The following is a 72,089-nucleotide window of genomic DNA, read 5'->3' as shown; positions in this document are numbered from 1 at the left end:
TGTAGTCAGCAATTTTACTATAATTTTTAATTAATTATTAATTTAATTTTTCGATTACAGTAAAGTAACAGTGAAGGTCCCTACTTCGATCCTAGGCATCATCATTTTACTTTATAAATATTTTTTTAGTTAGTAAATTCTGACCCATATATTGTAAAATTGTTTTAAAAAGAGAAAATTGACTAGTGTTCCATTTTTTCACTAACATTAATTAAAAAAGAAAACATTAATTTAATAAGAGAAAATTACTCTAAAGGTAAAGTAATAGTATTCTGACCTATTTTTTCACTTACTAGCGTCTCTCTAAAATTACTCTGTAAACTCTCTCTCCAAGCGATTCTTTTCACTTCGGTTGAGAATAAATCGTTTCCAGAATCTAAAAGCAAATCGTTTCCAAAATCGTTTGAAAGAGGTAATGTAAACTCTTCTCCTTTTTTGGGTTTCAATTTGGTTGAGGTACTGTAAAGTTTCTTCTTCTTTAGGGTTTATATTTGGTTGAGGTATTGTAAAGTCTATTACTCTTTAGTATATGATTTTGCTCGAGGAACCTTCCAAGGGTTGTTTGAATTAGAAAATTGTTTCAAAAATAGATTTAGTAGTTGCAACATATGAATGTCTTCCTCAATTAGGCATTTTCTTGCGTTTGTTATGGTTTCTCTTTGTTGTTATTACTCTTTGCGTTAAAATATATCCTCGAGCTTAGATATATTTATTAGTTCCCTGAAGTTTCAGTTTGAGTTATATATTACATAGGTTGTAGATTCAACATACAAGAGCCAATATTTGAGAATTACTTTGGTTTAAGTTTCCGGGTTCAAAACATGTTTAATTTTCCTTTTTTCTCATCTTAGAGTAGAAAGCCCAGTTGCAAAAGGTTCATAATGTGACAGTCTACACTACAGATCAATTGTCTTTGGCCTCTCACAGCACTACAAAACAAACAGTAAAAGTTATCTAATAATAGTATTCCCTGTGTTAGTTAGAAAATGATGGTGTGGCCACTTCATTAAAGTAAAAGAAGATCCTAAAGGTTTACTTAACCAATAATTTTTTTGTGAAGCCTGTGATATCGTATTCGTTCTCTAGAGTAATCGAGGATATGCAAGGTGTGGTTGAACGTCTTGTCAAAAACTTGGTAAATGTTTTGCTTCGACCCATTCGAATAGTTTGCTTGAAGTGGTTGTAAAAGGAAAAAAATATGCTACAAATATGTCATAAGTTGTAGTTTTGTTATGATTTATTTTTTATTTTGTTCTTGAAAACAATATTTAGGATATCAAAAACAATGTTTATGGTAATGAAGGAAATTGTTAGAATGAGTACTTTTTTCAAATTTCAATGTCAGATGAACCATGCATTTTTAGGCGGGTGCTTTCTATTCTATTAATGTTGTGGGAATAAGATCTATGCAATTTGGTGCACCTCAAGGCAAGAGATGAATTGCTCGACAAATTCAAAGCTCGCTTACAAGCTGCATCTGATTGGTCAGCGATTGTACAATAATTAATTATAATCATATCAATTTTGTCGTGGAATTGAAAAAGAAATTAGATAAAACGGTGATTAGCATATAGAATTTATTTCATGTTCTCTATTTTCTTCTTGTTTTTTCTTATTTGAAATCAAAATATAATTGCAGACATTGGTTTATTACTTGTAACACATGAATACCAGAAAGTGTAAAAGAGCAATAGTTCTAGTGCAGTTGCTCACCATATATTCATGTTTTGATCATAGGAGTAAAACATTAGTATAGGCAGAGTAAATTAATATTCAATTTTTTTAAAAGGAAGAAGAATAGTAGTGAGAAAAAGGCACTTGAAGCAGAAGCATAAAAAGAAGACAGATAGAGGTGGCATATCTGTCTCCTAAGTCCTAACTTTGAGTATAAGTATTTTGTATATTACATGGGATAGGGGGGAAATGAGTTCTGTTTGTGGTTTTTAGTTTTAATGATTATTATATTTTGAGCATAGGAAACTGAGCAAGTTTCTCAGTGAGATTCAAGAAAAATTGGAGTTGTGGTGGGGAAGAAATGACTTTGAATAATCAAAGTGTACAGCTCATAGGATCATGAGGTTGAATATATTTATGAAAAGATACATCTATATGTGTGTGTGTGCAATAAATTCTTGTTATGTATGATCATGCTTGTTTATAATACATCTATGAAAGAAGTACATCTCTGTCATGTACTGCTGCTGGGTGGTGTCAATTTGGTTGCTTTTGTTTTGACATGAATGAAAGAAAGTACATCTTGTTTATGATGCATTATATTGAAAGAGTTTTAGTATTAAATTGGGAGAAAACAGATAGATGCTCTGTGATGGTCCTAATTTTTAGGCTTTTAATTTGGTTGAGGTACTGTAAAGTTTCTTCCTCTTTAGGGTTTCAATTTGATTGAAGTACTGTAACTCTCCTACTCTTTAGTATGTGATTTTTCTCGAGGAACAATCAACAAATTAGAGTTAATATATGCTTAATTTTCTCTACAAAACTGGATTGCTAGTTTATTTAGTTAAATTCTCAACTTTTTAAAATTTGTGTAGATGGAATTTGCACATCGTAAATGGATGTATGACAAAACTCATTCTAATCGTGCAGGATTGAGGGTGGAATTTATAAACGGGGTTAAAGAATTTATTGCAAAGGCGAAAACTAGAAATGATTTTCTTATAGAAGGCACAATTAGGTGTCCTTGTTGCCAAATGCAAGTGTATCAAGTTATTGAAACCAGACAAAGTTGAATTTCATATTTTGAAGAATGGATTTATGGATAATTATTATGTGTGGACTGTTCATGGAGAGAATGATGCCAATGTAGCTAGTGTTGATTTTCAAAATGCGTTTAATGGTATGGATAATCCTATAGAGAATAATAATGTTGAAAATTCTCGATTCAATGAAATGTTGAGGGATGCTTTTGGGATGTTCCCAGGGGTTCATTCATAACCAAATGATGAGGCTAAGCACTTCTATGGAGAGTTAACTGAAGCTAGTCGATCGTTATATGAAGGTTCAATGCATTCTAAGTTGTCTGTTGCTATTAGATTGTTAAGTATAAAGTCAGATTATTCAATTTCTCAAGCGGGAATTGATTCTATCATTAGTCTTATGAATGAGCTTAATCTGAGTAAAATTGACTTGCCTAAAGATTTCTACACGACAAAGAAGATGGGTTCTAAGTTAGGGATTTCATCAGAAAGAATTGACTGTTGTGAAAAAGGCTACATGTTATTTTATAAAGATGATGCAGCTTTAGAAAATTGTAAATTTTGTAATCAAGCTCGTTATAAGGAAGTCACAAATGTCAAAAGGAAGAAGGCTCCAGTGAAGTCAATGCATTACTTACCCCTTATACCTAGGTTAAAGAGGTTATACGCATCAATGAGCTCTGCTCCTCATATGAGATGGCATTACGAACATAAAAGGCCACCTGGTGTTCTATGTCATCCATCAGATGGAGAAGCATGGAAGAATTTTGATAGAGTGTTTCCTGACTTTGTTGGTGAACCTAGAAACATTAGGTTGGGATTATGTAGTGATGGATTCACTCCATTTGCGGTCTCTGCGGCACCATATTCATGTTGGCCAGTATTTGTTACGCCATATAATCTCCCCCCTTATGTATGACAAGTCCATATTTGTTCCTAACTTGCATTATTCCAGGTCCAAACAATCCAAAAAATTTGATTGACATATACATGCAGCCTTTGATCGATGAGTTAAAATTATTGTGGAAACATATGATGTATTCCATAAACAAAACTTCATAATGTGTGCTGCTCTGATGTGGACTATAAATGATTTTCCTGCTTATGGAATGTTGTCTGGGTGGTCAACTGCTGGTAAGTTAGCTTGCCCATGTTGTATGGAAGACACAAAAGCATTCAGATTAAAACATGGAGGTAAGAACTCATGGTTCGATTGTCACCGTCGATTCTTGCCAAATGATCATGAATTTAGGAGAAATACTAGTGCATTTATGAAGAACCAAACTGATTTTGAAGATCCACCGGCAACTTTATCGCCTGAGGAAATGTGGCATAGAGTTAGGGATTTACCTAAGGTAACAGACTCTCCATCATCTAAGATACCTGGTTATGGTGTTACACATAATTGGACAAAACAAAGCATATTTTGGGAGTTACCATATTGGAAGCATAACCTTCTTCGCCATAATTTAGATGTCATGCATATTGAAAAAAACTTTTTTGACAACATATTCAATACTATGATGGATATCAATAACAAGACAAAAGATAATTTGAAGGCTAGGATGGACTTAAAAGAATATTGCAGGCGAAGTGAGTTGTACTTGACATACCTTAACAATAAGATTCAGAAGCCCAAGGCAAGTTACACATTCACTATGGATGAGAAGAGAGAGATTTGTGATTGGGTCAAGAATTTGAAGATGCCTGATGGATATGCTTCAAACTTATCTAGATGTGTTGATATGAAAGAAGGAAAGTTGATGTCTATGAAAAGCCATGATTGTCACATTTTTATGGAATCTTTGATGCTTATAGCATTCAAGTCCTTGCATGATAGAATATGGAAACCCATCACAGAAATAAGCCTTTTTTCAAAGAGTTGTGTTCTAGCACATTGAGGGTGGAGAACCTAAATTACATGGAGAGTAACAATTGCCTAGCTTTAAACAAGTTGGCAAAAATATTTCCTCCTGGCTTTTTCAATGTAATGGAACATCTCCCTATTCATCTTGTGCATGAGGCACAACTTGGAGGTCCATTTCAAGGTAGATGGACGTATCCATTTGAGAGGTAAGAACTTTAAATTATTTTTCTTTTTGTTTGAATTTTATTAAAAAAAAACCGTCTAAAAGACACTTTACAGGATTATTGGCAAAAATAAAAGGACCATAAAAAATAGATGGAGAATAGAGGGAGCGATGCGTGAAGCATATCAGGCCAGAGAAATGTCTAATTTTGATTCATATTATTTTGAAAATGATGTGCCATATTTGAGAAATAGACCCAATCGACATGACGATGGAGAAATTATCGATCATTTGGCACCACCCTTTTCCATATTTAATTATCTAGGAAAAGGAGGTCCAAAATATACTCCAAAGCGAAAGTTAACTGAGATGGAGCTAAAGTCAGCTACAACACATGTATTATTGAATTGTCTCGAGTTCCAACCTTATCATAGGTACATATGTATATATTACCTACTTCTAAACAAAATCCATCATCCCTTTAACTAATTTAAGTTGTTATTTTGTCGAACAGTTATATTGTTGGTACATATGGGAATGATGTTGTTTATTCTAGGTTTTCAGACTGGTTCAAAGAACATGTAAGTGTTACCTAATACTAATAAGTATTTGCCCATCAATTATATGTATTTTTAGAATTCTAAATTTTCTTTAATTCAATATAGGTTCATAATCCAGTTAATGTCGTGAATGTCCAATTTTTACATGATATTTCTTGGGGACCTTATCATAGAGTTAGAATAATGTCTAAGTACTTCATCAATGGGTACAAATTCCATACAGAAGAATGGTCCAAAGGAAAGAAAACCAATAATAATGGGGTGTGGGTGAAAGGTGAGGGGGATATTGATTATTATGGTGTGCTTCAAGAGATTATAGAACTCGAGTATGTTGTTGGTTGGCCAAAGAAAAAGCTAGTGATCTTTCGATGCAAGTGGTATAATCCTGATTCTAGTGGTACAAAGGTGCATCCTCAATACAAAATAATTGAAATTAATCACACGAGGCAATATCGTTTCTATGATCCATTTATCATTGCACAAAATGTGAAACAAGTGTATTACGTTCCTTATCCTCTATGCAAGAATAAATCTTCGTGGCGTGTAGTTATAAAATCAAATCCCGTGGGGAGAGTGGAGGTTGAGGATGCATTGGATGTAGCGTATCAAAACGATATATCAAGTCTTGAAGCAATGGTGGATGACGAATTAGCATGTGAATTGCAGCATAGTGAAGGTATCTATGAAGAATTTGATGCTATCGTCCTTCAATCAGATCTGAATAATTATGGGGAAGGAACATCCAGAGCTAACGAGGAGGAATACCAAACTGATGAATATGAAACAAGTGATGAGGAATTACTTGAAGAAACTGAAATAAGTGATGAGGAAGAATTTGATAGTGATTATGAATCTAATGAAGAAGATTGACTTGTTTGATTTTTTTCTGATTGAGTATTCCTATATTGAAAGTGCTTCTGTTTTATCATGAATTTTTATAGGTAGTTTTATGTTGATTTTATTTGTTGTAAGCTCTAAATTTTTCTAGCATATGGTGATTTCAGAGCATATTATTTTTCAAGCATATGGTTGTGTAAGCTTTAGATTTTTTCTTCTTGTGGTTATAACACTATGTTCATTTAAGGTCATGATTGTCAGTTTCTTAGCTATTCTTGTTGGACTCATTATGCAGCCTTGTCTAGTTTATTGTGACAAAAAGAAATAGTTAAGTTTCTCTATTAGCTCTGATCTTGTGGAACTACAGACCAATTATCATCAGGTTGTTAAGGCTTAAAGTGATTAGACTCATTTTAGCATAAGAATAATTTGTGATAATCTCTATTGCATTAGACTCATTTAGCTTCCTTATAGTTGGGCATTAAAACTGAAAACTTTGATCCCTTCATTCTGCTTTAGTGAGAGAGTGTTGTGTTAAACAACAGGTCTGGCTCTGTCTATCAAACTAAATCAGTAGTATCTGTTTTCTTTGGGTGAGTAATAATTTATTTTGGAAAAACAAGTAGTTGTTAAGGCATAAGATTCACAGGTAAACTTTCTTTTGTTGTTAAAGCATAAGCTTATCCTGATTATTGTCTACATTTGACTTGCAAAATTTGTTCATTAGTTAGTGTTTAGACTTCACTTCCAAGTTGAAACATTGTGCATACTGAAGTTGTGTGATATGGTTGTTATAGTCATGGAATGCACACTTATAGCCTTTCTTTTGGTAAAAATACTTTGTTTACAGTCTGATAAAAGTTGTACTTTGTTAGCATTTAAGACTTAACAATGTTTAGCACCTCTCTATCTTATAACAACAACAACAACATACTCAGTGAAATCTCACAAGTTGTACTTTAAATATCACAGTTTTACTTTCACAATTAGTTATCAAAGCACTTTCATATTTTTCTTGCTTTATTCCAGTGTATCCTTGTGCATATTTTGAGTATCCTTTTAGGCAATAAAGAAAACATCTGGAAAGCGTTGAAAGCATACAAATAAGAGGAAACAACACGATTCTCAACCAGCTTCACTGCCACCTACAAGTCACTCCAGCCAGCCAGATGTAGGTCCTCTTAAGGCAAATTCATTGCCACCACCCCTTCCTCCTCAATCAACTTCACTACCATATGTCGCTCCTACTCAACAACATTCACGACCACCCGCTATTACTCCTATGTCGACATCATTACCCCCTAGACTTTCTCCCCTATCGACCTCATTACCATCCTCTTTTTTTAGTGTACCACCATGTGGGCCTATCCAAAAGAACTCCACAGCTTCTCATGGTAGGAGTACAAGTCTTCCTAATAATATTGTTCCAACACCTCATATAAATTCTTCTTCAAGCTGTCATATCACTCAAAAAGGCAGCTCCTCATCTTTGCTTCCATCATTGACTCAAGTTGTATCTTCAGCATCATCGACACCTAGTATATCTAGGTTAAATATTGGAGGCCTGTACCAACATCACCATCTGTGATCAGTAGTAGTACTACTACACCTGCTTGTGCAAAGACTCAATATGCTGGAGATATTAGAGAAAATGATGCTTTTCATAGGCTAATTATCACCCCCGATGAGGATAAGTAAGTTATCCTTATGTTATATTTATGTTATTTTTAAGTTGGTGAATGTACTTCTTACATGAATTAAGTTTAATGCAGGTTTGCGCCATCATATATTGGCTCGCGCACGGTTGCAGAATCAATTACACCATTCTTCGATGATGCTTGGGGTAGATGGAAAGAATTTCCCTACAATATCAAAGAACAAATTTGGAATCAATTTAAGGTAAAAATAAAACTTATTCTTATGTCAGTTATCAAATATTGAATTTTGAATGTAATGACATTTTTTTATGGTGCAGACGAAGTGTGTATGGCAGCCATGTTATGAGAATAAAATAAATTCCATTTTTGAGAAGAATGCTCGTATACGAGTTACTGAAATGTTGTTTGTAGCTCGAAAAAATAATGAGAAGCCCAGTTGGCTACGAGAAGACATATGAATTAATTTTTTGGAGAAATGGAACACTCCTGAATTTAAGGAGAAGTGTGAGCGAGCAAAGGCAACTCGGGCCTCCATAAAGGGTGGCTCTTTACACACCGGAGGTTCTATGAGTTTCGCAGCCCACAAACGAAAAATGATGATTTTTTAATTGAATCTCCTTACTTTTAACTAAATGTGATTGAACTTGATATAACTTTTATTGAAGACAAAGGTAAAAGGTGCAGAACTGTGTAATTTTGAGGTATTTGAGGAGACGCATAAGAAAAGAAATAAGGATGGTACAAGGAGAGAATGGATAGAGCCACGTGCAGAGGAGACATTTGTAAGTTATAACACTTCAATATTATTTCATTTAACATAATTTTAGAATCTTAGATCATCAGTGGCAATAAATCAGAAAAGAAAAGTTGTAATTCGCCTGCAATAATCTAATGTTGCTTATAATTCGATTATCGTAAAATTTTGTCGTAGTTACTGTTCAGTATGCTTTGGCATGACTTGTGTAGTATTTTTCCTTGTGTAGTTCTGACTACTCAATAAAATATGTAGCTCACATGTCATTCTAGTTACTGTCAGTATGTTTGTTAATTGCCACTCCAAATGAGCAATCTTTACTGCAATTTGGACTAGTATTTACTGTTCAGTATAGATGACTAATGTAGTAATTGACAAAATATATGAAGTAGCTACTCTCATAATCAGTTTAAGGGTATAGTTAAGAAGTGTTGACAAAGACAAGTTCCTTGGTGTCTGATGTATCAACTTATCCAGAAATTGAAGATATTGAAGCTTCAATTTCTTGAAACAAGAATTATGAGTCGATGGGGTTATTATATTACCAGGAAGGCAGTATACTCCTGTAGTAATTACTACTGAAATACACCATTGGTGCACTGTTGTCTATAAAATGTTGACTTTCTCAAAAAAAAAAAATTATCAAGAAGGCAGTTGTCTTGAAAGACCTTTTCTTGTTTATCGAAAATAGAGTACTCTGGCATGAAACAAGAATTGTTATTCATTTCAACGGGTAAAATAAACTCGTCTGCATCGAAAAATGGATCAAAAAAACAATCTTGATCTTGATTTTCATGAGAAAAGGTGTGTTCAACATCATAGTTGAAATCAAAAAGAAGTTGTTGCATAGTCATCATTTCTTTTGAGTTGAATTCTTCAACCTTTGGTTCCAATTTAGTAGCAGAAAAGTAGCTAACACTAGCCATTCTTGAATATCCAATAACACACCCTTTACAAGCAAAATACAAATTGAGCTTAAGTAACAAATAGCATAGTACTAGTAGCTTAAATTAGTATAAGAACATGAAGTGATTAATTTAAGAAAGATATAATTAGTTTAAGGATAAATACCTTAATTGAGATGACAAGTAGAGAGAGATGACAAGCTACGAAAGTTACATACTCAACATTTTGCAAGTTTGTTAGATAAGGTTTATAAGGTTAGAGGGAAGCTGTAGGTGGCACAATAAGCTAAAACAACATGAGGAATTAGAAATTGATAAGGAATTTAAAAGGGTTAGCTACTTGACAGAAGTGATGTTGATTCAAAGAAGAAAAACAATTTGGTTGAGACTAGGGAATGATAATAATCAATATTTTCATTCCGGTCTCAAATAGAAAAGGCTTCAAAAAGCAATTCTCAGTTTCAAGATGAGAACATCTAGATGCAGACTTAATCTGAACAGATCGCTACTATATTAGTAAGGCATTTTTCTTCACTATTAGGGGAAAGGGAAGTTGGACAAAAACAAAAGGCTGAAGAAGTGCTCTTAAAAAATGAAAATCGTAGAAATCAGTTATGTATATATCAATAGGTGCAACTACTTGAAACTTTTACTAGAAATGAGAAAATAAAAGGCTAACGAAGTGCAGGATCTGATGTTTATAATAGTGGTTTCTTTAGAGATGCTTGAGATGTAGTAAAGTATACACCATGAGCATTGAAAGTAGGTTTAGGCCTTTTATTAATTTCATACTACTACAAGGCACCTCTAACGTGGTTGAAAATTTCCAGCACGATTTTAGCCAGATGCTGAAATAATGTGTTCAGAGGCTGCAAGCTGTAACCAGAGAAATGCCTATGAAACTTTTGCTTCATTGAAGGGAAAGATGTTCAATTATTTTCCTCCTTTGTGATGGTCGTCTCTTTTTACTTAATTGTGTATTATGTCTGAAAGAAATAAGATTATTGATTTATATATACATTTATTTCAGGTTGAATTTCAGAAAGGCTTGGATGAATGGCATCAGGCACATCCTACTTCAGAGGTTGATTCCACATCATCTAGCGATATTACATCAATATGGACAAATGTGGCAGGAGGTGTGAAGACAGGTAGAGTTTACGATCTTGGAGCACAACCTTCCTCGTTTCATCCATCATCATTGTTGTCTGGTGCTTCTACTTCTCAATCTTCAGAATAAATGGAAGCAATGCGAAGACAAATTTCAGAGCTTACAGAACGACTTCAATCATCTGAAGCTAACTTTGCTGAAGTGCAGAAATTCATCGAGAAACATATGGTTGAATCTGATGAAAGTGAAGGGACCGACTCTGATGAAGAGTAGATTGTTTTATGGTTGTTTAGACATTTTCTATGAGATTTAGACGTGTTTTGAACTATTTACTTCCTTTTTGAATAACAACTTAATACTTATTAGATTTGATTTTGATGATGCTTGAGCTTTTAGACTCAATTGAATTGAATTGAATGCAATTTGAATGTTTAGGAATGTATTCGATGTTTGATTTTATTGTTGAGTTTTTGTGAATGAATGATAGTATTAATTTAGCAGGTGTTCTATCAAAGAAACAACATTTTTCAGTAGTAAAATGTAGTTTTTTCGACTACAATAGTATGCAATATCATATAAATTTTTTTAGAAAATTAAAATTGCCGACTACAGTAATCGGCAGATTACCTAAATAGTGAATAAATTAATTATGTATACTGATTGTAGTAGTCGGAAAAGTACTTAAATGATTAATAAATAAATTATATGCCAACCACAGTAGTCGGAATATATATTAATTAATTATTTAATTGTTCAACTATTACGATTACTGTAGTCGGCATTGTTTTAATTATTAAATTATTATTTTTATAGTTTCAGACTACAGTAGTCGGCCATTTAGGTACTTTATGGTCGGTTCTTGTTTTATAATTTACTACTACCGTAGTCGGAAAACGCCGACTACCATAGTCGGTAAAGAATTTCCGACCTTCAAGATAACGACTACTATAAAGTAGTCGGAAGGTCATCGGCAAACACCATTTTGCGACTACATTCCGACTAATTTTGTAATCGGCAAACAACGAATTTCTAGTAGTGTATGTTATGATATGTTAAGTGGCTTACATGGAGCCTTTTGGGGTTCTATGTGCCATGTAACATTTAGGGTGTACCCCTGGGTCGTGACATTTGTGATGTTTAGCCTGTGTGGAGGCCTCGTGTGATACCCTTAATTGTTGTTGTTGAAAATCTATAATATTTGAGAATTTTCCCGAGTGAGGATATGTGTGGACTATTTTAATATTTTACATTGAGATGCCTGAGTTAGGGGCTTGAATTGTTATTTTATCATCTTAAAGTGAAGAAAAAGCTTTCTAAGTAGTAAAGGTTGATTTCAAATGGATTCATCTGCTATTCCTATCATATGAGGGTGGGTTTCATGACTTATTGATGAGTTTGAGAACTCTATGCTATTCTAATCCTTGATTAATTGATTATGACTTTATGTTGTATGTGTTGTGATGCATTCATCTTCATTAAACATATAATTGTTCATGAAAATATGAGAAAATGAAAAACAAAAAAAAAATTGAGAAAGAAAATGAGACACCTTACATTTATCCTTGACCACCAGCTAGGTGGCAAGTTGATGAGATATTGAGATTTGATATGGAATGTGAGTCCCTCATGGTTCCTTGTATGGAAGCTAAAGCTCGGCAAGGTTAGGTTGTGCGACAGCCTTGATTTCACCACATCATTTCATCATCTCATTATATTGCATTGGTCAGCTTTGTTGTCTTGTGTAACTTGCTTGTCTGTCGATATAAGTATTATCTGTATCCTTATGTGTTTACCTTATTTGCGGTGTTACTATATAAATTGGTGGTACCAATGCCGGAATGGGACTTTTCTATATGCAGGTGGAAGTGTTTCATAGTTTATTTCTTAAGTCTGATTAGTTGCGTATATTCAATCGGTCTAGCCTATTGAGTACATATGGATTGTACTCACTCCTAATTCTGTTATCTTTCTTGATGCAGATCCTAGTTAGGGTGATCTTTGTAGTGGTTGATCAAATCTAGTTATTTCTTTTCATCCGGAGTTGTGGTGAGATGTTGCTTTCTGGATCGCCATTGATCTCCATCTATCATTTACAATCTTTAATTTCTTTTCGAAGACTTGAGATGGATTCCAAATTCTAGAAATATCTTAGATGCTCTTTATGCTTATGATACCAGATTTTGGAAACTTCTTTGTTATTTTTCATTTCTCTTCAGTTGTGGCCTGACTTCCCTTTGGAAGTCTCATATGTGTTATTTCATTCGACTTACATACCAAATTAATTTCTCGGGGTATGGACCATCATGACCTCAATTTTTGGATCGTGACATTTTTATTCATAATCTACTAACTAAAGCTTTGTATCAATAATCAAGTCAGACAAGCCCATGTAACATGATCTTGACACTAATTGAATAAAAGCTATCACAATTTATTACTAATCCACCTTTTTCTATCCCCTCATCAGTTACAACTCTACACATAGATTTGCATTGATAATAAAAATGTAGTTAGACCATCTTTGACGCACCTCTATTTTACTCTCCATCTCTATATTTGGAGAGCAAAATCGAGAATGGGCTCTCCAACCACACTTTAATTCACTCTCTCCAAATTTGGTTAATTCACTCTCTATTTTACTTTTTGATTATTTTATTATTATTTCTATTATTTTATAATTAACATATTATTTTTCATATAAGGTCATTAATTAAATCTTTAATATACGCAATTCTTTTTAAATGTAATATAACATTTTTTAAAATGTTACTTAATATATACTATTTTCATTTCGAATTAATAATATTCAACTTTTTTTAATTTTTGTCACTTTAATATAAATTGATATTATTATTAATTTTCACTATGAAGAATGCACAAAATTAAAATGATAAGATAGAAAATTTAATTTAAAAATACAATACATAACATAATAATTTAAATACAAGATAATAATATAATACATAACATAAAATTTTATCACAACAATTTTTCTTCCAATTTAAGTTCATTAATTTGTATATTATATAATATTTGCTTGCAATTTATGTTATTTAGAAATTTAGAATAAAATGTTATTTTTTACTAAAGAAAAAAATTTAAAAAAAAACAAATTTTTATATTACATGAAAATGATATAAAGTGGTTATTTGAAGAAAAAAAATTATATTATGAAATAAGAAAATAAGAATGAAATAGAAATAATAATATCATATTGAGGAGAGAGAAAATGATTCTTTTTTAGAGAGAAAAATAGAGAATTAGGTTGGAGTTGGTTGTTTGGAAAAATTGAAAACATTATATTTGGAGAGTAAAATAAGGGTAAGGTTAGAGATGCTCTTATAATGTCCGAAGAATGTGAGATCCCAAAAAATCTTACAAATTAACATTACATTTCATTTTGCTAATTGGTTGTTTTTTGGAAAAATCACGCCATATACACATTTAAGGAACAATATTACAAGTTTTAAACACATTCTTAAAAAACTCTTCCTTATAAGAGTTTATTTACGGCTTATAACATATTACTTAAATTTAACTTTATTTAAAAATTAATTGCAGGTTTATTTAAAAATGATTAATCTCTTTATATTTTTATATTATTAATTATTAATAGCTAGCTAATATAATTGCAGTTCCTTTTTTAAAATCGAAATTATCAGTTACACGAATTTAGGGATTTACATTGATTAGACTTCTTTTTTACCGTTACACTCCAAATACCTCATACACCAATCACAATTCCCGCCCACCCACGCCTATCATTTTCTACACGCCACCATCCCACTACCCCATATTCACAATTTTCACTCACATCTTCCTCACCACTCCACCATCACATTCACAACCGTCCATCCAATCTTTCTCACAACCACAATACCCTAACTTCACAATCGTCACTCTCGTTACGTTTCTCATCATCAACATGTCTAAGAAACACACTGAAACTCCTCGAAAGAGTGCCAGATCTGTTGAAGGAACTTATATTCATGAAGCTCATGCTCCAACTTTAAATATATTAACTCAAACCCCCCCCCCCTGCCTAAAAGGGCTGAAATTCCGGCGACGTGTGGTTCATCTCGGTTGAAAGATAAAAAAGAGAAAAAAAATGAAGCAAAGAAAAGGCCAATTTCGGCAAATCAAAAGGGGAAGAAGAGGAAGGGGAAAATTGGTGAAACCCCTTCTGAATATGATTCTGATTTTGTTAGTGAAACAAAAAAGAAAAAAAAGAAAAAAAACAACAAATGTAGAAGTTGCTCAATCTTCAAAACCATCAACAAGAAGTACAACAAAAAAGAAGGAATCAGAAATACCAACATCCAAAAAACACAAAAAATTTGTTAGGGTAAGTACTTTATTTAATTTATTTCCACATTAGCCAAAATAGTGATTTTTTATATCACATTATGCTTATTGTTTTTTTTGAAACATTTGTATGTGTGAAAATAGTTCGAAATATGAATAAAATGTGTATGGATATGAGGTTAATGTTTGATTGTTGGATTTTGTATGTTCTTTGATACAATATTGGTATGCGAATGGTATGAATTGTGTGTTAACATTGGTGGGATTGTCTATTAATTTTGTATATGGTATGAATTATTTAATTACTCTGTTTTGTATAAATTTAGAATAATATTAATATGAAATTGGGATTTTTCCTATTAAGAAGGTTTATTATTCAATTTATCCATTAATGTATTAAAATTGTTAAATTATTGTTAGCGTATTTCGATAAATTTATGAAAATAGTTTGATGAATGCAACAGTGCAAATGAAGCTGGTACGATGTTTGAATAAAATTGATGTGAATTTTTTTATAAATATTGCACAAGGCAGTACTAAAAATAAACTTTCATGAACAATGCACTAAACATGATGGTAGAATGAAATTTATATGCATTCTGTATATATTTGAAACATTTTTTAATGGATTTTTAAATGTTAACAGCATGTTAATACCATTATGTATTATCTGCGAAAGAAGGCAAAGTACTCTCCCATACCACTATCATACAGTACGGTTGACTGTTGGTTTATGACGTGGGTTGATAACATTGAGAAACAATGGAGAGAGTCAAATTGCGACATGAGATCCATTTCTCCCAACCGTGATGTTGGACAGTGCATTAGAGGCTTCAAACTGCTTGTCAACATTCCTTGGGACAGTGTTGACAATGTCATTATTCCTGTCAATATTAGTGAAAAAATTCATTGGTTTTTGGTTGTATTCAGAATCAAGCTTAGATGTCTACATGTATACGACTCGATGAAGGGAGGATTTGTTCACACCAAGAAAGTAAATGAAGCAGTTGGTAAACTTGCAACAATGATACCACTATTTTTGACGAGCACTGGATTTTATGGTAAAAGGCTTGATTTGTATGCAAATAAACTCCCTAAATATGTACACAAGTCTCAATCCGACCCACTTGATATCAAGCATATGATGCATGCTCCTCAACAAGAAGATATTTCAAAGTACGTATTTCTATACTTTACTGATTTCATTAGAAAAGTTAAATTAATTTATTTCTTAAAAAAAAAAGTTATTTCTTATTTGTTTTATTTTTTCAGTGATTGTGGTTTGTACACATGTCTATTTGTTGAATACATCAGTAATGATGTTTTTGATATGCGTTCTATTGATATCGATGCAAAGTACCACCGTCAAAGGTATGCCACAATCCTTTGGCATTATGGAAAAACAAAGAATGAGGATGGTGCGATCAGTGAGAGTGAAGTTATTGGTACGGTTGCTAGCAAATTTGGTGGACCTCGCATAGCAAAAGAACATGTTCCGGATACCACCAACTATCCTACACCAAGACAACGGACAAGAAATTAGATATAGTCTATTGCACCTTCTACTTTTTTAGAACAACATTTTATTTTTTAAAACTTTTGGACATTTTTTTGTGTTAAAGTATTTGATGATATATAATATCATATGTTTAATTCCAGTCAAATATCATCTACAAAAGAATTACCATTTATCGGGAAGTCAGTTATATACAGACTTCATACCAGTTGGATTCACTATTTGGGGTATATATTACACATTGAATATACCATTTTCCGGGATGCCAGTTTTATACAAATTGCAGACCAATTTGATTCAACATTTAGACTTAATGATATTAATGTGTATTACTAACTAGATTAAAAAATAATACCAATTTAGAGATCATGAACCAACTTTGTCTTATAATTAGTATCCAATTTTAATGTTTGAATGTTAGGTATTGTATTTATTGTGATATAATGGTATGAATTGTGTTTTAACATTGGTGTGACTGTCTATTAATTGTGTATATGATATGAATTATTAAATTTATATGAAAATAGCGATTTGTCTATTAATTGTCAAAAGTGTATGAAATTGGATTAATCGTCAAACTAGCAATTTTTTTCTAAAAATATCACATTATGCTTACTTTATATTCTAAACATATTTTTGGATGGAATGTGTATGAAATCTGATTAATACATGTATGCCTCTGACTTTAATGTTTTGATTGTTGGGTATTGTATGAATTGGTATAAAGATTTGATATAAACTGAAGTTAGTATTTGAATGACACCTGAATAAGATTGGTATAAAAATTGTTTTAATTTCATTTATAGTAGGACACAAGTTGGAAACCAAATTAATATTCATGATAAACTACATTAATTACTCAGGATACCAAATGCATTTCATAATTACCTTGTATAATTATCACTAATATTAACACTATCTTATATATTAAACTGAAATAAATTTTATTTTCAACAGTATGCAATTTGTATAATTAATGAATGCATCGCGTATAAAAGATGAACAGTATATTAAACACTTAGTTATAATGCATTTCACACCAATTATGTTTCATATCAAAACAAAACATGAGTCTAAAAGACAAAACAAAATTAAAATTTTATATAGTCTAACCAAATAAATAATCATTTTTTTTGCACAAATTTGAACATGTCGTCCTGTTGTGGCCAACTTGACGACATCTACTGCAAGTAACTTTAGACCTTTTGAATTTTACATCAGCAAACCCTTTCCAGCGTTCAAGTTGCGGTCTTTCTGCTGCTCTCTTTGGACCAAGCGGCATCAATTTAGGCTCTGAAACATAACTTGGTATACCCCATGTACTCTCGCATGGGAGAGGTTCAACAGGGATGGCATATGTATCTTGAAAATTCTTCAGGCTATAAAAAGGAGAGCAATAATATGTTTCATGCAGTCTTCTGTATCTAAGAACTGTTACTCCATGCCCGCACGGTATCTCATCATTTTGAAATCTTCCGCAACTACACATCTTAGTGTTTAAGTTTACTATGTACTGCTTTGGTCCATCAACAACAGCATGCATATCAACTGTTGATGGTATTACCTAACACACAAAAATATTGATCATTAAAATACTGTTACAAAAAAACAAGTCACAAAAAAAAGGTATTGTTTATTCTACTTGGCAATTTATACTAAATTAATTAAATAATCATACTAATTGAATACATGAATACATTTAAATAATAATGAATAAAGGGAAAATCATACCCTCATACTGCTAGACAAAGCAATACTTTTCTGGAGCATAAGATCATATTTTTTTGTAAGCTCTGATCTAGTTTTTGCAGCCTCCTCGTTGTGCTTATGAATCCATCTTTGAATTGTTACCCTCATAAATTCAAGAAGTGAAATCACTAGCAACCTCCTTGCTATCCTGTTAACATTATGCAAAGATTCGGCTATGTTTGAAGTCATGGTCCATGTTTGCTTACATTTTGAATACACCCTTGACCACTTGCTATACCCAATATCATATAAATAATCTCTTATTCTTGGATCTATCTGGTCTATTCTTTGCATAATCGCCTCAAATTGTTGTATTGTATAAGCCTTTGCCATTGTAAAAAATAGCTTCTTCAAATCTTCAGTATTCCTATGGAAGTTCTTCAAAACATTACAGCATAAGTGTCATATGCAAGCAAAATGTTCCAATCCAAGATATACTCTGGCAGTCCCTTTCCATATGCTCTCGTTTCTATCTGACATAAAACACATGTTTTCCCTTTCTCCATATGCTTCCCTAAATTGTTCAAAGAACCAAGTCCATGATGCATCATTCTTAGAATCCACTATGGCATAAGCAAGTGGAAGTATGTGATCTGATGCATTAATTAAAATAAAATATCATACAAATTTATTGTTGATTATAAATGTAAAAGATTAAAAAAATACCTCCTAGATCTATAGTGCTTGCAGACAACATTGTACCACCATATGAGCCTCTCAAAGCTGCCCCATCAACAACTACAATTGGCCTACAATACTCCCAACCTCTAATACATGCTTCTAATGCAACAAATGCATATAAGAATTTATCACATTCTGTCCTTTCTAATTTTAAAATCGAACCAAGATATGTCTGCTCCAATATGTATAGATAACCTGGAATTTTTACAATTTTTACAATTAATTTTATAATTAGATAGTTGAACATTACAACACAACAAATATACTAGCTGGATAAAACATGGACACCAATTATATTCAAATTATATACAGAATGGATATTAATTGGATACAGAAAGGAAGCCAAATGGATATTGGGAATTCAATATGTAAACAAACTGCATGCCAGATTGTTGCATTATTAAAATTCACACCAATTCAGTCAGTAATATAAAATACAAAATTTAGTTCTAAAAAAAACCTGGAAGTTTGGCATATGATTCGGCTGGATCTCCACGCACCAATTTTATCGCATTTTCTTTAGCTCTCCAGGCCTGCATGTATGTTAGCGCAACATCATGCACTTTCAAAACGTCTTCCGATATATCTTTTGGAGTGTATACAGTCGATGGATCAATAAATTTATCCATTATTAAAACAGCTACAACGTCAGTTATTCCCTGACGCCTTGCATACACTCTATCTCTAATGGAACAAGTGTGTTCCGCACAGTACTTTCTAATTTTAAATAGCTTTGATTGATTCAAACATGATGAGTTCATCATCCAGGAACAATTATCAGCAGGACACTTCAGGTAATAACTGTTTAAAAAACAAAAAAAATCCATCAAAAACTAATATACCAAATACACTACAAAATAAATACACATTCAAACAATAAATAAAATCCTTACCAAGATGAACTAGAACGAGTCACAAGAAATCTGAATTTTTCCACAACTCCATAATGTCGCATAACCTCCATAGATGTTTCTTTATCATTGTAAATCTGATTTTCAGCTATAAATAAATTAGAAAGGTCACTGATTACTCCATTTCCTTCATCAGTATTTTCATCGACAACTCCATCTAAATTCACTCCTATCAAGCGGATGGAGTTGCTGGAGTATAAATCAAAGTTAGTTAGTGTTCTACTAACATCAGAATGTCTCCTATCCACAATAACTACAGAATCCTGATTATCTATTGCTATATTCTTCAAAGTTATGCACAATGGATATTTCGTAAAGAAATCTACATTAGCTTTCTTTTGATCTAAAAAAACTTGCACACCTACATCATTGTGGATACTAACAGGGGGACATCTATCACTAACTATATATTTTATCTCTATATTGTGAATATTAGCATCTATCATTAGCTGCGATGTTATCGCACTTACTAGACCACTATAAAGACTAGAATACTCATATATAATCCCCTCCATCTGAAAATCAACATGTTTCCCTGTTTCATTAAAAAAAACTAACAATTAGTCTTACATAATACAAAAAAAATAAAATTATACACACTTGTCATTATTTTTTCATACAAGAATCATTCAGACAGTAAACTACAAACATATTTCATTTAAAAAAATAAAACAGATTTCATACCTACTTAATACAAAATTCATACATCCAATCATCATTTACACCAAATTTATACATTTCTCATAACAAATAGTTCATTCCTTTCGCACAAATTTATACATAATTGACAAAACTTATATAAATAATAACATTTCACATTTTTAATACACTTATTCAAACTTCAAAATAACTTTTTTTACTAACTATTTAACACACTTTCATATTAACTTAAAACAACTGTCATATAATTCTTCAAAATTCTAAATAACCTTTTTTTCACACTACTGAATACACTTTCGTACCAAATTAATTATAATTACAATAACAAATTCATTCAAAACTATACATTCTAATTTATTTTTTCCCGAAAAAATCCAGTAATCAATAATATTACAGAAACTTACCAAGAAAAAAACCATTTATCAATAATATGATGTCACTAAACCACTACCAAAAAACAGAAACTTACCAAGAAAATCACTAATATTACAATTTCACAACAACTAATAAGTATTATGAACAAATCGTATTGTTTATACAAAAAAAAATATCACATTCAATATAGTGGCGATTTACAGTTTCATTTTTTTTTCTATTTCATTGAAATCCAAATAAAAATAGTAAACAATTAAAAATATTCACCTGAAGCAATCCATCTTCCGCCATGTTTAATTAATATTGATACGTATTTGTCCATCACAAAAAAACACGTTTTTTCAACAAAAAAAAAAATCAATTTGTCGCCAGTGACAATTTCTGGAAGAAAAACGAAGAGAGAGAAACATAAAAGAAAAATGGATAAAATCTGATTTTTAAATTAATTTTAACAAATTGGAGTGAATTAAGGAAACTGAATATTCTTAATTAGTTTGAAATTCCTTAATTCATGCTAATTAATAATTATCTTAATTTAATTCAAATTTAAAAGTCATCCCTATTTCCGTTTTTTTCATTTTTTCCTTCAGAAACGTTTTATTTTAATTTCTTTTTATCTTTTTATTCTTTTCAAATCAAATGTTTTTAATTATTTAAAAATAAATTTTTTTTTAATAATATGTTACAACCTGAAATTTTTAATGTTAGAACTTAAAAGTCTAAATCTACTGCTATAACTCGAAAATATTAGTATAATATATGTCATATTAGAAATTTTCACTTGTTTTTTCCCTTCCTATATTTGGGTTCTTTTCCCTTATATATTCTTAATTTTTTATTATGACATTTTAAATTTCTTTGCAAAGTTATTCACAACTTCTTATATAGTTATATTCTTCCCCTACTTATAGTCTTTAGTTATGACATTATAAATTCTTTAATTATTTTTATCTTTCATCTTTTGTTCATTAACTTTTCGCCATTACTTTTTAACATTCTCTACCCTACTAGGTCTACAATTAGGTGTCTTTGTCCCATTATTCTTTGTTTTCTTAGTGCCTCAAATACATTTTCCACAAGTATGTATATTATTTGATATACTAAGTATATATTCTGTTTACAACAACTTTGACTTGAGTCTTTTTTATGTTATTAACTAGTATACGTGTTCGCGCATAGCGCGGTTAGTTAATAAATATAATCATAAATATTGATTTTTTGACAATTTCAAAATTAAATTTATCATTAAATAATATTATAAATTAAATAAATGATACACATTAAATATGTGTAGATAATAACTTTAACAATATATCAAAATAAAAAATAAACATAAAAATTCAAATTCAGCGAATTCACACACCAATCACCCTGCCAGAAAAAGAAACTTAAGTTCATTAAAAAATTTTTTTTTTTAAAAAGAAAGGAAAAAGAATCAACAAAAACTATATGTTTGCAATAATTACTTAAAAAAGTAACTATACCGCAAGACTTTTCCTTTTTTTCCTGGTATATATACCAACTACATGGATAAAAATAGTCAATAACACAAAATATACTTCATAAACTGGGTCTTTGAAATCATAAATTCATGTCAAATATTATCATATTTGAATGTTTGTGGAAAACCCATTTTTATAAAGGAGTTTCCGGATAAGAAAAACCATCTTTCAATAATTAATTGAAGAAATTTGTGTGTTATATGATGAGAAGAAGAGCGGTTTCCTTTAAAATGCACTAACATTTTTATGATGTAAATAAATGAGAGGAAGTTTTCAATTGACATTTTTTTTTTTTCAAATTGAAATTTATTCCTAAACTAACTATTCAGTAACTTTTAGTTTGAAATGTTATTCTAACATGTCAGGTGTCTCATTATAAACTACCACTTGACTTGACTGCTTTTTTAGAACATTTTTAGTGATGGCACATGTTTTTTGGATGGCAAAACACAAATACATAGTATTTAATGGTTTTAAAAAAAATTGAAAAAATATTATTTAAATTTAAATTGTAATAATCAATATGCATGGTTCACATAAGGCCTAAGTCATCTGCGGCCCCTTAAAATTGTTCGCATAATTCACCTAGACACATCAACTAGGAATTATACCTATTGAACACCTCTACCCTTTAATACATGTACCTATTTAATACTTTTGGATGACATGGCATTATAAGTGTAATACACATTTAAGTGGCGCGTGAAGCCAAAAAAAACTTTTTATGGACCAATAAAAAATAAACATGTCAACATAAGAAAAATCATAACATGAACATAATTTTTTTAAAGAAAAAATTGCTGGCAGTTCTTCCCAATTCATCTTTCCCAATGGGACTTCTCAATTCAATAGTATTAATAGGGGTGTTCGTGGTTTGGTTTGGATCGGTTATTGATTAAAATCAAAATCAAACCAATCTAGTCGGTTTTTTAAATTTCTAAAACCAAACCAAACCAAACGAAAAAAATAACTGTCGTTTTGGTTATTGCCGGTTTGGTTCAGTTTTCTGATTTATTCGGTTTGAAAGTAATAGTAATTTTTTTTGAGGACTTACGTCGATAGACACAACACCTAGCACATGAACAATCCACAAAAAAACTATTGTCGGTTCAATTGAGCAATACTAGAGTTATCATTACACGAACAAAGTGTTTCAATTAAGAGAAAATGTGACTATTTTATGTGAAGTAGGGTAGGTAAAGACTAAAATTGATTTTGATGGACTTGGACTTAGGATTATTATAGTTGGGCTAAAGTGTTTTATTAAGTTAAAGACTTAAGTTAATCGAAATTTAACAAAATATTTATATTTTAATTATTTCTGAATAATATATAAATAATTATAAAATTTATATATCTAATTTATCGGTTCAGTTTGGTTATTTTGCATTTTTTTTAGTAAAATCAAACCAAATAATATCGGTTTTCAAAATTTAAAACCAAATCCAACCAAATATTGGTTTTTATAATCGGTTTGGTTTGGATTACGGTTCGATTTGGTTTTTTAACCATAACCATGAACAACCCTAAGTATTACCTAGAACCCTCGTCCGCCATATGCATTCTTTTCCGACACACCCCTTTCTCAAATAATCCATCATTCTTTCTTTCAAGCACCATTCAGCCATCATCAATATCATCGTTGTTATCTTCATCGGAAAAGCATCAATTAAATAAATAATCAGTCAAACACAAAAAAATCAAAAGAATTTATTGATAAAGATTTTCATTTGAGTTGTGGAAGAGAATTTCATCAAAAATAAAAATCAAATTGAGTTAAAATAATTCCGGTGAAACTCCATTTTTCTCAACAAAACTAATACTATTTTGAAATTATTTTCTTTGAAATCGTTAAAGAATTCAAAAGGTGGGGCGAGGATTATTATCGGAGTGCACGTGATTTTAACCGACAATAATTGTGTCTGTTCTGGTAGAAAAAAAAGGGAAAGAATGGACGTCGAGGGTGGCCGGTGGGTGGGGTGTTCTGGGCCTCTGCAAAGAAGAGAAGCGGAAGAAAGGTTCTCTTTTTTTGCGGCTGAAAATATAGCTTTTAGAGTATTTCCTAATTTATTTTTACTAATAGTTACTATGCACCACCCCCCCCCCCCCGCCAATGCCACGTGTCATTTTTTCATTAGTTATTATGTCACGTCAGTGAGTGTATGACACACAATCTTTAATTTTTGTTTATTGTAAAAAAATATTTGATGGATATTTTTTTTTACTAATAAAGGTGTTCAATTGGAACAAACCTAAAATAAAGTGTTCAAGTAAAATATGCAGACAACTTTAAGAGGTTGCATTAACTTAAGTCGTTCACATAAATTTGACAGATATGTAACTGTTTTTTTTTCCACATTTGATTATAATTTGTTTAGGTTGTGTAGAATTGTGATTTTAGTTTTTTCTTTTTGATAAAATTCTTATTTAAGATTAAATTGTAATAATTGATATCCATGGTGATGACACAGATTAAATATATAAAAGTATTAAAATTTAAAACAAAATTTAATATAATTTAAAAATTAAAAATTAATTAATTGTTGACATGTGTCATTTTTAAATAAAATTTCATCCATTAAAAATATTTACTTAAGTTATTTTTTAAAATGATATTGTAAGAATAATTATGGCGCTAACACATATCATTTTCACTTCTCCTATTATATATAGATAGATTTGTCTATCATCGACAAATGCATGTGTTTTTTTTTTTTGCGCATTATTAATGTGGTTGTTTTAATGATCAGATTAGTGATGTTAAGAAGTTTCTCGTGAGGCTTATTTCATAGCTTCTGAGTGACCCTATCTTTAATCCATTTTTAATTTTTTTTGGCCAAATATGAAATAAGTTGTTAGAAATATTCAATCTTGATGAGCAGGAATATAAACTGCCTCCTGCAACTTAGAGTTGGTTTGAATTGACTTATTTTAAATATTTTAACTATTTTTAGTGTTTGGATAAAAAAATAATATTTATAAGCACTTAATTTTACAACAAAATGATAAAAATAAATCAAACGTCATAAGTTAAGATTTCTAACTCATAAAGTTATAAGTCAAAGATCAAAAGTCAAAAGTCAGTCCAATCAAACTCTTAGTTTCTATTAGTTGTTTCGCTAATGTGTGCTTAAACAATTTTGCAAAAATAAAAATAATTCCTTCTATTTTATCTTTCCTCTTAATTTAAGTCAAATACAAACCTTTTAAGCATATATACTTGAAACCGTAAAACTATGATGGTTGTCTTTGTTAAATTATAAATTTGGTAAACAAAGAAATATGTATCACAGCTCTACTTCAACAAGAGTTGAAAGGGAGTATTATGTTTTCTATTTGTGCAATAAATTTATAGTAATGACACATTTGATAAAATACTTTCAGATAAAAGACAATTATGTATAAGCAATGGTTTGCTTGGGTGCATGTCAAAATTAATTTTATTCAATTGAAAATTACATTTATCATCTACTAACAACAATATATCGTTCAATATTTTTTTTTTAAATTAATCTACAATATTTACATGGAACAGACGTGTAACACACGTATTCAGAACTAGTCACTATTATAAAGGTGCGCTATTTGGGCTATTTGGATTGCATATGAAAATTTCAGTTTGGATTTTTAATTTTCAAATTCAAGAAACTCAAGTCTATATCCAATTAAAAAATAAAATAAGTCAGGCTTTGGATTAATTTATTTGGTTTTTTTTTATTTTTTTTTATTTTGAGCTTATAAGTTGGATTTTTTCTTCTTATAAAGTTGAACATCCTGATAAAATATTCATGTCAATTTCCTTAATAAGTTTTCATTCCCATCGCAATTCATAGCTAATCTAACCAAGTAAAATCATGTATAAATAGATCATGCTACACTAATTCTTATTCAAGTCAACCACTACTTAGTCATTTGATTTTTTATGCAATTTAAACATCAATTCATTTGTTTCCTTAAAGATCTAGTGTCAAAGATCTTCAAACTGAAAATAAAAAATAATGTCAAATGCATCTCATATTTTATTATTCATAAGCCTAATAGGATATATTGGTATATGATCTTATCTCCAATCGTTAGGATAGATAAAAACTATTAAAAAAAAAAAAGAGAAGTTGTATTTTCTGAAAGTTCCAAATCGAAATTTCAAAATTTTAAAAAATTAAATCCATAATCCGAAAATCAAAACAAAAAATCTGAAAAATTCATTTTCAATTTCAATTTGAATTTCGAATTTACCTAAACTATGTCTAACCCTAACCACTAGTACAAGTGGCTCAAGAAACAATAATAGTTTCTACTATCAACTATGCTTACTCTTAGAAATGATTTGTAGTGGAACAAAGTAAAAACGAATAACTAAAAGTAAATTATTCTCCAGAGCCAATATAAGTTGGACAAACAATTTTATGTGACAATAACACAAAGATGTTCACTAACAAGGAAGCATATATTCTTTATATTAAACATTATTTGTTTAGAGAAGTATCAAATTTGAGCATATAAATGAGTATTAATTAGAATGATCTCACGTCTTTACAACATTCCCTGTTATAGCACTGTATTATACATTATATTATATTGTTAGATTTCATTCTTGGGAATGTAATGGAGCAAGAAATAAAGCATCTAAGCATGCAAGCATATACTATTATACTTTAATAATGATTCGTACCTTAATGCATACATAAATTGGTACCTCATTTCTCTCGAAGCACTTGTGATTGTTTTATAAATGTGGTCCACTTCATTTTCTCTAAACTTCTTACTTTTTTACTTCACTTTTGTTCTTTGGTTGTATGATGGGACAACTACCCTAGTTGCTACGTATTAGGGTGCAAGTCGAAGGTCATATAATTAGTTTGACTAGAAAAGAAGAGAAAACCAAATACTAAAGTATCTTGTGATATTGATTGAGGTGTGCAAAAGCTAATCTGAACACTATGATTATTAAAAAAAGAGATAAATCAAAAATTAAACTAGAAAGTTTATGAAAGTATCGACTAAGAGTGTGTCTAATATGGAGAAAATATTTTTTTTTATTTATAGATGGTAATGAGGAGGGTTGACGTTTATAAGTATATATAATGTGGTGCTTATATCTATTCACCCTAGTTGTTCATACGGCAAAGGGTCAAATATACCCATGTACTATAGGAAATAGTTTAAATATACCCCTTCTGTAATACTATTGGGCTAAATATACCCCTTTCGTTATACTTTCGAGCTAAATATACCCTTATGACTAAGAGAGGACACGTGTAAGGTTAAGATTAAAAGAACTATTCAATTTAAAATAAAACAAATTTGGATACAACCCGCCCCACCTGACCTAATCTATAACATTTGACTCACCCAATTTATCTTGGAAAACTAACGTCCATTGAGTTCTCTCCAGAAACTTCATCTCCATAACCAAATTGCTCTTCAATCTGTGCCAACAGCGTATACAGCCAACATGCACCAGATTTACCCCTAGAAAAGGTCATCGTCCACTTCCCTCCATTGGCACATACAGGATCCTCCCACTTTGGTTCGATTTTAATTTTAAAACAATGATAATCAAGCTCAACTCATGGTAAGTTTCCCATGTTATGTTGGATGTCCAAAAATAAATGAGACTTTCAGATCAAGCTCAAAGTCTAGGACTCTGAAATTCGCCCAGGAGATCAAGGATTCTACTTGCACTAACACATTATTCACAATGCCTTCTGGTCAAGCACGACTAGAAGGAAATCTTGTTGCTAGTAAAGTTTGAAACTAGCTGCTTCGTTATTCCACAAATTATCAGTTTTCCCCTATATATATATATATATATATATATATATATATATATATATATATATGTATTTCCTATCATTATCGTTCCAAAATAACATTATTATTTTTTCAAATCTTACAAGTTCTATTTTGAGTGTTGATATTGTTGGTTTCCTCACCTGTGGCTAATGTTTGAATTAGACAAGAAAAAATAGCTCTCAAGAGAACCCAATTGGACATTCGGATTCCTTCTTTGAAAGATAAATTGGGTGGCTCAATGTTATAGATTAGGCCACGTTATTGGGGCGGGGCGGGGTGGGGCGGAGCGGGGCGGGTTAGAATGTGATTTATTTTAAATTGAATAGTTTTTTTAATCTTAACCATTCATGTGTCCTCTGTTAGTCATAAGGGTATATTTATCCTGAAAGTATAACGGGAGGGGTATATTTAGCCCGAAGGTATAACGGGAGGGGTATATTTAAACTATTTCCTGTAGTACAAGGGTATATTTGACCCTTTGCCGTTTATTATATCATCCTACTCATTTCTCACCCTTCATATAATTTTTTTTATATTTTATTGGTTAAAATATTTTATTTAGAAAAATAAGTTTTTTTAAAATAAGAAAAAACATTCTCCTCGTTAAATATTGAAAATAAATTTCAAAAGTGTCATTTTAAACTCATTATCTATTTTCCACCCGAAGGGCGCCGCCAACACCTAACCATGCCACCCTTTGACCATCCAACCCCACCTCCATCCCCATCCACCCCACCACATTTACCCTTATTGTATTTTCTCAAACTATATACAAATACTTTTGAAATCATTTTTTTATTTATCAAATACAATAAATAAAGTAAGAAATAATGTATTTTCTCGAAGAATATTTTCCATCATACCAAACACACCATAAAAGAAGCAAATTTAGGTCTTATCCGGTAATTATAAACTTCTTAAAGCTAAATTTAATCATTTCTATTTGATATAAATCTTATATTTATCTTGAAAAATCTATTTAGTATGCATAAGATATTAATTTAAAATTCTATAACTTAAAAATGTTAAAATTTCAAATGCATAAACTTTAAATCTTAAATTATCAGTTTCTCTCTCAATGTTATCGGTTCAATCTAATCTTCTCCTGCAAGATGTTTCGGAGGCCCCTATTCGGGTATATGTGGTCCAACTTAGTGGCTGTTTGAATTGACTTATTTTTAGTGATTTTTCATGACTTTTAAAAAAAAAATAGTTTTGAAAGTGTTTGAATAACACAAAAAGTGATTAAAAGCACTTTCGAAAGCTAAAAAGTATTTTTAAAAGGCAAAATGGTCTGATAGGCCCTTATACTTGAGTCGGATTGTAAACTGGACTCTTCTACTTAAAACCTTGTCAACTGAACACTTAAACTCAATAAAACACAATATTTTAAACCCTTTTTTCACTTGATCAGGGTGCGTGTAAATACAACCAAATACACATGGAATCCACGTCATTTTTTAGCGACACGTCAGAAATTAAATATAAAAAAATAATAATAATATTTAAAAATGCTATGTTTTACTTTCTCTCTCGTTGTAACCCTTTCCCCATCCCTGCCCCTTTCTCATCTGATCTCACCTCCAACGCCTCCCCCAACCAAATCCAAACCCATATCCCATCCTTTAGCAATGGCGATGATATTTATCACGTTCATCTCCGGCGAAGAGTTGAAATCGAGTAAATGGATTAGTATCAGAACGATTTCTTGAGCTACTGCAATCAATACGTTCTTGTCAAGATAACAGCCCAAGATACGAGTCCAATATCCAGTTCTTCGACTCAATCGTTTCGTTCTGAAACTGAGATCAGGTTCCTCAATTCAGCCCGTATAGTCTTGTGATTCGAGTTTTCAATTTTAGAGAGAAGTTTCCAATTTTAAATTTTAAATTAAAAGCTCAAAATCATGTAACCTGTTCTCGATTCGAAGACAAATAAATCAGAAATGAATTTGAAGATTTATTTTTTTTTATTTCATATAAACATTTTTGTTCAACTTCAATTTCAATGAGTAATTAATACGATGAGAAATCTATCGGCGGCGGACCTAATTATCCTAATTATTTTTATTTACAAAAAATTAGAAGAGGAAAGGAGTATTTTGATTTTTCCTTTTTTAAAAGAAAATTTCTGATTATATGTGTATTTCTAGCCATTCACGCTCTTAATTCGCGTGTAAATCACGCACTTTTCCAACTCATCAATTTTATTGCCACATAAGTTTGGTCAATGGTCAGAAGGGTTTAAAATATTATGTTTTATTGGGTTTAAGTGTCTAGTTGACAAAGTTATAAGTAAAAGGGTCCAGTTTACAATCCGACCCAAGTATAAGGGCCTATCAGACCTTTTTGCCTTTAAAAAAATCAAAAAGTCAAAAATTGAGGATTCCTAACTTATGACTTTAACTTATAAGTTACTTAAAAAAACCAATCCAAACCGCCCCTTAGTCATTATATATAGGATAAAATGCAATGTAGCCCTTGAACTTTAGCCAAATAATTAAGCAATTTATCCCTATAACATTCCATGTTAATTCTAATGAGAAAGTGTCATTAATTAAAGTTGCAAATGTTAAAAGTAGAAACGTATTAAATATGGATTAGCATTCTTATTGAATTAAAATAAAAATTAAAGAAAAAGAAGACATAAATTGAAACAAAAAAAATATTGCACTTTATCCTATGACTAAAGGGAATTGTTGTCATTAATTAATTAGTCTTATAGTTTGTTTGACCAAACTTCAAAAATACAATTAGAGACATTTTTTAAAAGCTTAGCTAAGCACTAAATATTTCTCAAAAGTGTTTTCTTAATTGATTAGTCAAATACAAATCGTATCTCACCAAAAATATTTTTAAAAAATAATATTTTTTGAAATAACATAATTTTAGAAGTTAGGCCGAACATGATATAAGTAAGCGTTTGAACATGCGATTTCATCTCAGATTTCAAATCATGAGATGAGATCTCAATTTCTCCGAAAAGCTTGATTTAAAAATTTCATATCATGATTTCACATTTTTTTATGTACAAAACTTGACTCACATGTTTATAGTTTATATTTTAAAAAAATTCACTATTTTATATCTACATAATTTTTTACGAGAGTTATACCAAAGGAGTACTAATGAAATATTCACGAAATTAATATAACATGATGATATAGTTACAAATAATAGTGTTTAGCATGTTAAATGTTTATAAGCAAAAAATACAATTTAAAAATTCAAACTACATATTCAAACAAAACTTTAACTTTATATTGAACTCAAGAAACTTTGGAGAAAAACTACTTTATTTAGCTTCTGAAAATGTCTCTACTACTTCTTTCTTCTTCTTCTTTTTTTTTTGGGGGGGGGGTACCCGGGGGTAGGGATGTGTTATAATCTTGTAAGTTTATAGAGGGGAGCTTCACCTGACTTACGAATAGAGTTGTTGACTGGATAACCAATCCAACCAACAACAAAGGCAGAGTAGGATTAAATTAACACACCACACCAATCACCAACATAAATTATAAATCATCATATCACTATTGTCATTACTAATTACCATTGTTAACTACTATTGTACTAGCTAGCTACAAACCTACCGTACTACACACAACCACCATGCACCACTTGTCGCTAATATATCCAACAATCATCGTCAGTCAACACTCAAAATCATTACTGTTAGTTTGTTAGTCATCACTATTCCCGACCACCATAAATTCATTTTTATAATACCTTTTTTATATATTATTTTAATATTCATTTATTTTCAACAAAAAGAAATATTGATTTTCTTATCTTAATATTGAAATGGTACAATGTAGATTCCAAAATGTTAATATTAAAAAAAGAAGACCTAACTTCTTAAGTATGTTTTAAAGTTTGCTTTATTTTAATTTAAAAAAGAATTAGTTAAGGAACTAAAGTAGTTACATAACAGAAAAAATACTTTAGGACCATGCATCATATTTATATAATATAAAATAAATGCACTTTTAATTATTATGGTTATAATATTTCTTGGCATCTTAAAAAGTTGGGTATTTTCTCAAAGAAAGCGCTTATTCCTCTCCACAATTGCATTCCTATATATCTAGGGTTCTTGTGAATGTATTTGAAGCCTAAGACCAAGTGCATGTGTACTAGCCTTAATCTGATAAGTGGTCCTTGATAGAGACACAATAAATATAATTTGATCTTTTTTTTCCCTCTTTTTTCATTGTCTTTTGGTTTGGCAGTAATTAATTGGGCATGCTTTCTTTCACAAAATGTGGGCACAATGTTAATTAATATTAGGAAAAATTACATAAATACACGACTTAAAATATTACAAAAATTTCCTCTCAGATACATCCCTCCCATTATGAATCATGTTCATAGTTATATATCATACAACAGAGGAATGACGCAACAACATAATAGAGACCAATTAATGTATCTGACAACATAGGAATGTATCTGATGCAACAGAATCAGTAGAAACTAATGTATCTGACAACAAAAGAATCTATCTGATGCTTAAGTAATTATATATCATTTGCAATGTATCGGACAACTAAAAAATGTATCCGAGAGAAATAATAAATTTGAAATTTTTATAATTGGGAAAGCTTTCGGAATATGATATAATTAGCCCCAAATATATAAGATTTCTGTAAATTATACTTAATATCATGTAAGCTTCTGATTACTGATCACTAATATATCTACTATTGATATATGGATCCCCTTTAATTAGCCAGAAATGTTTTTTATAAAAAAAAAAATGAGATGGAGCAGCCTTTTATTTTCTTGCAAGAGAGGTGACTCTCCTAATAGATAAATCTTGATCATACAGACTCTTGGTTTACTTAACCTGTTATGTTCTTTACAATTGTAAATTTGTGGAAGAAACAATCACACTGTCTCTTCTATTTATATATATATATAGATGGAATTACTCCTGCCAATTTCTACAGAAAAATTCACAAAGACTCTTTGCATTAACCATCGACGAATCATAAAACAACAATCTTTACATGAATTTTAAAGCAAATTTGGAGTTGCATAATTATCAACCTCCAACTTGAGGGGGGTGAAAGAAAGCAACATAGTTTAGAATTAGGATGTAGAATCCTAACATTAATATGTTTACAATAGATTAATTAATTTGACATATATAATTTTTGATAATCATAGTTTTCTTACCGTCTAACAAATTATAATTGATGTTGGTATAAAATTATTAATTAGATTTTAAAAGAAACCTAGTTATATATAAGAAATACTCAAAGTATCACCATCCTGTTGAATGCAAATTTTAAAGAGAAAATGTCATCAAAAGATTAATTAACTCCAAAAAAAAAGTGGAAGATGATATCCTGGTAAAGTAAGAAAATGGAGAATATATAATGCAGTGAAAAGAAGTAGGAAAATGGAATAATTAAGATCTTAACCATGGTTAAAACCTTGCTTTAGTTAATTAAATTTCAACCATTAGTATTTTTACACTATGTTATACTCATCTTCCATTCAAGTAATTAAGAACTTAAAGAAATGAAAAGGAGCGGAATCTATGTATTCCTAGAGAACCACAAAGTGAATGTAAGTCATCCACTATACCCTTTACTCAAGATCTCAGATTTAAGCCTTAAAAGAAAAATTATTAGTATATATGGATCGCTCTCCCACCCTACACGACATGAATTTGAATTAATTGAATCAGTAAATTTCATATATTGATTAATTAAAAAAAAAAAAACCACATTTCCTAGAGTGGGGGAGAGAATCACCACTTTTAACCATCTATAAAGGTCAAGGCTTGGAAGACATAATTTGTCAAGGAAGAGAACTTTATATAATTAAGGTTCTTGTGTTGGTGTTACCCTAATGGGTTGCAAAGAAACTATTGTTGAGATTCATGATGAGTAAGACAGGTAAAATTATGGATGTGTGACAGAAGAGAGTGAGCACACATGGTTCTTTCATGGATTATTCCCCATGTTTAAAAGCTCTGCGTGCTCACGCTCTATCTGTCACACACCAAAACTCTTTATCTTTTCTACATATGTTATAAGTCATTTTGTATATATACTTAAATGTTGTCCCCTCTATCTTACTATGTATGAATATCAATTAATCAACAAACAAAATATTGCCTTGTGCTGGTTGTTGGAGTCCTTTCTCTCAAGTTTCAAAACTCTGACATTTTCTTTTAAAGTTGGAGACAAAGGCCCGAGAATTACTTCTCTTTAAGTTGGACTAGCACCTAGATAGACACCTAATTAAGTCTATTATTTATTTCTTCTTCATCATCATCAGGAAAACAACTAGTCAAGATGTCAATAACTAGATCTAGCCCTAGTATTTTTTTTTAACAAAGTAATTCCATCCATCTAGGCACTTATTCCCCAGGTGGAGGGGGTGTTGGAAAATGGGGAACGATGGAGTATGTAGTTTGATGATTGACAACGTGAACCAGGTTCATGTGTTTCTTTTGTTATATTGTGTTTGTTATTACAGATAGACCAGGTCCCTCTATGACAAAAAATGCACGGTACAACGTACAACACGACAGTATATGGATTGAGATTGGAGTTCTAATAAGTACATAAGGAAAAAAGAGTTGTAACTTGTAAGAATCTCATTTTCCTTTACACAAGTCAAAATCCTATAAGGAATCATGTCTTTTTCTAACCTAATTAAGACTCAAGGATGCAGTAGAATTGAGCAGATATGTACAGAAAAAGGTATTCTCTCAAGCAGTAGTAGTCGCAGAAGTGAAGATTCAGAGTCAAGTTGCATCAAGCCAAGAACTAGTTTAATTTACTAGTGTTTAGGTTTTTCAGATTTGAGTCTGTAATTAGGAGATTATTGGGCTGTAATATTCTCATGTGTATTTGCAGTAAAGTGAGTCTTGAATTTGTTGTGTAGGTTGTGTTCTTTGAAGACTAGAGTTTATAGTATATAAAGGTAGTATACAATTAGAGTGAATCGTAGGTGTTAAGGTACTAGAGTTAGTCCCATAAGATTATAAAGTTGTAATCTGAAACAACTGTTTGAAGTTAGTAAAGTTTTGGTTGGAAATCCTATCATCATCATAGATCATGTTTTTTTTACTCCCTTCAGCAAGGAAGTTTTCCATTGTAATCTAGTTTGTTGGCAGTAAAGTGAGTATGGAATTTGTTGTGTAGGTTGTGTTCTTTAAAGAATAGTGTATAGTCTTTGAAGGTAGTATATAGTTGGAGAAACTATAGGTGTTGAGGTACTTGAGTTAGTCCCTTAGATTATAGAGTTTTAATCTGAAATCAATCTTTGAAGTTTGTGAAGTTTTGGTTGGAAATCCACTCATCATAGGTCATGATTTTTACTTCCTTGAGCAAAGAAGTTTCCATGATAATCTCGTGTGTTTTTTACTTCTGTTTAGCAATAATCTTAAATGAATATCAAGAGTACATTGTTGTGAGTAATAGGATTTAGGTGCTAATTCATTCCCAAGAGCTCTTACCTTTTTCTCTCTTGGTGGCTTGAACTCACACCCTCAAGATTGGAAGTCAGGGGTGCTTACCAAAGACGTGAATGGCTCAACTAACGGCTTGTATGATTAAACCAATCAATAAAAGTGAAACTAATGAACTTACAAGTATTTATACAAGAGAACTTAAAAGGTACTCTTAACCTATTGTTTTCTATATACTTGTGTAAAAATGGTTTTATGTATTTGAGTTGGGTATGTGTACGTCTTACATAATTTTTAATTTCAAAACTACTACATACGTTGACGGATTAGATGACTATTCACTTGGTTGATAGATATAGTGGCAAAATCAGAAATTTCAACAGACCATTCTTTACTCTATGTGCCTACGCCACTAAAGACTTGGCCCTCTTTTACCATATTTCAGACACAAGTGTTGAAGGAGAGGCCCAAAGTTGTCTTCTGATAATAGAGACAATCTTCTAGTGAGAGCCAAAGTTATTCACATGAGCTTCATTCTATTTTACATTTTGTTTAGACATTGAGAAAAAACATAAAGTGACACCAGAAGTTGTCCCGAATTTTCAAAAAGACACCTAAACTATGCAAGCGTCCTATTACCGTCCTAAACAATCCTGAACTAATATTATTACATCATTTTTTGTCTACCTGGCATGGAGAGTGTATGCACTCTCTTAAAGAGCGTGAACAAACTAAAAAAACGAATATAATTTTATTTTTACAAGTATTTTGCTATAAAATATATTTTCTTGTTTTTCTTATTATTTTAACTTTTTCTCCTTATTATATTTTTCTTTTTCTTTCTTCCTTCTTCTCAAAAATTCATTGTCATCTTCATTGTAGCTTCTCACTTTCAATATCACTTTTTACCACAACTCCCCCCCCCCCCCCCTCTCTTTTTTACTACTATTAGTTTAACTCTCTTCAATTTTAAAATTATATCTAAATATTTTATTACATTTCGAACAATTTGATAAACTCATTAGATTTCAAGATGATTAGGTATTATTTAGTTTTTATATCCAAATTTCATTTAAACTTTTTCAATTTTCGGAGAATTCTGATTCTTTCAAAATTATCATTTCTAGTTTTGAAGTTATATGAAAATGAGATAAATTAATTGATAATACCTTCAAAATTTGGATTTGAAGAAGAAGAAGGAGGAGGAGGAGAGTGCAGGGGCTCAACAAAGAAGAAAGAAAGAAAGAAAATGGAGGGAGAGTAGGGGTGGAAGATGAAGTAGAATTTAAAATGAAATTAAAATTAAAGTATTCAAATGCACACAAAAAAATAATTAAATTTAAGAACTACGTATAGTGTTCAAATGCACACAAAAAATATTATCAGTTTGGGAAAAATCATTAACCAGTTTTGAATAGCTACCAGTGTTTAAATATTTTCATCATGAATGCAACTTTTATACTTGGTGAGAACACATCCACCAATGTTGAATGATGATTCTTATGATACAATATAATAGGAATACTAAGTATATTAAATTTGATGATTTTAAATTTTAACATTTCAAACTTTAAATAGCCTTTGAGTTTGGAATTTTGTTATTTTTAATACTCTATTTATTTTTATTTATTTTATTTTATTTTTTAATTTAGCCCACGAGCCATCCCAACTCATATTGCTCAAGTCTCATAAATCAACAGGCTTATCCAGACCGGGCTAAAAAACTCTTTTCTTAAATGGACTACAAAAATTTTAATCTAACTCTATTAAATCACGGGTTAGATTGGGCTGACCTAACGGACCTAGCACATATTGATGGCTCTAGTTATAATGTATAGCTACAAATATGTTATACCCTCTGGCCTCTAGCCAAAAAAGAAGAAGAGAAAATACATTAAAAAAAACCCTAAACTTGGCACGATAACTTACTTTAGTACTTAAACTACACGGGTGTTTAAATACCTCCTTTACATCTTTGAAGTGAATTTAATCTCACCCTAACAGTACAATACCAGTTTCATACTGGGAAGTGCACTACACACACGCCTCATCAGGGCAACATCAGTGCCACATCAACGCCACATCAGATCCACATAAGAAATAATATTATTTAAATAAAAAAAAAAGGAAAATCAAATTTAATTTGGAATTATACTAACTTTAATTTTTTCTTGTTTTTTTTCTTCTTAATTATTCTTAGTTTTTTTTATTAATTAGAGTTTCATAAATTAATCTCTAATTAATTATTAAAATCCCCTAAATAACTGAATTTTCCCCATTGTTGTCCTCAAGTTCACCACCTTCTTCATTTTCTTATTTTCAAAGAGAAATCCGAATAACCTTTGCAACTCTAGCTATAACAAAATAAAAAATAAAAATCAGCTTTTCTTCTTACATGAACTAACAACAAAGTCTATAAAAACTTTTCTTCAATTTCAATTCTGATTTCAGCTACTCCTCAACCCCCTCTTTTGAAGATCGAAAATATTCTTTCCATAAGAATATTAGTTTTTTTTGTAAGTTGAGTGAAGATTCTATGATCTATTTTTTATTGACTTCTTTAATGGATGATTTGACACTTTTTTGATATCGAAAATAAGTCGCTGGAAATCGTGTCGAAGAACTGAACATCAAGTTTCTTGTCAAACAAGAATACAAAAACAAAGAAAAGATTAAAAAGGAGAAATGAAAAGAAGAGAAAAATATTGACATTTGGGAAAAAATGTTGTGTTGCAACTGGGTGTGATGGACTGAAAAAGAAGAAAGAAAGAGGAAGGTAGAAAAAGTAGGGAAAAAATGGATAAAAGAAAAAGAAATTTTGAATTAAAAAGAAAATATTTTTTAGAAATAGTAAAATGTGGAGTAATTAATATATTTTGTCATCCTATGAGAAGATGACACGTGCATAGTTTGAAACAACTTTTTGTTTTTTTTTCATCTTCACGCACCTGCAGAAAATTGATGATACAAATCTTGCCACATCATCTTTTAGAGGGTAATTTAATTCAACTGGAACTACATTAGGGGGGTAAAAAATGTCGTAAAATTGCATTGCTAAACTAAGTTATGCAGACAAGTTTGGAGGGATTTTATGTATTTTTCCAAAAAGGAAGCATGTGTTATATCAATGGTACTTAATTATTTTTTAACTAGAAAAATCTCCAACCAAAGGATAGAGAATGTGAAAATTACTGTGAAGTAAATATTCAGGGGTACGGTGTTGATCGGCCTCCTGGATAGATTGACTTCAACTTGCTAATTGTAGCTGCTAGATTAGTATTTTGCTGACTAAACATCCTCATGAGGTGCTTTTCACGAGATGAATGAAGCTTGTTGTGAACTATCAATTTTAATATTGATCCGTTCAAATTATACCTCACAATAAAATATAAAATGTTCATTTTAAATATCTGATTCAAGAGAGTCAAGTCATACCCACGAAGAATTTGAATTAGGTTCAATTGACTTAGAGCCCAAATATGATTATCCATGTATATCTCTAGTTCAAACTTGTTAATTAACACTAATCAATCTCTCAATTAGCCAAATTCCTTGTTAGCTAATTATCTCAACCTTAATTCCTCTTTCTCAAGCAGGAATCAAGACATAAATAAAGAGCATGACTCAATACTCACAACCGCTAATTCATAATATGAAGCAAGCAATTAGCTAACTAACTAATTAACAATCATAAACAAACTTATCATTGATTACCCATAAGTTCACACTAGGGGTGTACATGGCCGGGTTGGTTCAGGTTTTTTAAATATCAAACCAAACCATTTGTGTAAAAATTTTAAATTTATAAATCAAACCAAACTAATAAAATTCGGATTTTTCGGGTTTTTCAACTTCGGGTTGGTTCGGGTTTTTCAAATACCAAACCAAACCATTGTGTCGAATTTTTAAATTTATAAATCAAACCAAACTAATAAACCTCGGATTTTTTCAGATCTTTGGATTTTTTCGCATACAAACATACAATTAACTTGTGCTCCAAATATTTCTTTAGTCCAACCAAAATACAATTATCTAAGGCCTTTCTTAAGAAAATAACACAAAATATGAGATGATTGATGACACTAAAATATTCAATAAAAAATAATAATGGAATCATCATATAAAATAAATATTGCAAAGTCATAATGAAACTGATCATAATTTAAAAGTACTAAATTATGCTAAATAAGTTTAATAAGTATTAGTTACATTACTAAATATTTAAGGAAAATTAAAATTAGATTATGTATTTTAATTGTCTAAACCAATGTAAAACTAAAAAACCAATATTCAATATTATTGTCATTCTTAGTGTTGAATTGATTTTATTTTTGAATTAGTATTAATTTGATTTTGATTTAAGTTTTATTATAATTATCAACATCTATGAACTATATTCTTTATTGGACTATTCCGAATTTTAAGTTTTAAACTTGAAATAATATATTAAAAGATAAAAACTATGAAATAGTATAAGAAATATTTTAAAATTATATCAATGTAAATATTTTTATGTATAAAATAAAATTTTAAAAGTACATATATAATGTCGTGTTGGTTTGGTCTCGGGTTGAGTTTTTTTAGTTAAAATCAAACCAACCCAAATATAGTCGGATTTTTTTTCCCAATACCAAATCAAGTCAAACCAAACCACTAGTCAGGTTTTTTATTCGGTTTGACTCGATTTACGGTTTGGTTCGATTTTGTACACCCCTAGTTCACACGTTAGGATTGAAATAGAGCCCCTAGATTTAAGTTTAGCTACTCATGAACTTAGAAAAAATACAAAAAAATAAAGCTAATAGACATAATTAAAGAAGAAGAAAATGAAAATTTGGCTGATTAAGACGATATTCTCCATCAAAGTTGTCCAAAGTACCTAAAGGTTGTTAAGCTCTGCGGATAATAATGAAGGAAAATGTAAAAATGCCCTAAGACAATATTTAAGAATTTAGTTGGCCTTTGATGGGGACAGACAACTAGGCGTCATAATTATATTTTAAAAATTAAAACTTTACTAATTTTTACAAAGTTTATTTGAAGCTTAAAATTATAATAGACAGTTGGATCGTGATTTTGACTCCTAAGAAAAAAGAATTTTTCATGTTATATTCTTGTATATATTGATTTATTTTATGAACTTTACCTTCTTACATAGTTACTTAATGAACATAATTCCTTGAGAACTTAGTATGCAGTAAAGTCAATACTTTATTACAAGGAATGATAGTTTCTTATACCTTTAGATTAGGACAATTGGAAATTGAAATGGACTCTCAAGAGGTAATCCAAATGCTTTATATCAATGATGATTTGTATTCACACATGATAGTTGTTTGCAGGTATTTTTGTTGAAACTTTTAAACTTAACTTTAACTTTAGAAATATAAATAAAGGCAAAAAGAAGAGAAGCAATATTTGTTACTGGAAAAACAAATTTTCATTGAACTGAATGATGTTTAAATATAAAAAAATAAAATAATTTGAGCCTATATTTAAGCAATTACTTTGCATGTGATTTTTCATGATAAATAAACTCCTAAAAAACAACTAAGCTAATACAATGGTTAAAAAGTTGAAGAAAATCTAGGAAGTTCTTTTGACTTGTTAGTGCAGTAACCAAGACAATTAATCAACACTCTTTCTTGTTTTAGTTGATGCAAATTTTAAGTCTTTCTCTAGAAAATTCAAATCTAATGTTTGTTGAGGCTTTGTAAACATATGGTTCAGTTGAAGTTCTATTTTGCAATATTTTAACCTAACATATCCCTTTTTATGTGCGTCTTTGAGAAAGAAAAATTTAATATTGAAAATACTTGGTTTCACATGAAAAATAGGATTATTCAAGATAAAAATAGGTGCTTGATTATCCACAATCACCTCTGTGTACTTTTTTTTGTTGTAAATTCATATCAAGCAGTACTTTTCTAAACTATAAGGATTGATTTGTAGCAATTGTTTTTGCAATGAATTGAACTTCAACCGTAAATTGTGAAACACTGTCTTGATTTTTAGAACACCAAAAAATATCTCTGAGCCAACATTAAAACAATAACCAAAAGTGTTCTTCATGTCATCAGAAGAACCAACTCAGTCACTATCGAAATACCCCTGCAACATGTATTTCTAATTTGCATATAAGTTGACTTCAACATTCAGTGTTTCTTTATTATATTTTATCACTTTTTAGCTTCTCTAAAATAAGTGTCAATTGCACAATTACTGAATACTGATAGAAGATTTACAGCATATAAATTGTCACGTCTAGTTATTGTACGATACATGAAACATCCAACCAAACTCCTGTAACGGGTCTCATCCACTTTTTCATCATCATTTTTGCTCAACTTCTCCTTCTGACACATTAGAGTAGTTGTCTCTTTACAATTTTCATTCTGAAATTTTTTCAAAATGTCTTTTGCATACTTCTTTTGACAAATGAACACTTCATTTTTCACTTGCTTGATTTTCATTCCGAGAAACTAAATCAGTTTTCCCAAATCTATCATCTCAAAAGTATGTTGCATATCCTCTTTAAATTTCTTATTGTGTAACTAGCTAATCATAATAACAAAATTAATTTCATCACTTTTGATGTAAAAGACATTTTTATCTGATAAATAGAAGGATGAGCAAATCTGAACCATATCTAATAGGTCAAGAGTATTTTTGATCTCATAGGTGAAAGAAAGAGCCAATTAGATGTAATAGATGAAATATGACATTTTTGAACCATTTCTAATATGTTGAAATGTTTTTGAGTCTTTTTCGTAAAAAATATTAGTGTTAATTAAAATAAATATAAAAAGTTGGGTTGGACGCAGTGGCGGACCTAGGATTTCCGTTCAGGGGTTCAAAAAATAAAAGTATAAATGTGTAAATAAGCCTAGAAATGAGAACCTTTAATTTTTTTGGGTTTAAAATCACACTTTTAGCACATTTTTTAAAGTAAAAAGAAAACACTAAAAAAAAATGAAAAACAGAATTGAAAATTAAAAAAAAAACTAAAAAAAACTGAAAAAATTAAAACGCTTTCACTGAGATTCGAACTAGTGACGCACAACTTAATTATTGGGAGACTTGCCACTGCACCATTAGCTTCTCTTTGTTACTTAGGGGGTTCAAAATATATATATGTACAGAAATACAGAAAATTTACTTTATATATACAGTGTAATTTTTTGCCGAGGGGGTTCGGGTGAACCCCTGGAGACCACGTAGGTCCGCCCCTGGTTGGACGGCCCATGCCTACTTGACAAGTCTGGAACCGGCGCTAATGAATCAACGAACCCGGTCCACTGGTCCTCAAATTATTTATTGCTGTGACTTGTGGGGATCTAACTAATAAACCTGTGCTTACAGTGTGCTGATCACTTTCTAAAGTATGAAGGTCGACGGGGATGGTCCGCCGTCAGCTGCGGCGGCGATGGTCAACGTTGCCGTGGCAGTTAAGAGTGCCGAAGGGAGGGGTAGTCAACGAGCCGTCCGGTGGGCTATAGAGAAGTTGTTGCCTAAAGCTCATCGCTTTTTCCTCATTCATGTCATGCCTACCGTCACCGCAATTCCAACTCCCTGTAAAAATTCTGCTTCATAGCTCTCTCTTACGTATTTGATAAATCATATATGGATGATTAGATTAGTTCACTATACTCAGCACCTACTAAATTATGATATTCCTCTTTTGTATTGGGGCATAGGTATTTGATTTTGAAATACATTAAGGACTCTTTAGTAGTATAATTTTGGGATTAATTTTAGGATGAGCTTATCTTGGGATTACAGTGTTTTTATATACTGGATAACTAATCCGGGATAACTTATTCCCCAACCAAACATGTAGGAAGGAAAATGTTTTCTTCCCTACTGAACACACACTAAATGTTGATTCATTTTAATTTTTACAGTGTGTTTTAGTGTTATCTACCCTATTGTTTATGTTGTAAATTTTCATGTTCTTTGTTACTTAGAGAGCTAAAAATACCGCAATCAAGGATAGAATATTTAATTTGATGGGTTAACCAGCTCAAATGTGACTCTTAATTAACATTGTATGATACTATCTGTGTTGGGCTAAACCTCACTATTTTTCCAAGAAGTTTTTGTACTATTAGGAGTATCATTAGACTTGTATGTTGATGAGAAATATTAGACTTGTATGTTGTTTCTATTTCTCATCAACATCTTATGTGGAACTTTGTCCGCACCCAACAATTTCCTCCTCAAACTAAGTATCATATGACCCGTCACTGTGATTCATGAGCTTATTAGAGATTTACTAGGTACCACCAATTCATCCAGAACATTTTATGGCCTCTAGAAGCCCCCAATCTTCGAATTTTATGTCTATCTTCAAACTATGGGCCACAACAATAAACACATCCTACGCCATCACTCTGATGGGATTGCTCTTTAGCTCTTCATGAGCTAAATATCAGAGCTACTCAAAGTCATTTCCATACTCGTCTCATCAAGCCATCGACTCTAATAGCACATGTAGAGTTTAACCAACCTAAAAAAGACTTTTAGCATAGATTGATATCGTCTCCCCTTGGGTCAAAACAGGCATTTTCAGGAGGCCTCATGGTATTAACACACTATCATTACACTTATATGTAGCTACTATTCAATTTCGAATGTAGAACTTTGTTGACACTCACTATAGTGTGGTAGCTATTTTCTTTAGGGTGGTAAATTTTGTGAAAAAAATGTGGGCAGTTGTTGTATGTCAGGAAGAGAACTTCAAAAACGTTTACCTTTTTAACTTGCCTTTTCATGAAAGTGAGCTGATTGATTGGATCAGGTTCATTAAGTATTTGGTATGTACTCCTTGAGACTGAACGTATCTTGGTTTTCACACACCATTTTAAAGATTACTTAGTTCGATCTTGATGATTGATTATTGGATCTATTTAAAAGGTTATACTAATACTATAACTGATCTGTCAGCAAGTGTCTGTCATTTTAGTCTTCTGGGTTTGTAATATCTTTGACTCCTGAATTTTATAGCAGGAGAGAATATTCCAGTTAACGAGCTTGATGATAATGTGGTGGAAATGTATATAGAGGATATGAGGGCTAACTGTGAAGAAATGTTTATCCCATTTAAGACTCTATGCAAAAGAAAAAGTGTAAGCTTTCTCTTCCTTTAGTAGGTTAGATGTATCTAAAGGTAGAATGGTTGTCATATGTGCTAATGTCTGATTATCCTGTAGGTTGAAACTGTGGTGTTGGAAGGGGATAATCCTGCAACAGTGCTTCTAAAATATGTAGCTCAGGCTGGGATTAATAGTCTAGTGTTGGGCTCTTCCTCTCCCAGTTACTTTGGCAGGTATGGCATAGGATCAAGATGGCTTGGATATGCATTTGTTAGAGATGTATAATGTGTTATATCGGTTGTATAACAGTGCTCAATAAGATAATGGGTTATTGCAGTAAGGTTTCTATCATGCTCATATTCTTTTCCATGGTATGGAAGCCAGAGACATTATGTGTTCGAATTTCATTGCCTCATTCATTACAGAATTTTCAAATTTTCTGACCTATGGAAACTAGTACCAACTGCAATATAAATAATAATAAAAAAGGTTTCACTTATCTAACAAATTAAATTGGTGGATATGGAGAACCATCCAGCTTGTATTTGGTGAGTGATATAGAAATAAAGAAATCAACGATGTTTCGGGAGAAAGGAAGAAAACATTCCAACACTAAAGTACAATAGCATTTCACTTTTCACTTGTTGGTGTAAAATGGAAAATGTATGAGGTTGCTAGGCTCATAGATTTTCTCAGTACTCTCACTGATTAGTAGTGGAACTGTGTTTTCTGTCAGGCGACATTCGTAACATATAGCACCATCTTAGTGCTGGTGGAGTAACAGAACATTTGCTTACCATTTCGAAAAAATTAAACTTCGATCAGAGATTGTCATACAATTCAACAATTTAACTGTCCAGTTATAATTTAATACTAGAATTTTGACTGGTAATATTGAGGTCCTGTCCTGATGATTACATTTCATCAAGAGTGACCCAAACTGTAGTCCATCATATGATTAATCTAATTGTTTTGCGCAAGCTCCATAGTTGGAGTTGTGTTAATCTGATGATTTTGATCTATGGGAAACAACTTGACCTTTCACATGATACTATGGTGATTCTTGATTTTCAATTGTTAATTGTGCCAAACTTATAATCAATTTTAACCAGGAAACAGAAGGATGGAGATGTACCATCAGCTATCCTCAAGCATGCTCCTGAGTCTTTTGATGTTTATGTGGTGTTATCAAATGGACTTGTTAAAAATTCCTTGAATCCCTTGTTATCTACTGGTACATAGAAAAGCTCAGTCATTTACCTTGTTCTCCTTGGTCATCTCTTTCTGCCTTCCCTAGGACAGTAGTTTCTAACTTCCAACAAGTATTTCTATTCTGAAACAGAGACTGAACTTCATACTATCAATCAACAAGAATCCATTGTGTCTTGTGCCTCGATGGATTTTCATAGCAGAGCATCATCACTTGCAGACTTTACACATCTCAATCCTCCAGCATTTTTACATGGGAACACTTCTAATCATATCAGTCCTCAGCAAAGATACATTCAAAATCTAGAAGAATCAGCAGCTGGTCTGGAGGCAGTCAAGAGTAGCCATTTTTCCACTTACTCAGAACATGTGAGTTTGACCTTTTCTTTAATTCTTTTTAGCAAGCTCTCTCTTGAATATTGTACGTTCTTTTTCCAATATCATATTAGAGTATAATATATGTGTAACCGGAAACGTATTAGTATGTTGAGGTAGTTTTTTGATGTCATTGAGCAGTTAGACATTCAGGTTGAAATGGGAAGATTGCACTTAGAGTTGCGAAACACCATAACATTGTACAACCAAACATGTGAACATCTGATCCATGCCCAAAACAAGGTAAAATCTTGATCTATTTTATTTTACCTCGAAATGAGTAATTCTTGAGTGCTCTTCTTTCATACTGAAATGAACACAACGAAAGCAAGGGGTTTGCCTTCTGGGTCGAGCTTGTCGCACCAGGCTTGCCTAGTGCGGGTTACCTCTCCTATGTAGTTTGCGAGCTATTGCATAGGAGCGGGGTTTTTACCCTGTGCGCACCCAAAGGGTAGCGGATGCGGGTTTCCCTTGTCATAAAAATAAAATAAAAATGAACACAGTAGTTTTATGCTGTCTGTCAGAATCAAGTTCTTATTTATCCTAATTTGAGTTCCATTTGAAGTGACGGTGGAACATTATGAGGAGTATAGTAACTCAGCCTCTAGGGAAAAATACCTATTGCCTGACCATATTCTCGTTCACTGTTGCTATCGACATATCAGAACATGACTCTCTGACTGTCTTTCAGGTCCAATTACTTTCCTTGAAATGCTGTGAAGAAACAAGAAGAGTGAATGCAGCCAAGGAAAGAGAAGAAAGCCTAAGGAAAACAGCTGCTGAACTGAAGAAGAAACATGTAGAAATTGAGAAGGAAGTTGAGATAGCGAGAAAGTTGCTCGCTGAAGAAGCTTGTGAGAGGCAGATAGCAGAGTTGAAGGCTCTCCAACAGTCCTTAGAAAAACAAAAAGTTGTCGATGCACTACTTTCATGTGATGGCAGGTATAGGAGACTGACTAGAGAAGAGATTCAGGTGGCTACTGATTCTTTTTCCGAGTCTAAGATAATTGGTGAAGGAGGATATGGGAAAGTTTACAAAGGCAACCTTGATCATACCCCTGTTGCCATCAAAGTTCTTCATCCGAACGCATCATTAAAGAAAGAGGAGTTCCTAAAAGAGGTTCTCTTTCCCATATTTTTTTGGTTATTCAATATTTATGCATTCTTGGCCTTGGCTGCTTGCCGTTCATAGCGCATGTGCATTTTTGTCTGAAACACTTCTGTAGCATTATTATCTGCACAAAATAGTACTTCCTACTACATATCATTAATAGATTCCTCTCATCTCCTCCTTTTCTTTTAAAGAGCTACAGCCAAATATTCTCTGATTTTGTATATAAATGGGGCTTGTTTAGTACCTCACAAGATGCCTATGTCATGCCAGTAAGTTTTTCACTTCAGGGAACTGAGGCAATATCATTCTGGCTAAACTTCCAACTTTTGATTAATTATGTATTCGATCATTTGTAGGTTGAGGTTCTAAGCCAGTTGCATCACCCACACATTGTTTTAATGCTCGGAGCCTCTCCAGGAAATGGCTGCCTTGTTTATGAGTATATGGAAAATGGAAGCCTGGAAGATCACATTTTCCCAGGAAAAAACAGACCTCTTCCCTGGTTTGTTCGATTCCGGATACTTTTTGAAGTGGCATGTGCTCTTGCATTCTTGCACAACTCAAATCCTGATCCTGTCGTTCATCGAGATCTAAAGCCAGGAAACATATTGTTGGACAAAAATTACGTGAGTAAAATCGGAGATGTGGGTTTAGCAAAAATTATGTCAGATATTGTTCCAGAAAGTATTACTGAGTATAGGAACTCCATTCTTGCTGGCACCTTTGCTTACATGGATCCAGAGTATCTAAGAACTGGAACTCTGAGACCTAAGTCTGATCTGTATGCTTTTGGAATAATAACACTTCAACTATTGGCGGCTTGTCATCCTAATGGCCTTATTATGAAATTTGAAGAAGCTATAGACACTAATTCGCTCGCAGATGTACTTGATAAGTCAGTTATAGATTGGCCATTGATTGAAGCAGAGGAGCTATCTAAGATGGCTCTACAATGCTGTAAGCTTAGATGCAGAGATAGACCAGATCTTGAGACTGAAGTTCTTCCACTTCTGAAAAAACTTTTCGAATTTGCAGAGATGCATGTCAGGGTACAGGGAAACCTTAGGGCACCTAGCCAGTACTTCTGTCCAATCCTTCAGGTAAGAATTCAAATTCGACGAGATAATCTAATAATTTGTGAATTGCTCTTTTCTGCAACCTTGAATCTCATTCCGCTGTCTGCTCTATTATTCTGCAACATCTTTGCAGGAAGTAATGGAAGAGCCACATATAGCAGCCGATGGCTTTACATATGAGCACAGAGCAATAAAGGCATGGGTTGACAGACATAACGTTTCACCTGTGACGAAACATATATTACAGCACAAAATGCTTACCCCAAACCACACGTTACACCTTGCAATACAAGATTGGAGGTCACGTTAAAAACGGAGCCTGAATTCAAAAACACTGTAAATTGTGCATAAATCATAGCCAAATAAGGCCTGGAGAAGCTATTAAAGGAAAGATTGGAAGGAAAACAATCCATACATATTTTAGATGTTGTTGGAAGGGTGTCAAGAGAACAAAAGAGAAGTGTCACTCTTGTTCATTGACATTACTCAAAAGTGTATAGTACCAACAATTGTAGTTTTGTAAACATTATATTGCTTGTGATAGTAAAGAACCCAGAAACACGTAGACTGCTTTCTTTGCATTTAGCATTTGTACTGAAAAAAGCCTTCGTTTTTCAAATTCTGAGGATGAAAAACAAATGACATACATATTGTCGTTCAACCTTACGAGTCTGCTAATGTAATGTCATCAAACGCAGTGATGCTGAACAAGTGATACATCATGGTGGCATAAAGCTCTGCAGATGGTGTTATTTAAATATGAGTAAACAGAACGCTTATTCGCGAAAATTGTATTAACCACAGATGTTCAAATCATATAAATAGCACATGACATTTGTGGGGATTGATAAGCCATAACCACTAATAGCTGAAGTGCTTCAAAGAGCTATTGATTCTACTTGTTGAATATCCCCTATATGTATATTCACAATAGCTGTATATTTAACAATATAAGGATTGCAAATTGGAGAGCAAGCAGTCCAGATCCTGTCAAGCATCAACTTGAGTAAATTCTAGTGCATTAGTATCAGGGTCTCGAGTGAAAATGGCTGGTCTCCCAGAGCGACTAAGGGTGTAGGGAATGCCTGCAAAGGAAAACAAAGAGCAGAATATATATATATATATATATATATATATATCCAAAGTCTTTTCTTTTACCATTTTCAAGTCAGAAGGTGAAACAGGAATAAGGTAAATGAATTACCAGCTTTATCAAGAATAGCTTTCAGCTTAGACACATCGCGAATTGCTATGCAGGTATGACGATCTCTGCCCCCATGCTCAGGTCGGCCGGTAAAGGGATCTGGATTTGGAAGCTCCATAAGATGTATCATTTCAGAACCCACCCACAACCAAGCACCTCTGTAGGGAAGCTTTTCATGTGGTCTTGCCTCATTTATTTCTAGTCCTGATCAATCCATGAACTTTCAGAACTACAAAATTATGTATTTCAACTGTAATTTTAGTCTTCCATTTAGAAAGTAAAGTGTGATTACCAAGAATATTCTGGTAAAAGTCTAATGACCTCTCAAGGTTTTCACATAGTATTCCAACGTGGTGCATGCAAACAACTCCGAAATCTGCACTAAATCAAAATAATAATTCAAAATCAGACGAACAATATGTTAGAAGACCAGTTCGACCTAACAATCTTCACATTCTATATTCGGTGATCAAATATTTTATGTGAAAGTGTTCTGGTGTAAACCTATCGACCCATATGAAACTAAGACCTTGAAAGATGGTATAAATTTACCAATAAAATGTGTATTCACTATGTCACGTTATGTACCCTTAAGCTGAACAATTAATAGATTATGGCCACTGACTCACTGTACATGTATCAAAATCTCGAACTAGAATATCGCACCTCCAACTTACGTTTATTAAGATAGTTTGGAACTATAACCTTTTGTCCGAGTCTATAAATTTAGGATTACAAAAGTAGGAACAGGTTCACTTATTCTCTCCGCACGGTAACGAAACTAGTACTATATCCCATGCATGACCAAAGGGGTACAAAGGATTTCATGGATTCCTCAACAATAACTATTTCTTGAAGGATCTATAGAGGAATATAGAGAAATCCAATGAAAATTTTGACTGTGTGCTGCTTAAAATGGAAAAGAAAGATCACCCTTATCATCAACAGCATCGGTGCCTACAGAATCATTCGCCAGCATATCCGTTTCCACTGATGTTTTAGCTCTCATCAGCAAACAACTCCTGTGGCTCCATCGTGTTGAAGATGGCTGAAATTTTTTGCTTGGTATTCCACTAGTAGATGCAGCGAGGACACCCCCAGGATTCAGCTGAATATAGGGAGGGGTTTTTAAGAACATATCCAGAAAGCCAACCAAGTGAAAGAGACAATGAACAAAACGCATCAATAGTGGTACTACAGGTGAAGCTGCCTTTTATATCATTCTTGAGTCATCCATTAGTAGGAAAATACAAAGTGTGATTGGCGTATAGGATAACTAAAAGCATCATAAAATGCTGTTTCAAACGAAAAACTGAAAGAAAAACTGTAAACACAATGGAATAGAATTCAATGCTTTCCATAGTCTCCAATTACATAGAAAGCAGTAATTGGAACATAAAAAGCACAAAACAAATAAGCTTCTAAATTTGGTAACAAACAAGACATCAACTTTGTTTTCTTTTCTTTTTCTCTTTCTTTGATCAAGGAGTTAACTCTGGTTTCCTACTCTTTAATTACAACTGTGAATGACAAAAAATGAGACTCAACCTAATAAAGAATGGAGAAGAACCAGCTAATCTTGATTCTTTTTGCAACCGAGAAATCCCAATAACGCAGGGTAATACAAAACTGAATGGATGATGAGCCCGCCCCTCTGCCCTTCTCCACTTAAATTAACTCACACATTACAAGTTTATCTCTTACCACTAGACCAAAGCACTGGGGGGCCATCTAATCTGGAAATTTTCTCAGATATTAGACAAAAACCTTATAATCAATCAATGATTAGTTGGCAAAGACATACGTCTATCTACCAAAGGAAGGCCTATTTAAAACTATATTTTGATACAAACCATTGCACTAAGCTTATAAGTTATAACCAATTTGCTAGTAAAAAGAGGCCTTGGGTGTTGTAGTGTCTTCCAATTGTAAAACCCATAAATTATCTACTCCAAAATAGAGCTTAATCTTTCCTTACTATCTGATTTTTGTACTAATTTTTTAATAGACCTCAGCTAATGAATTCTCTTGTTCATCACCGGATATTGATAGAACACAATCACACCAAAAAGAAAGAGGAAGGGGCTCCATTTTGTTTAAATCTTAGGGTAAGCAGCTACCTACATATCAAAGTTTCACTGGCAGTCACAGACAGCTAACTCCTCAATTCAAGCACATGTTTTTTTATCAAAAGGAAATAAATGTCAACAGTTGAAAATGAATATGTAAATATATTTACCTTGTTTTGAGGCAGAGTGAGAGGTGGGTTCAGCAGAGAAGCCATTGAAGACTGATTTTTTCAATTTTGGGTGTCTGGGTTTTATTTATTTCGCTAATAATATTAGATTATGTGATGGCTCCATTTGAGCGGCTCAAAATATTCAGCCTAACTGCACCACTTGTTTTCTCTTGGGTCAAATGACTCAAATCTATAACATGTGGAAACTTCTTTCCTCCATTTTTATTAGCAAAATTACTAATCTCTAAAAATTTCTATCATTTAAATTAATATAAAAATATAAAAAAAAATTCTCCCATATAATATCCGGATGCATCACTCCATCTCTATCAAATATATTATAATTTTATTTATATAAAATTATTGTTTATACATATTCCCAATTATTTCAAACTTAAATTAGTATGAATTTGATCTATAGTTATGCATTTGCTATATAACTTATATATTGTTTGTTATATATTGGATAAAAAAGCAATACATTCGCGGGTTTTGAAAAATTTAATTGTTATAATTTGAAAAACTTTCGAGATAGAGGGCCAAAATTGTTGAAACGGATCCCATCCAGTTAAATTAGCTCCAGTAATGTCCGGTAATAGCTTTAGATGATGCCACCTAGACAAAATGAAATCTAAAGGCTAGAAATTTTTGCTTCTAAAATTAAATTTCACGCCGTTAATTTTCTCTTCTCCACTGTATGGTACTCCTTTCATTTCAAATTAATTGAATTATTGAGATATTTTTTATTTTTCAAATTAACTTAATTATTTAATTTTCAAGACTACTTTGAGAATGTTCTTTCAATTTTACCCTTCATTAGTTAGTATTGAAATTAGTTATTAATTAATGTTCAGTTATTTTAATCACAAATTTGACAATAATTAATAAGGGTAAAAATGGAAAATTATCTCAAATTTATGTCTTAAACTTCTTTTTTTTAAAGGGTGTGAAACACCTCAACAATTTTATCAATTTGAAATTGAGGGAGTACAAACTAAAATTGCAGAAGTTAAAGTAGTAGTTTTGCTCAATCACTAAAATTGTAGGATAGCTCCAAATTATTTTATTCTTCCATAGAATTAGTGGCAAAGTTAGAAATTTCATTAAGGGTGTTAAAGATTTATTACATATGTATGAAATTTTATTTTTTTACCTATATACTTGATACAATTTTTAATATGTATAGTATGATTTTTCGACAAAGGATGTCTGGCTAACCACCTGGATGGAAATGGATCCCCTCCAGTTAAATTAGCTCAAGTGGCCAGACACCCTTTGTCAAAAAATTATACTATTTATATTAAAAAGTTTACGAAGTATACATGTCAAAAATAATTTTATACATATATAATAAATATTAAGTACCCTTAATGAAATTTCTAACTTTACCACTAATGCCGCGGAAGAATAAAACAATTTGGAGCTATCCTACAATTTTAGTGATTGAACTTCTTAACTTCTGCCATTTTAGTTTGTACCAAGCAGTGGAGAAGAGAAAATTAACGGCGTGAAATTTAATTTTAGAATCAATAATTTCTAGCCTTTAGATTTCATTTTGTTTAGGTGGCATCATCTAAAGCTATTACCGGACATTACTGGAGCTAATTTAAATGGATGGGATCCGTTTCCAAAATTGTTTGGGACACCTGACCATTTCTCGACAAGTTGATTAAGTTTTAATCAGACTTTTTAAATTATTTAAATTAAGCATAGTTTAACCAATTGTGCCATCTTCTTGTCGGCTTCTTAATGTGAGGTGTTCCTAGTTTAATTAAAAATTGATCCAAATGGAAATGATATTATATTTACCTAGTAAAATTTGTATCACTTGTTTATTTAAGCTAAATAATAATAATAATAATAATAATAAAATATGGTATATTTATGTATGGTTTATAACTGAACAATTGAATTAAAATAGATACTAACCAAATTGATAAATATAAATTATATTTGATTTGATTTAGTTTATTAATTTAAAAATTAACTAAATTAATTTGATTTTGATTTTTACAAAAAAAAAATCGAGCTAAATCGAGCTAAATCGAACCATGAACAAGCATAGCCAATGAATATTTTCATGTCGCAATCAAACATATTATCAAATCATATAAGTTTCATCACTATTATTTTTACAAGTGTATTAATTGAAGTCTGAACTACTCAACTCTAATTTAAAGATAGATAATTTTGAAATTCAAGCTGTGCAATTTAAGTACAAAACACAATTTCATAAACATATGCATCATTTTAGTCCAAAAAAATAAATTACATCAAATTTGTCACTATTGATGTTGCTTCTTCTTTTTTTCTCTTTGAAATCAAACTTTGAACTTGTAGCTTTTTTTAATTAGTAGATAAAAGAAGAAACAAAAAAGGGCCCAATGGAGTCCCGAAAAGATGTTGCTAAATCTTATGCTCATTTTTTTTTCTTTTTCTTCAATGATCTGAGAACCATAACAATTAAATTTTAGAACACAAACTTGAAATTTAAACTATGAAACTTCAAGATACAATGTCCCTGAAGTTTAAATTGAAAATACCTAACTTTAGGATACTAAAGTCTAACCTAAAGTTTAAATTGAAATATGAAGTTAAGGATGTTGAAGGAAGTTGATGGAACATGTCAAATGAATAGGCTCAACGAAGTTGACTGATGAGTTAGAGTTCACTAGGACTAGACTACTGAATTCTAATTTATGTATGACTAAGCTGATGTAGTCGATTAGGATAAGGTGTCTCACGTAAATAATATATTTGTGTTGTAGTAGGACTGCTAGTGTAGCTAGTATAGGACTCTTCTCCTATATAAGGAGTATGTAACTCAACAAATTAATCATCAATACAATCTTTGATTTCTCCATACTTTACGTGAGAATTCTACATGGTATCAGAGCATTAAAGTTTTTCCGCTCTTTAACGTATTAGATCAAAACCAAAACAACCACAATATCGAATTACAATGGCCCTTTCTACCAACACTCTTTTGACCTCCTCACTTCATCATCTTATTTCGTCCTGCTCTATTAAACTTAAGCGAACAAACTATATTATATAGATGACACAAATGTCTCAGTTGATTCAAGTGATGAGATTAACCTACCTCCTCACAAAGAATGAACCAACTAAAGGTACATGTTCCACTGGACAGACTACTGAGAAAGTTGTAGCAGTCAAGAAGGGTGCAGAAGACAACAACATTATTGATGACTGGGAGGAGAAAGATGTGTTGCTAAGGAGTTGGATCTCAGGCACCTTTACAGAAGAGAGCATGTACCTGATCGTAGGCTGCTCAACTGCCAAGGAAATGTGAGAATGCTTGGAAGAAGTTTATCTTCAAGAAACAAAAGATAAGGAGTTTCAGCTCAAACAACAACTGCAAAGTGTAAATCTAGGAACCAAAATGATTGATGAATATATTGAGAAATTCAAAGGCATATGTGATGGACTTGCAACCATTCACAAGCTTGTAGATAAAGATAACAAAGTAATTAACTTTGCTAGAGGTCTAGGTCTCAAGTACAAGACCTTCAAGACTGTCATGGTAAGGCACCATATCCTACTCTTAATCAATTTGTTAATGCTCTCAGGGGTTTTGATAAGAGGGAGGATGAAAAAGAAGTGCCACAACATAACCATAACATGGTATTCTCTGCCCAAAGGGGCAGGGGAAGAGGAAACTACTCTCAAAGAAAAGGAAACAATAACTTCAATTCCAGAGGAAGAGACTTCAAGTCTGCTGGACAAGGAACATGTTCTTATAACAACAAAAATGGACCAGGTCCTCAAAACAGTCCTTCAAGTGGAAGTCAGGAGAGGAATAATACTGATGTGTGTCACATTTGTGGTAGGAATAACCATACCGCTCTTAAGTATTTTTACAGGTGGAATTACTCTTACCAATCCACAAATGAGCTACTACAAATATTGGCTGCTACTAATCTACAAAACACTACTGATGACACCTTATATGTGATCTCAGGAGCAAGTAGCTATATGACACATAATTCAGGTATCCTAACCGATCTTAAACACTACACTGGGCCAGATAAAATCATTATTGGGAATGGATCAAAAGTCGACATAACACATGTTGGGAACATATTCGGATCAAGCCTAAAGTTAAAAGAAATTCTTGTGGTTCTTAAGATTAATAAAAATCTACTCTCAGTTAGTAAGCTTGCAAAGGATAATTGTTGCACTCTTGAATTTGATGAAACTAACTTCGTTGTAAAGGATAAAAAGACAAGGACACTGCTGGCCAAGGGATATAAAAGGAATGGACTTTATGCTTTGAAAGATAACAATCTCTATGTTTTAACTGCTGCACACGATTGGAACACGTCAGACAACATGTGGCATACTATATTAGGACACCCTAATTTGAAGTCTTTAAAAGTTTTGAATAGTAATAGCTGCATCAATGTTAGTAGTTGGAATAAAATGTCTATTGTTTATTAAGAAAGAACCTTTATTGAAAATTCATTGTGACTTGTGGGGACCTGCTCCTATCGAATCTTCTCAACATATGAAATATTATGTCATTTTTTTTATATGATCACATAAGATATACATGGATTTATCCACTGAAAAAGAAATCTGAATTCTTTGAGGTCTTTGTAAAATTCCAGAAAATGGTGGGAAAATAATTTTGTAAAGAAATTAAGATATTTCAGTGTGATGAATGTGGTGAATTTATTAAAGCAGACTTCATCAAGCATATGGAAGGTTGTTGTATTGTGAGACATATTTCATGTCCCAACACACCTAACAAAATGGTGTTTCAGAAAGAAAACATAGACATATTGTGGAGACTGGATTAACTATACTACTCCATCCTAACCTACCTTTGTTTCTATGGGTTGAGGCTTTCCTCACATCAGTGTTACTCATTAATCGAATGTCCTCCTCAGTCCTAAAGATAGTGACTCAATTTGTTAAGTTGTATGGAGAACAACCTGATTACAACAGCCTAAAGGTGTTTGGATATAAATGTTTTTCATATATCAAGGGTAGAAATAAGTTCAATCCAAAGACTTATCCTTGTGTGTTCATAGGATACAACAGCTTACACAAAGGATATAGATGTTATCATCCCTCTACAAGGAGAGTTTACATATCCAAACATGTTGTGTTTGATGAAAACACATTACCCTATGTGTCTCAAAATCAATCTCTGACTAACATTGATGTCTCACCTCACCTTACTACTTTTGTTGAATCTTTCTCTAAACTGTATGCACATGATAATTCAGGGGAAGTACAGGCTGATAGTACGCAAGTTATTAGTGACAATGCTACTATAACAACTCATATACCCCTTAATAATGAGAGTATTATTGACCTCTCAGGTGTAGGATCAGATGATGATCATGAGGAACAGGTTGAAAGTGATGATCCATATAGTGGTATTGAGACTCCACCTACAGATTTCAGATCTGCTAGCGGAAGTGAGGAACAGGTTAAACCTACAGGTCCAGTCAATGAGCATCATCAACCTAAAGATACTACACTTCAATCAACTACTTTAGTTGATGTACTAGTTGGACATCAACCTGATGATACTACACTAAAATCAACTACTTCAGTTGAGGTACTTCGTACACCACAAGGGCATCATATGATCACCAGACACAAGGCGAAGGAACATCACTTATCACTTGTTGCTCGCAGCAGCAAAGAAATTCAGAGGGAACCAAATACTACTAAGGAAGCACTTAGGTCACCTTATTGGCTTAATGCAGGATGAAATAAATGTTTTACACACTAACAAGACATGGATATTGGTTCCCAAATCTCCTGGTATAAATTTGGTTGGCTCAAAATAGGTGTTCAAGACAAAATTAAAAGTTGATGGAACAGTAGATAGATACAAGGCCAGACTTGTGGTCAGGGGATTCTCGCAGCTTGAAGGCATAGACTTTGAAGAAGCATTTAGCCTTGTGGTTAAAGCCACAACTTTTAGGGTAGTTCTATCCATTGCAATCTGCTCAAAGTGGGAAGTTAGACAACTACATGTCAAAAATGTCTTTCTCCGTGGTTTCCTACAAGAGGAGGTGTACATGAGTCAGCCTCATGGATTTATTGATCCAAATATCCTCATCATGTGTGTCTACTTAAAAAGGCACTGTATGGTCTTAAATAAGCACCAAGATCCTAGTTTGATAGGTTTAGCATGCATCTCCTACACTTTGGTTTCATCTGTAGTATGGCAGATCCCTCATTATTTACATTGCAAGCTCACAAAGGTACCATATTTCTCTTGTTATATGTGGATGATATTATTGTTACAAGAAGTAATCCATCATATGTCTCAAAGTTGGTTTGACAACTTGGGAATGAATTTTCCACGAAAGATCTTGGTCCTTTACACTTCTTTCTAGGTGTAGAGGTTAAATATTTTGATGGGGGTATCCACTTAAGTCAGAGTAAGTATGCTAATGAGTTGTTGGACAAGACAAAGATGACTTTGGCAAAGGTTGTAGCCACTCCTTTGGCTCAAAAGCATGGCCTACATGAAGCTGTGGGAAGCCTGATCACAAGATCGAATATCACTCATGCTGTGAATTTAGCAAGCCAGTTTATGCAGAATCCAACTATTGAACATCTTCAAGGAGTGAAAAGGATTCTCAGGTACATCAAAGGTACTCTACACTTTGGACTCAGAATTATTTCACAATAACCATATAGGTTGTATGGATACTCAGATGTTGATTGGGGAGGTTGTACCACCACTAGGATATCAACAACAGGCTATAACATCTATCTAGGTGCAAATTGTATTTCTTAGACTTTCAAGAAACAGACCACATTAGCCCGATCGAGTGCTGAAGTTGAGTTAGAGCAATAGCCTCCACTGCAGTAGAGATGACATGGATCATGTATCTACTTCATGACCTTGGGGTGTTTCTTCGATCCGTACCTACATTGTATTTTGATAACATGGGTGCCTTGTACGTGACAGTTAGTCCAATTATGCATGTTAAAAACAAACATGTTGAAGTAGACTATCATTTTATTCATAAGAAGGTGGTCAGAGGACAACTTTTTACTCAGTTTGCAGAGTTTCGTAGCAAGCAAGGAGTTACAGTTCCTCCACTCACTAGCTTGAGGGTAAGTGTTGAAGGAAGCTGATGGAATATATCAAAGGAACAAGTTTAACAAAGCTGACTGACGAGTAAAAGTTAGAGTTACACTAGGAATAGACTGTTGAATCCTAATTTATGTACGACTAAGATGATGTAGTCGACTAGGATAAGGTGATGTAAATAATATATTTATGTTGTAGCTAGTATAGGACTCTTCTCCTATATAAGGAGTATGTAACTCATATCATCAATACAATTCTTGATTTCTCCATACTTTACGTGAGAATTCTACAAAGGACATTATATTCTAAAGTTTTGAACTGCAAAATGAATTTAGTATCTTGAAGTTTTGAACTAAAAAAATCAAAGTTTAATCAAAACTTAATCATATGGACGTTAAAACTGTCTTTCTAAATGAATTTCTGCAATAAGAAGCCTATAGAGGGGATTTTTGGGTTGACCTCGTTGAGGCCGTCATAGCGAGGCAAACCCGCTACAATGATCTCACTATGGCGAGAATATTTCCTCTATAGCAGAGGCCGTTGTAGCGACATGTCAACCGCTATAGTAGAGAGGAGGGAGAGAATCCCTACCTTGTTTTCTCCTATTTTATTTTTTTATTCTCGGAGCGTTTTAAATAGTTAATATAGGTGGGAACTACTTTAAGTGAATTAATTATTTCAAATGAATTTATACTAAAAATGAATTTACTAAGCCAAAAAATATTAAATTGTATTGGGATTATTTCTTGGAGAAACGACAACTACTACACACTTGGCAATAGTTTGCCATTCAATTGACACCTTCCTTGACACTTCTCAAGAAGAAGGCAATCTCTTTGGCCTTTAAATTGGCATTTCACATTTGATAAAAATAGAAGGAAACGAAAAAAGCTTTCTTTCTTGCTCTTGCTCTCCCTCTCGTTCTGCCTCTTTCTTTTACATTCTTCTTTAATTAATTTATGAGTTTGATTTTGTTATATTATTTCTCCCTAATAACTTGTTGATGTTAATTAATTTGTTGATTCCCGTATCCTCTATTTAATTAGGGAAAACTTGTTTAATCCTTGGGAAGCATTTCACATCGCTGAAATAGTTTCTTAGGATAGTGCCCAACATGACTCAAGTATTAATTTTCTGCACTATTATTTATATATTAACGTAGTAATATTTATCTTATTTTCAGGACTACTATTTTGTTAAATAATAAGTTCTATTATTATTGTGAAACTTTCATTATTCCCCAACAATCTAAGAAACTATGGCATATAATATGTGACCTGAAACTATTGATGATACTGATATTGGTGCTATCCTAATTGCTACTGTTTAAGTCATTCTGTCGGAGCCTACGGTAAAGAAAATTACATGTATGTAAATAAACATGGATACAAGTTCAATGCTAATAATAAAACCTTCATGAAAAAATACACCTCAATGCAAAGAATATTGAAAAGAATTCTTCTACGCTAAAAGTAAATTTGACAAAAATGGATAATATGATTATTGCAATCATTTCAGATAAAATATTGAGGCCAATGTGAGAAATTGGGTGATACACTCTGATGCTATGAGACACATTTGTATTAATTAAAATTTTTTGCGTCATACACCCAAGTTGAGAAAGGAGAAGATATTATTTGTCTTGGTGACTCAAGGATATCTAAAAAAGATTGAAAAAGGAAAAGTTTTTCTCAAACTGACATTTGATAAAATTATGGCATTGAGTGATGTATTGCATGCTCCTAATATCCGAATTAATTTTATTTCTGTGGGATTATTATGAAAATGTGGAATGAAGATTTCTTTTGAAGATAATGAGGTCATATTTAACTAAAAATGATACTTTCGTTGGCAAAGAAATTTATAAGTATGACTTATTTCTGCTTAATATAAGTGATGATTACAGTAAAAATATATCTGCTTTTGCTTATATGATTGAGTCTATTTCATTATGGCATGCTAGATTATGACATGTTAATAGTTCATATATAAAGAATATGTGAATTCTTGTTTAATACCTGATTTAGACTCAAATAATTTTGATAAATGTAAAATATTTAAAGTATGGGGGTGTCTGACTAAAATTCTTTTGTCTGAACCTAAGAAGAGAAATATAGGTTCTAAATTGCTGATTGAATATGTTTAACATAGTGTTGCATATAGATTTCTTATTTTAAATAGTGGCACGAAAATTAGATCAAGTCTTACTAAGAGGCAACTATGTATCTGTTGAAGTGGATAAATGTGTTTATACTAAAACAATAGACAATGATTATGTGATAATATGCTTATATGTTGATGACTTGCTTATATTTGGTACAAGTTTGAATATTGTGAAAATTACAAAATTATTTTTGTCTATTTATTTTGATATGAAAGATCTGGGTGAAGTAAATATGATATTGTGAGTTAAAGTTATGAGGAGTGAAGATGGTATAATGTTGACGCAAGAACATTATGTGGAGTTTTGAAGTGACACCTGTAATTACTCCTTATGATACTAAATCTAAATTGAAAAAGAATAATGGTGACCCAGTTGCTCAATCTAAATATGCTCAAATTATTGAAAATCTATTGCATTTGATGAATTTTACTAGGCTTGATATTGCCTATACTGTGTGTAGATTTAGTAGATTTACTCATAATCCCAATTATAAGCATTGGTTTGCATTGAATAGACTGATGAAATATTTGAGAGGAACCATGAATTATGGTATCATGTATAGTAGATTTCCTTATACTTTACAAGGATATTGTGATATAACTTGGATCTCTGATTTAGATGAGACAAATCCACTAGTGGATATGTATTTACCTTAGGTGATGGTGCAATAAGGCGATCATTGCTAGAACGACTATGGAGTCAGAGTTTGTAGCTCTAGAGCTGGCTGGTTCTGAGGCTGAATCGGTAAGAAATTTCTTAGCGAATATCTCTTTAATAAAGGATGAATTGCTAGTTGATTCCTTTGATAAAGGATGAATTGTTGATCCCTTAGATAAAGGGTGAATTGTTGATCCCTTTAATAAATGATGAATTACCAACTGATCCCTTTGATAAAGGATGAATTGTCTCATGTGTTTATATACTGTGATTGTGAAGCCACAATTGCTATTGCGAAGAATAAATCTTATAATTATAAGAGCAGACACATGAAATTGAGGTATGATGTCATGAAACAACTGTTGAGAGATGGAGTAATTTCCATTGATTATGTGAAGTCAGAATTGAATTTCGGTTGATTCACTGACTAAACCCGTGGGAAGAAAATTAATTCTTCAAACCTCAATAGAGATGGGTTTAAGGCCGATTGATTATGGAGATAGTAACCCAAGCTATGTGATTGGAGATCCCATGAAGTAGGTTCATATGGGTAATAACAAGTCAATATTGACATTGCGCACTAGCTGAGAGTGCTTAAACTGCTACTGAAAAATGAGGGATAAGTTATTAACTCTTAATGAAATCGTAGTCCTTAATTAAAGGTAGTGTATTTAAAGCAGTATACACTTGATGAATTCACCTATATGAGAAGTGGAGTGTGGCCTCTCCTATGAGACTTTGGCCTAGTCTCTAGAGCTCTCATGAATACCAGGCACGTGCATGGCCTATTGGCGCAAAACCGCGTTGAACATTAAAATTACTGAGGTTAAAATGTGATTGGTAAAGTCTCTGATTTACAATAAGAATTATTGATTCATAGAAATATTATATTTCATCGATAATTTTGTAAATTAAATTTTATCGATCTAAGTTTGATTCATAGTCCGAAAAACACCAAACCTATTGCATTTTATCCTGAAAACCCAACAAGTTATATTTTTTCGTATAAATTCTTTTGAAATAAGAGGGGAATTGTAAGTGAATTAATTATTTCAAATGGATTTATACTAAAAATGAATTTACAAAGCCAATATTTATTAAATTGTATTAGAATTGTTTCTTGAAGATATGGCAGCTACTACACACTTGGCAGTAGTTTGTCATTCTCTTGATACCTCCCTTGAAACTTGTCAAGAAGAAGGAAACCTCTTTGGCCTTTAAATTTGCATTTCACAATAGATAAATATAGAAGGAAACAAAAACTCTTTCTTCCTTGCTCTTGCTCTCCCTCTCGTTCTGCTTCTTTCTTTTACATTCTTCTTTAATTAATTTATGAGTTTGGTTTTGTTATTTTACTCCCCCCCTCCCCCAATAATAACTTGTTGATGTTAATTAATTTGTTGATTCATGTATCCTTTATTTAATTAGGGAAGGCTTGTTTAATCCTGAGGAAACATTTCACACCGTTGAAATGGTTTTTTAGGACAGTGCCCAGAACGACTCAAGTATTACTTTTCTGTTGTATTATTTATATATTATCATATTAATATTTATCTTATTTTCAGGACTACTATTTTGTTAAATAATAAATTATATTATTATTGTGAAATTTTCATTATTCCCCAACAACTACTATAAAGATAATGTAAATGGTTTTAAAACAACAACTAGCATTCTTATACTCTTAATAATGTCAGAAACCAACATACATATGCTAACAAAAAGGGGAACATAAAAAGAAAAGAATGTCTAGACATGCCCCAAACGGGGGGAAACAACCCAAAACAAATAACATATCATAAAGAGGGGGGGGGGTAGCCGAAAGTCGCGACACCATCAGGGAAGGGATTTTCTATCTCTGCGCCCCTCAAGAAAGAGAGCTCCTGAAGGTCCTCTGGTGTAAGTTGGGGGAGCTCCTGCTTAAGGGCTCCACAGATAAATATGACCTTAATGGTCTTCCACATGGTCTTTCTTCTTTTCCACATCCATCTCCATGTGAAAAGTTGCATAATCCTGGGTTGATGGAGGTGGGACTGTAGCTCCAGCAAGGGTGGCCTATATGAACCTCCGAACGGAGACCAAATCTTCCTCCAATTAGTTGATAGCGAGTGGTTACTGGGTCTGGGAAGGAGGGGTAGGAGCATCATCATTATCTAAATCTGTTGCGGCCCGACTACTCTATGCCTCACCCATTTTTTTGCTTCTTCTTCCCTTGAGAAGCAATCTATCTCACTCGAAAAATGTTGAAGAGGGATCCACGTGTAGCTACATATCTAAGGATAGTGAAGGCACTCCAACCCGCTTGTACAGAGTAGTTACCATAGCAGAAAGAAAGGGGCCTTCTTGTTGCCCAGGTAGAAATCCTTCCAATCTGACACTATCTATGCCTCCGCATTCAACTTGACACCATGTATGACATAGACCACCATTAAAGCCCGATGATAGGTCACATTGATGAGGTTGTCCGACAGACGGATCCTCCTGGACACTAGGTCCAACCACCTCATAGCATCTGTAGAAAAATAAGCTTTAATAGTGTCCTCAGTAGTGGTCTAGTAGACCTTACCATGAAATCTTCCTATACTAGTGAATTCCTTAAACATTTCATGTCCATCCCTCGAAGTTTGGCCTCATATGCAGTATTTGAGACCTCATGTGATTCCAACACCCTATTCATAGTCTGAGCATTCATGGGGACGTTCTTTTCCCGGATACGAAAAGTGGGGTTGGGGTCATCCTAACACATAGTAAGAAGAAAGGCATAGAACCCCTCTCACCTAGCCTGAACACGAGCCATGGGGAGCCTCTGATAGAGTCCCCAACCAAACTCTTCAAGTCGGGCATGGAAAGAGCTAACCTTGTCCGCCAAATTACGCATGCGGAACGCCCTCTCAAAGCAAAAGTTTTTCCTCCGATAATCGTCATATGTCTCTTCAATAGCTTCATCAGAAAACCTCTTGAATGGTAAATCTTGCTCGAAAAAGTTAGTCATCGAATCTTAGGATAGAGAAAACGATTCAAAGAAAACTCCCAAGTCCCACCCTTGGCCAGAGTAGGAGGTTATTGCCCGCAACCTCCTGCTATAGAGGAAATGTTTTCACCACAACATCTCCCGATCTAATGGAGTAAGGTCACTATAACAACCTTAATCGTTCCATAATTTCAAGAGGTGCTTCATGGCGCCTCTTGGCCCAAAATTGTATTTTTATCAAAATAACACCATATACAATGTTCCTAAAGTACCCTGGTACTAGCTCATGCAATAATTTAGGAATTACAACAAGTCTGAAGAAGAGTCTTGGTTCGAAGTATAGGGAGAAAGGGAGACCACTGAATCAGTTGGCTCAGCTCCGAAAACTGAGTGACGAGAATCTATCTTCACAAACCTGCGAAACTTCCCCTTAAGCTGATCACTCTGGTCACCCAGATCTTGCTGACTCTATTAAATCGGGGAATTATCCTAAATATTGCTCGAATCTATGTTTTCAACCAAGAACAAATCTTCATCTTTCCCCACCATTTCGAACCTGTTTTCAACGCTATACCTCAAAATCCCTATGCTCAGAACACTATAAGAGAATTGTAAATTTAAAGAAAGAACCCATGCTTCAACAAATTCTCCAAATTAGAGCAACATAATCAAATTTCAAAAACCAACCCAAACTCATATTCTACTCAAACAATTTCTAGTATTTGACGATTATTCTGTGAGAATTGAAGTAAAGAGAGTAAGGAAGGTGCTTAATTACCTTAGTTTTGACATCCGGAGTGGAGTGATCGGGAGATAAAATTCATGTTTTAGAGTGAAAGATGAGAGAATATGCGAGAAAATATTTCTGCTATAGCGGGGTCCATGCTGGTGAGCGGGAATTATTTTTGTTTTGTTTATTGAATCCCATTGACTCGATTATTAGCAAGGCCCCAATTGTGGTAATTTTTCATGGTTCACGTAAGGCTTAAATTCTCTATTTACATTGTCAAATTAGGCAATAGTATTCCACAACTTGTCTTTCTTCTCCTTAGTCTTAAAATATCATTTGGGATGAAAGATAGTTAAATAGTATCTATTGTAATAATTTATTCCATCATTATTCAAAAGGTACCTCATGCGGAATCCTAAATTTTTTTAAATACGCTACCAAAATTATGGGTGACACGACAAAAATTTTATAATTTGAAATTGATTCGACTGACATCATCCCGCCATAGTGGAAATTTTCCCGCTATGGCATTGCAGCTATAGCGACTAACGGGACTGGACCCTAAGAAACATGAATTCTTTTATTTTTTTCCTCCTCTTCAGTTAGAAAAGGAACAAGGGTTACTCGTAAACCCGTCCTAAGCTGCTCCAAGATGGAGAGGAGGGATTTCGGTGCAAAGATATTCAAAACTCACGGATTTCAGGCCTACTTCCGTCAAGATTCACCCTCATGGAGAATTGTAAATTTAAAGGAAGAACCCATTCTTCAACAAATTCTCCAAATTAGAGCAACATAATCAAATTTCAAAAACCAACCCAAACTCATATTCTACTCAAACAATTTCTAGCATTTGACGATTATTCTGTGCGTAATTGAAGTAAAGAGAGTAAGGAAGGTGCTTAATTACCTTAGTTTTGACATCCGGAGTGGAGTGATCGGGAGATAAAATTCATGTTTTAGAGTGAAAGATGAGAGAATATGTGAGAAAATATTTCTGCTATAGCGGGGTCTATGCTGGTGAGCAGGAATTATTTTTGTTTTGTTTATTGAATCCCCTTGACTGATTATTAGCAAGGCCCCCATTGTGGTAATTTTTCATGGTTCGCGTAAGGCTTAAATTCTCTATTTACATTGTCAAATTAGGCAATAGTATTCCACAACCTGTCTTTCTTCTCCTTAGTCTTAAAAAATCATTTGGGGATGAAAGATAGTTAAATTAGTATCTATTGTAATAATTTATTCCATCATTTGCGGAACCCTAAATTTTTTTAAATACGCTACCAAAATTATGGGTGACACGACATAAATTTTATAATTTGAAATTGATTCGCCTGACATCATCCCGCCATAGTGGAAATTTTCCGGCTATGGCATTGCAGTTGTAGCGACTAACGGGACTGGACCCTAAGAAGCATGAATTCTTTTATTTTTTTTCCTCCTCTTCAGTTAGAAAAGGAACGAGGGTTACTCGTAAACCCCTCCTAAACTGCTCCAAGTTGGAGAGGGGGGATTTCGGTGCAAAGGTATTCAAAACTCACGGATTTCAGGCCTACTTCCGTTAAGATTCACCCTCATGGAGCCAAAAATTCGTGTCGAGAGTTCTTTAGAAACTGCTTGGAGTCCAGTAAGCTAGTCTTAACCGAGTAGCTAAACCTGTCTCTAAATACATAATACGTTGTAGTATGACGAGAAATTTCATGCATAGGCCTTCATACATGAAGTCTTGATGGTTGAGTACGTTGATTATTGTTGTTTAGGGTGGTACGGTACTTGCTTAATAATGTTGGTCTTATGATAGTGGTTGGGTGTTATCCTATCAAATGGAACCAGTGGTTAATTAAAAAATAGTACTCCCTCTGTCCCAATTTATGTGACACATTTTGCTTTTCGAGAGTCAAACAGTTTAAGTTTGACCGAGAATTTGCTCATGGAATCTTCAAATATTTTAAAATGAAATTTAAATATTTGTAAACTACATAAAAAGTACTATAAGTTACAATAATTGATAATTCAAAATATTTAAAAGATATATGAAAAATTTACGGTCAAAGATAGACTTGTTTGAATCTTGAAATCTGAAATGCGTCATATAAATTGGGACAGAGGGAGTAGTTGGAAAGCCGTCTAAGGAGGGGTTTTGAGGTAGGTAATTGTTGAATTATTTTCGTTTACGTTATCTGTGTATGTTAACTGTTTCTCTAGTATTACTTGTACAATACAGAGTTAGGGAGTTGAAAAGGATGAAATTGAAATGATATCTTGTTGTCAATCTCATGAAATAAACTTGTTCGATTTGCTTGTAATTTTTCAAGTCTGATTATATTCATTATGATTGTGATGTTGTGATTCTCGGTTTGCTCGGGTACTACGTCTGGTATATATTATTGATTGATTGGATACTAAATTGGGTACATATTATCGGTTGGGTCATGTATTACGCCTGGTACATACTATTTGGTTGGCTCGGATACAACATCAGTACAAGTTCTATATTGGTTGGTTCGGATACCATATATCTAGCACATGTTTGATTATTCTCACGTGTGTTGGTTCAGTGAGTGGACCGGATTTATGCTAACTTTGGTATACATCTTGCGTTTGGTCCATGAGTGGTGAATTGGTGTGTTAAATGTGTGATTGGAGATCCCATGGAGCATTCATGTTGAAGTGAACTGCACTGCATTGATTATATAAGGAGTACCTTTGAGAGGGAAATACTCCGTTGATTTTTTATTTTTTTTTGCTAACCTTGTTTTATTTTTTCCAAGTGATTTTCAAATAAAATACTTTCAAGATATTCCTAGAACAGGCAAGAAGATTTTTAATCTAGAAAAAATCTATTCAGCTAATTAATATAACGAGGTTCTCAGCTTATGCTTCGTAAATAAACATCTCTTTGATTATCTTTTTTGAGCAGATTTGACTATTTTTCCTGATGATCTTGATGGTACAAACAGTGGAAGTATTTAGATATCTATTCTTGTAATTTGAAGACATTTCTTGAGGTTTGAGTATATATCCAATCGATAGCAAACGCAGCTAAGTATCTATACTATAACATGATTGATCTATATCGAACCTAAAAGACTAGTGTGACCTGCAGAGAGATAAACTCACATGAATCTGTAATGTCCTTTTGTTTTCCTTTGGATTCGAATTTGATGGTGGTAACTATAATAGAGATTCATTCCATTGATTTGGAGGTAAAAGGAAAATGATTAGAGATCATGAGAAAAAGGTTGAACTGCTTATCTGATCTGAGATGTGAAGGATTTTCTCTTCTGATTTTGGGGTAAAATAGTTTCTCTGATAAGCATGAAGATCAGATGAGCTTTGTTCACACTCCAGTTTGGCGAACTCCTTCGTGTTACGTTACTGAGTTGATGAAGTTTAATCAACTAGGAAAGGATTGAAGTTTGAAAGATTGAGATGGAATCTTTTGATTTAGAAGGGACCTAGAAGATCATGAACACACTCCAAAAATACACCTTTGTTTTTTTACAGATACTTATTTTTTTAAAAATTTATTTCCTTTTTTGTGTTTTACTTTTATTTGGATTAATGAGTCACTTTTGGTTTGATTTTGTTCATAAAAGTTTCTAAGCCCACTTTGATATAAAAATATATATATATATATGCAAAACACTACAGGAAATGATGAAGCAGTTCTCGGTTAGCTTTGCTATATTCCAACAAGTTAAATTACTAGCATGATCTCCCTCTTACATGGGAAAATTAATTATATTGATAATACAATTGACTGTCAAGTGTTATGTCCCATCACTTTGCTAGTTAAATTTGACATTAGAACATGGGAAGAATCTAGAGTTGTGAAGATGTTAGTATTCTCTAGATATTTTCCAAGAAGGTTTTAGAACTCTCTAGACTTGTAGAGAATTCTAAAAGAGAGACTAAATTTTAAATATGAAGGGACTTGTGTAGTCATTATTATTTACATTTTGGCCCATATGTAGTAGTACAAATAGATGGTCTCTCATTTGCAAAGGCACCCAACAAAGTATAAGCATTCTCCAAGCAATACAACAAACCTTCTTTAAAAGCTCTTTTAGTCTTTTTTTCATTCTCTTAGCGATCTTAAGTTATGAAGGGCTTACTTGAGCTTACAAGAACGTGAAAGATTCGTGAATAAGTTATCAAGTATCGCACGGAGCATTAGTGAAACTCTAAGGGGTCGTTTGGTAGAGTGTATAAGAATAATGCTTCTATGATGTATTAGTAATGCATGCATTAGTAATGCAAGCATTAGTAATGCTTGCATTAGTTATGCTTGCATTATTTCTTATACATTGTTTGGTTTGATGTATTGGAAATAGCAAGCCTTGTATAAAGACTATTAAAAAAATATTTGTTTACAAAAATACCCCCACATTCTTTTACAAAAATAATAATAATAATAATTATAATAATAATATAATAATAATTATTATTATAATAATTATAATAATAATAATAATTATAATAATAATTACAATAATTATAATAATAATTATAATAATAATATAATAATAATAATAATTATAATAATAATTACAATAATTATAATAATAATTATAATAATAATAATAATAATAATTATTATTATTATTATTATTAGAGGGTAGTTTTGTCATTAGTTAATCTAATGCATGCATTAAAACCATTGCATTGCTAATACCTAGAAATCCATGGTATTAGCAATACACACTTTAATACACAATAGAGTGTATAACTAATGCAAGCATTAGTTATACATAGGTTGGAAAAGAGTACCAAACAAGGTACTAGTAATACACAGTGCTAATGCATGCGTTATTTTTCCTAATACACTCTACCAAACGACCCCTAAGTCCGTGACACAAGGTTCACAATGGATCCAATTGATGTTTTTGGAGGAATTTTTTTTTAAATGATCATAGTGATTGGTGAATAGATGTTGAGATATTCTCAAATAATTAGTTGAAGCCTACTTTAATATAAGCTTAGTTATAGAATTGTATTGTAGAGGATTAAAAATAGGATATAAAGAATTAGAAGTGAAAACAAATTGCCGTCTTTTTGTTTTTAAGCTTATTCTTTATAATAATGTTATGTGATAACATATTGTATTGACTATCTATATTCCTTGACTTAAAACCTTCACCAAATGTCTCTGGAATTTCTTGTTCTAATCTCTTGAAGCAACCTATAAAATTAAAATAATGTATATAATAGCACGTTTTTCACAATTAATGACATCTCTGTTCTTTTTCAATATTAAATTGTAGAGACAAGTGCTTCCTTTAGATCAAAGACTTTCAATTTTCAATTTCCCACCAACCTTAGATATTTGAATTAAAATTAATTTGTAGTATACATTCATATTATTAAAAATATTTATCCGATATTATTTATAGATTTAGAAAATCACGATAGAATTAATTAAACATTTCTCATTTTATTCTTAAAAATTAATTCTTTTTAAAAATATAAATATTGCATAATTCTAACAAATCTTTTACATTGTTAATTTCGATATTGATGAGTAAAAGTTATTACATATAAATAAAGTGTATCAAAAATAATTAAAAGATAAAATAATAGAAATATTTTTTTTATTTATAATTTTTAAAGAAACGTATAAAAAAAGTACGCAAGTAATATGAAATCGAGGGAGTAGTATACTGTGTCCCACAAGTAATTGTCAATTAGCATCATAAATATATTCTCTGTGGGTCAAAGCAAATCTCTTTGTTCTGAAAAAAGCAACAACCGGGCTTTATTATTAGTAGAAACTCTAGAAGTATGACCTCTTATTATCTGGCAATTAGTGATTAAAACTATTGTATAATTGGAATAAAGATATGATAGTCAATTAAATTAATTACTTTTACCACGTGTTGAAATAAGTTATGGTAGTCAAACATGAATTGACGTCATGAAAGAAAACAAACAATTTTTTCTTGGCTTCACGACGACTAATTAATTGATGAACTGAGATAGCTGAGAGGTCCGATATTTATATTAAATTAATAAATACTCTCTCTATTTTTTTTATTTGTTTAATTTTTAATTTTTTATGAATAAAAAAATAATAATTTGTTTTACCTATTATATTCTTAATTTATTTAGAGTAATTAATATTATTGAAAAAGGTAGAACCTCTTTAATGAGTAAATTGATTTTGGAATTCTATCAATTAATAGGGGTAAAAAGATAAACTCATTATGTCAATTATTATTTTTTTAATAGGTGTGTCAAGTTAAAAATAGACAAATAAATAGGGACAAGGGAAATAATAAATATAAAATATGTTTATATATTATTTTTAAAGTTATATATATTCACTTTAATTAAAAATTATAGTAGTTAAATTGGTTTATTTAATTTAATATACATACTAGATATCGATAAGTAATTTTACTAAGAAAGAATAGATTAGAGCTAATTTGGCCAAATTACTAAACTATTTATCTTTTGAGAAACATTTTTGTTGAATAAGCTTTTCAGAAGAAGTACTTAAGAAGAAAAGTAGTTTGAGTTCGGTTGATTCATTTGTTTTTACTGATTAAGAAAAAAAAACTATGTTTGGATTGTTGTTTTAAAAAGCGTTTTAAGTGACAAATTTATAAAAAGTGTAAAACATGAGCTAGAAAAGGGAAAAAATGTCTGAAATATATTTAAACTTTGACCG

The 72,089-nt window shown here is 32.1% G+C and overlaps 3 protein-coding genes across 4 annotated transcripts; 1 reads left to right on the top strand and 2 right to left on the bottom strand.

Moving 5' to 3' along the window:
• Nucleotides 1-16,523: 16,523 nt before the first annotated feature.
• On the bottom strand, nt 16,524-21,057 carry LOC125821471 (uncharacterized). The gene is made up of 9 exons (XM_049500890.1): nt 21,034-21,057; nt 19,714-20,246; nt 19,281-19,621; nt 18,806-19,015; nt 18,578-18,732; nt 18,378-18,517; nt 18,122-18,287; nt 17,607-17,954; nt 16,524-16,544 (listed from the first exon to the last, which is right to left on the bottom strand). Exons 1-9 carry the CDS (start codon nt 21,055-21,057, stop codon nt 16,524-16,526), a joined length of 1,938 nt encoding a protein of 645 aa, XP_049356847.1.
• Nucleotides 21,058-42,782: 21,725 nt separating this feature from the next.
• LOC125821315 (U-box domain-containing protein 34-like) lies at nt 42,783-48,983 on the top strand. Of its 2 annotated transcripts, none has more exons than XM_049500732.1 (9): nt 42,783-43,069; nt 44,502-44,623; nt 44,708-44,823; nt 45,703-45,824; nt 45,933-46,168; nt 46,316-46,417; nt 46,866-47,294; nt 47,645-48,388; nt 48,498-48,983. In XM_049500732.1, the coding sequence occupies exons 1-9, from the start codon at nt 42,880-42,882 to the stop codon at nt 48,672-48,674; spliced, it is 2,238 nt and encodes a 745-aa protein (XP_049356689.1). In that variant the 5' UTR covers nt 42,783-42,879; the 3' UTR covers nt 48,675-48,983. The 2 variants fall into 2 exon arrangements, with proteins under 2 accessions (XP_049356689.1, XP_049356695.1); XM_049500738.1 differs by having other exon boundaries at nt 42,930-43,069; nt 44,505-44,623.
• Nucleotides 48,984-49,113: 130 nt separating this feature from the next.
• On the bottom strand, nt 49,114-51,876 carry LOC125821336 (glyoxylase I 4). Its single transcript, XM_049500765.1, has 5 exons — nt 51,808-51,876; nt 50,502-50,676; nt 49,861-49,944; nt 49,569-49,772; nt 49,114-49,449 (listed from the first exon to the last, which is right to left on the bottom strand). The coding sequence occupies exons 1-5, from the start codon at nt 51,850-51,852 to the stop codon at nt 49,355-49,357; spliced, it is 603 nt and encodes a 200-aa protein (XP_049356722.1). The 5' UTR covers nt 51,853-51,876; the 3' UTR covers nt 49,114-49,354.
• Nucleotides 51,877-72,089: the final 20,213 nt, after the last annotated feature.

This window comes from Solanum verrucosum, unplaced genomic scaffold (genome assembly GCF_900185275.1).
Source record: "Solanum verrucosum unplaced genomic scaffold, falcon-dt-bn FXZP01000305.1, whole genome shotgun sequence".
Taxonomy (NCBI): domain Eukaryota; kingdom Viridiplantae; phylum Streptophyta; class Magnoliopsida; order Solanales; family Solanaceae; genus Solanum; species Solanum verrucosum.
This window is presented reverse-complemented; position numbering and strand designations above follow the sequence as displayed.

Excerpts from the sequence above, each read along its gene's own strand:
- LOC125821315 (XM_049500732.1), top strand. The coding sequence starts at position 42,880 with ATGAAGGTCGACGGGGATGGTCCGCCGTCAGCTGCGGCGGCGATGGTC. Across the intron at positions 44,824-45,702 it reads TCTCCCAGTTACTTTGGCAG|GAAACAGAAGGATGGAGATG; the intron begins GTATGGCATAGG and ends AATTTTAACCAG. Across the intron at positions 45,825-45,932 it reads GAATCCCTTGTTATCTACTG|AGACTGAACTTCATACTATC; the intron begins GTACATAGAAAA and ends ATTCTGAAACAG.
- LOC125821336 (XM_049500765.1), bottom strand. The coding sequence starts at position 51,852 with ATGGCTTCTCTGCTGAACCCACCTCTCACTCTGCCTCAAAACAAG. Across the intron at positions 50,677-51,807 it reads TCACTCTGCCTCAAAACAAG|CTGAATCCTGGGGGTGTCCT; the intron begins GTAAATATATTT and ends CCCTATATTCAG. Across the intron at positions 49,773-49,860 it reads CTTTTACCAGAATATTCTTG|GACTAGAAATAAATGAGGCA; the intron begins GTAATCACACTT and ends TGGATTGATCAG.
- LOC125821471 (XM_049500890.1), bottom strand. The coding sequence starts at position 21,057 with ATGGCGGAAGATGGATTGCTTCAG. Across the intron at positions 20,247-21,033 it reads CGGAAGATGGATTGCTTCAG|ATGGAGGGGATTATATATGA; the intron begins GTGAATATTTTT and ends GTTGATTTTCAG. Across the intron at positions 18,288-18,377 it reads GATTATTTATATGATATTGG|GATAGCAAGGAGGTTGCTAG; the intron begins GTATAGCAAGTG and ends TAATGTTAACAG.